The sequence below is a fragment of the Tamandua tetradactyla genome, chromosome X (assembly GCF_023851605.1).
Source record: "Tamandua tetradactyla isolate mTamTet1 chromosome X, mTamTet1.pri, whole genome shotgun sequence".
In the NCBI taxonomy this organism is placed as follows: domain Eukaryota; kingdom Metazoa; phylum Chordata; class Mammalia; order Pilosa; family Myrmecophagidae; genus Tamandua; species Tamandua tetradactyla.
In genome coordinates this window covers 80,842,313-80,914,401 of record NC_135353.1, presented here as the reverse complement: position 1 = coordinate 80,914,401, position 72,089 = coordinate 80,842,313, and positions in this window count along the sequence as shown.

Below are 72,089 nucleotides of genomic sequence, written 5' to 3'. Positions count from 1 at the left end.
GCCTCCAGTACCTTACAGCAGCTTGAAATAAAAGCCAAGAATTCTGGAATTATGACCCATACCAAACATTGAAATCTGTCCTACAATCAAGTGCTGCAATGTACTTTGAAATGCATTGCAAATACATGTGTGTGTGTGTGTTGTGTTATTTGAAAAGAAGGGGGAGTATAACAGAAAAGACAAGATTTAACAAATGAATATGACTCCTGAATCATTATTTTGATATTTCTCTTGGCCCCCAGGGTCTTGGAGCACCAAGAAGGAAAAACAAAAAGTCATGGAACTTTTGGGGGGCGAAGATGGAAGCTTAGCAATGTGTGCATTTTAGTTCATTCTCTAGAACAACTGCTAAATAACCAAAAACAGTACAGAACAGCTCCAGTGGCCACGTCAGTGACCAGATACACAGTGTACCACAGTCTATACCAGCTGGACTGGCTGTGAGCCTCCCCAGAACGTGAGTTCTCCCAATCGCAGTAGCCAGCACCTCCCCCCATGGGCTGCTTCCCAGAGGGGAAAGGAAAGAGACTATAACAGCAGGAGGGATTGAGCCCAACTGAACACCAATTGTGGAATTAATTAACAAATCCTGACTGCTAAAAATAGGCCCCCAGCTCAGGTGAACCTGGTCAAAGCAGAGGTCGTTCATTTTTGCCCCAGCCCCAAGGGGGCAGGGCTGATGGAAAAAGAAAAAAGAAAAGAAACTAGGTTTTTGTGACTGTGTTTCTACAAAGGCTTAACTGCCTTTGGATACAGTGGCAGGACTTCTCAGGTTGCAACTGCCAAAGGCATAGGCAGAAAGAAGCTCATTTGAGGGCTTGTCTGGAGCCTGTGCCTTCCTCAGGGGAGGGGTGAAGCACAACTCAGGTGTAATCCCTCCATTAAGGAATCCAGACACCAAGACTTGGTAATTTGAAGCCATTAAAAGCAGTCTAAAACCTCTCCTCTATCTCCACCATGCCCCCAACAGGGAGAGTCTGCCAAAGTTAAAGGTACCACATCATCTTATGCTGGTGGGACTTGCAGGCACACAAGCACCACATACTGGGGAGTATAAGAAAAAAATAGTCCAGCGAATTCACAGGAAACTCTTTGAACCTGCTGGGTCTCACCCTCAGGGAAAATCGATGCAGGTGACTCTTTCCTCATGATACGAGGGCAGTTTGGTCTGGGAAAATCCAGCTGGGGTCTATAATACCTATGTACACCCTCCTAAGGGGGGAGGAAAACAAAGCACCATACAAGCAGGGCAGAAACAAGAAAACAAAAACTGAAAAATACTCCTCTATTAAACAAAACATAAGCTAGAGGTCCAGAAAAAGCTAAACTGAATATCAAAGGACAGATAGACAACAAATTCATTCACCAAGAAAACCCTAGATAAAAGAAGTGGAAGTAATCTCCAGAATAAACTGATGAAGGTTATTAAATGTCTAGAAGCCAGCAAAAAATAACAAATCACACTAGTAAAATTGAAAATATGGCTCAGTCAAAGGAACAAGCCAACAATTCAAATGAGATACAGGAGCTGAAACAATTAATTCAAAATATGAACAGACATGGAAAACCTCATCAAAAACCAAATCAATGAATTGAGGGAGGATGTAAAGAAGGAATGAATGAACAAAAAGAAGAAATCAAAAGTATGAAAAAACAAATCACAGAACTTATGGGAATGAAAGGCACAGTAGAAGAGATGAAAACACAATAGAAACCTACAATGGTACATTTCTAGAGGCAGAAGATAGGACTAGTAAACTGGAGGACGGAACAGCTGAAATCTGATGAGAAAAAGAAAATATTGGGAAAAAAATGGAAAAATATGAGCAGTGACTCAGAGAATTGAATGACAATATGAAATGGATGAATATACATGTTGTGGGTGTCCCAGAAGGAGAACAGAAGGGAAAAGGAGGAGAAAAACTAATGTAGGAAATTATCACTGAAAATTTCCCAACTCTTATGAAAGACTTAAAATTACAGATCCACGAAGTGCAGTGTACCCCAAAGAGAATAGATCCAAATAGATGTACTCCAAGACACTTACTAATCAGAATGTCAAAGGTCAAAGAGAAAGAGAGAATCTTGAAAGCAGCAAGAGAAACTCAATCCATCACATAAAAGGGAAGCCCAATAAGACTAGGTTTCACCAGAAACCAAGGAGGCAAGAAGACAGTGGGATGATATATTTAAATTATTAAAAGACAAAAACTGCAAACCAAGAACTCTATATCCAGCAAAATTGTCCTTCAAAAATGAGGGTGAAATTAAAACATTTTCAGGCAAAAAAATCACTGAGAGAATTTAGGACAGAGACCAGCTCTGCAAGAAATGCTAAAGGGAGCACTAGAGAAAGATATGAAAATACAGAAGAGAGAGGTGTGGAGAAGAGTATAGAAAAGAAGACTATGAGCAAAGGTAAAAAGAAGGAAAATTAGATATGACATATAAAATCAAAAAGGCAAAATGGTAGAAGAAAGTACTACCCGTAACACTAAATGTTAATGGATTAAACTGACCAATCGAAAGACATATACTAGCAGAATGGATTAAAAAACAGGACCAATCTATATGCTGTCTACAGGAAACACATCTTAGACCCAAAGATAAACATAGGTTGAAAGTGAAAGTTTGGACAAAGATATTTCATGCAAATAACAATCAGAAAGGAGCAGGAGTAGTTATACTAATATCCAAGAAATTAAACTTCAAATGGAAACAATTAAAAGAGACAAAGAAGGATACTATGTATCAGTAAAAGGAAAAATTCAGCACAAAGACATAAAAATCATAACTATTTATGCACCGAACCACAATGCTCCAAAATACATGTGGCAAACACTGAAAACACTGAAAAGAGAAACATACACATCGACCATAGGAGTTGGAGACTTCAATTCTCCACTCCCATCAATGGACAGAACATCTAGACAGAGGATCAATAAAGAAACAGAGAATTTGAATAATACAATAAATGAGCTAGACTTAACAGACATTTATGGAACATTACAACCCACAACAGCAGGATACACCTTTTTCTCCAGGGCTCATGGATCATACTCAAAGACAGACCATATGCTGGGTCACAAAGCAAGTTTCAGTAATTTTAAAAGAGGGAAATAATACAAAACACTTTCTCAGATCATAAAGGAATGAAGTTGGAAATCAATAATAGGCAGCATGCTAGAAAATTCACAAATATGTGGAAGCTCAACAGCACACTCTTAAACAACCTGTAGGTCAAGGAAGAAATTTCAAAAGAAATCAGTAAATACATCAATGAAAATGAAAATGAAAACACAACAAAAGAAAACTCATGGAATGCAACAAAGGCAGTGCTTAGAGGGAAATTTATTGCCCTAAATGCCCATATTAAAAATGAAGAAAGGGAAAGAACTGAGGACTTAATTGTTGACTTGAAAGAACTAGAGAATGAACAGCAAACTAACCCCAAAGCAAACAAATGGAAAAAAATAACAAAGATTAGAGCAGAAATAAATGAAAGTAAGAACATGAAAACCACTGAAATAATCAATAAAGCCAGAAGCTGGTGCTATGAGAAAATCAATAAGATTGATGGACCCTTACCAAGATTGATAAAAAGAAGAAGAGAGAGGATGCAAACAAATAAGACCAGAAATGGAAGAGGAGACATAACCACTGACCCCACAGAAATAAAGAAAATAATGACAGGATACTATGAACAACTTTATGTTAATAAATGCAACAATGTGTATGAAATGGACAACTTCCTAGAAAGCATGAACAACCAACTTTGACTTTGGAAGAAAGAGATGCCCTCAACAAACCAGGATGCTGAAAATATATGGTAATTAATATTTTAAAATTTCATCTTACATGTGAGACTAAAGCAAAAAAATGTTGGTTTGTTACAAAATTTATATTTTGACTAGTACATTTCCTAATATATCTTATGTAGATAGCTTTATTGAACACCATAAGTACTTGGAATCTTGGGTAGGACATGAGATTTTGTTGGTTTGTCCAGAGTGATGCCCTGATGAATCCCAGAGTGATTCAATCAGTGAATGGAAAAGTATTTGTAAATTCCCCTTTGGGGAATGGTGAGAATAGGGAGAAATTCAACTTCCCCAAGCTGAATTCTTGATATTCTCACAAGCAGTGTGGACAACCAAAACTATAGGCTGAACCCCCAGTCTTGGGGTTTGTTCATATGAAACTTCACCCCACAAAGGTTAGGTCAAGCCTACTTAAAATTACGCCTAAAAGTCACCCCCAAGAAAACCTCTTTTGTTGCTCATATGTGGCCTCTCCCTCCAAACAACACAACAAGGAAACTCACCACCCTCTCCCTGTCTACATGGGACATGACTACCAGGGGTGTGGACATTCCTGGCAACATGGGACAGAAATCCTAGAATGAGCTGAGACTCAGCATCAAGGGATTGAGAAAAACCCTAGAATGAGCTGAAACTCAGCATCAAGGGATTGAGAAAACCTTCTCAACCAAAAGGGGGAAGAGTGAAATGAGACAAAGTGTCAATGGCTGAGAGATTCCAAACAGAGTCGAGAGGTTATCCTGGAGGTTATTCTTATGCATTAAGTAGATACCACCTTTTTATTCAAGATGTGACAGAGAGGCTGTAGGGAACTGCCTGAAAATGCAGAGCTATGTTCCAGTAGCCATGTTTCTTGATGATGATTGAATAATGATATAGCTTTCACAATGTGACAGTGTGATTGTGAAAACCTTGTGTCTGATGCTCCTTTTATCTACCTTGTCAACAGATGCTTAGAACATTTGGAATAAAAATAAATAATGGGGGAACAAATGTTAAAATAAATTTAGTTTGAAATGCTAGTGATCAATGAAAGGGAGGGGTAAGGGGTATGGTATGTATAATCTTTTTTTTCTGTTTTCATTTTATTTCTTTTTCTGTTGTTTTTTTATTTCTTTTTCTGAATTGATGCAAATGTTCTAAGAAATGGTGAATATGCAACTATGTGATGATATTGTGAATTACTGATTATATATGTAGAACGGAATGATCATATATTAATGGTTTTGTTTGTTGTTAAATTTTTTAAATTAATAAATAAACAAATAAATTTTTAAAAGTCATGGAACTCTAACCCATACCAAACTTTAAATCTGTTCTATAACTTCTTGCTAATATGTACTTGGAAATGTATTGCTCTTTGCATACATGTTATGTTTTAAAATATTAAAAAAAGAATCAAGTATCTACATATTAGCTCGGGCAGGGATGTTAAGGACCTGCATAAAAAAAACAACACAAAAATTGCTAAAAGCAATCAAATAAGTTCTAAATAGATAGAAAGACAGTCCAGGCCCATGGATAGGAAGGTTAAATTATGTTAAGATGTAATTCAACCCAAACTGAACTACTGATTTAATGAAATATCAATTGATATTTCAACAAACTACTTTGAAGACATGGAATGGCTAGTTACCAAATTTATTTGGAATGGAAAGGGGCCTTGAATAGCTAAAAGTATCCCAAAAATTGCAAAGTGGGAGGACTAACACATTCTGACTTTATAGCTTATTACAAAACCAAAAGGTTCAAAGCAGCATGATGCTGGCACAAAGGTAGAAATATTGACCAATGGAGTCAAATTCAGAGTGTGGAGACAGACCACAAAATCTATTGTCAATTGATATTCCACAAGGCCCACAAAACCACAGAACTGATACAGAATAGTGTTTTTGATTAAAACATGTGGGAGAAATGAACATCAATATCTGAAAGAATGAAAGAGGACACTTACCTTATACCACATGCAAAAATTAATCCAAAATACATAAAAGACCTAAATTTATGAGACAGTACCATACAAGCCCTAGAAGAAATTATCAAGAAACATCTTCAAGGCTTAGTGATAAGAGGTACCTTCTTAAACTTTGCACCTGAAGCACAAGCAATAAAAGAGCAAATATGTAAATGTTAATTCCTCAAAAGAAATAGCTTCTTTGTCTCAATGGACTTTGTCAATGAGTGAAAAGGAAGCAAAATCAATGGAAGAAATTATTTAGAAACTACATATGGGACAAAGATTTGATATCCTGTGTACATATAAATTATACATCTTGAGAACAAAAGAACAAACAACCCTATTATAAAATGAGCAAAGGATATGAATAAGTGTTTCCCCCAAGGGGAAATATGAAAGGCTAAAAAAGCACATGAAAAGATGCTCATCTACATTAACTATAAGGGAAATGCAAATCGAGGCTGCAATGAGATATCACCTCACACCTATAAGAATGGTTGCTATTAAACAAACAGAAAACTACAAATGTTAGAGAGGACATGGAGAAATTGGAACACATATTCATTGCTGATGGGAATGTAAAATTGTACAGCCATTGTGAAAGACAGTTTGTCAATTCCTCATAAAAATGAATCAATGATTCAGTTTCATAAATTTCTCTATTTATATGTGTGCCACTCTATTATGTGGCAATAAGAATTCCAGAAAAGCTGAAAACAGTGATGCAAACAGCACTTGCACACAGATGTTCATAGCAGCACTATTCACAATTGCCAAAAGATGGAAATAATCCAAATGCCAATCAATAGATGAATGGATAAACAAAAAAGTTGTATATACATATTGTTCTAGTTTGCTTGCTGCTGTAATGAAATATACCAGATTCAGAGTGGTTTCTTAAAAGGGAAATTTAATAAGTTGCTAGTTTACAGTTCTAAGGCTGAGAAAATGTCCAATTAAAACAAGTCTATAGAAATGTCCAATCAAATGTATCCAAGGAAAGATACCTTGAATCAAGAAGAGGCTGATGATGTTCAGCGTTTCTCTCTCATTCTGGAAAGGCACATGGTGAACACAGTCACAGTTTGTCTCTCAGCTGGAAGGGTACATGGGGAGCAAGGCATCATCTGCTAGCTTTCTCTCCTGGCTTCCTGTTTCATGGAGCTTGCTGGGAGGCGTTTTCCTTCTTCATCTTCAAAGGTGGCTGACTTATGGGCTCTCTGCTTCTCATGGTTATGTCATTCTTCTCTGCTCTCTCTGAATCTCTCATTCTCCAAAATGTTTCCTCTTTTATAGGACTTCAGAAACTAATCAAGGTCCACCCAAATGGGTGGAGACATTCCATCACCTAATCCAGTTTAACACCACTCTCAATTACATCACATCTACAGAGAGATGATCTAATTACAGTTTCAAACATACAATGCTGAATAGGGATGAAAATAAATGGCTGCTTTTACAAAATGGAATTTGGATTAAAACATGGCTTTTCTGAGATTCATACATCACTTCAAACCAGCACACATATGATGGATTTTCATGCAGCAAGAAGGTGGAGTGGCATTCTGAATCATATGATATATGGATGAACTTTTATGACATAATGCTGAGTGAAATAAGCCAGACACAAAAGGATAGATACTGTATAATTATGCTTTTGTGACCTTGGTAAAAGCAAACTCAGAGGCTTATATTACAGAATATATGGGACCTAGAGCTTCATAGAAGCTAGAAATGGGTGAACAGTTACCCATCGAGATTGAACTTAATTTTAAGGAATGGATAGAAGTGAAGGTGTAAGTAATTTTGCCATATTGAAGGTAAGATTTGAAGGGGTTGTATGAAGGTAAGATTCACAAAGGGGTCAGGCCCCACAGATTAACTCTACAATTATAAATAATTTCTTGCATGAACTACTTCAAAGTTTTGATCTTGTATTAAGTGTCAACAATAGAGGGATTTTGGGGAAAGCTAATATTGCATGCTATGGCCTATAGTTAACAGGAAGACATCAATAGTATCACAGCAATACCAGAGGTAAATAACTGGGGAGCAGGGACATGCAATAAAGGGAAGTTTAGGTTAGTCATTTGATGGGACTGTGCTTCTTGGCTCTTTGTCTCTTTGAATCAATGAAAATTGTCTAAGATTGAGAGTACTGATGATTATATGGGGACACAAAATGTATGTATTGTTTATTTTGTATATTATCCATGATGTCCAATAATAGATGGAGGGGCCTGAAGGCTATAATGACTAAGAAGTGGAACAGTGAACTGTGATGTACGTACATGATAGAATATTGTGCAGTTATAAAAAGGAACAAAATCATGAGACATGCAATGAAGTCAATGAAACTTGGGGACATTGTGTTGTGCAAAATAAACCAAAATTGAAAGAACAAATATGATGTGGTCTCTTTTAGAAAATACTTATAAGAAAATTGGAGCCCAGATTGTAAACCCTTATAACAGTCACTCTTAGCCTGGAGTTGTATGCCTATTTCTAGAATCTGAGATGTTATGCTATATGTGTATAAGCTGATAGATACTTCCCTGGAACTGTTGGTACCTCTGGGACACCTGAGACTTAAAGCTGGAGTTCTGTAGCTCTGAAAGTCAACATTGCTACATGTAAAAACTGTTAAAGTAAATGAAAAAGAGGTCAGGCTTCAATTAGAAAATGAAGTCAATTTGGTTGGGGCTAAGGTCAGTCAGAATACAGGGCAAATGATGATGATGTAATTGTTCTAGAACTTCACCTACTATATGAGACAAATGTCACAGAAGTTTATTGTGTCTAGAACATAAATCTTATGTAACACACAATCTAAATTGACTTGACTGGATAGCTCATTTAAATAACCCAAAGAAATGGAGCCCCCAATGAGAATGAGGACTTGTAATTCTGCATAGCTTAATGTCATTCCTGGATACATCTAAGAATTTGGTAAGCTTGTAACTAAAAAGTATTGGTAGAGTCTTTATAGGAACTGGAACTTGTAAACTTTCCTATCTGGGAAACAAACCCCTGCTACTCTCTCAAACTTTAAGGACTTTCAGAAAATAGACCAAGCCCTTGATTTTGGGGCTTGCCCTTATGAAACATTTTTGTAGTGGAGAAGGTAAGACTACCTATAATCATGTCTATGAGTCACTCCAAGGAAACCTCTTTTGTTGCTCTAAGTCGAGCTTTTCAAATAAATTCATTCCCCTCCCCCATATAGGGGACTTGACATTCAGGGATAAATGTCTCCCTGCCAACATGTGATTTGACTCTCAGGGGTGAGCTTGGCCTTGGTGCCATGGGATTGATAATTATTAAAACTGAGAAATTAACATTGATATACCACTCTTATGAAATCTACAAGCCTTCATCAAATTTCACTATTGTGCTATTATTGTCAATCTCCTTGTTCCTGATGCAATCCATGAACCTGCATTGCATTGATGATAATGTCTCCATAGTTTTCTTTTCCCTGGAAACATTTCATCAGTCTCTCTTTCTCTTGCATAGCCTTGGCAAATTTTAAAAGTACTGTTCAGGTATTTTGTATAATGTCACTGAGTTTGGATTTTTGTGATGTTTCTGAATGATTAGCTTAAATGATTACTTTTAGCAGCCACAATACAGAAGTTATATTATGCCCTTCTCAGTGTATCTCATCAAGGTGTATATAAGGTCAATGTATTTCATTTTTGGACATAGTTTTTTCTTTTATATGAAAATTTATGCTTTTATTTTAATTTGTATTTTAGGAGCATGTATAGAAACTTTTGGCCACATTTAGGATATTTAACGCAGCACTATTAATAATTTTCACAATGCTGTGATATCATCAGCAACAATCACAAAATTTCATGTAGTGTAAAAGAACAATATTCAGAGTGTAGCAATATTTCATATTCAGAATAGCAAACTCTCAAAGCGTATGTCAGTCTATAACTTGAGAAATACTTAAAAATTGTATGCAGGACTTCTGGAGAAGATGGCGGCTTAGTAAGATGCGCGGGTCTTAGTTCCTCCTCCAGAAAAGCAACTAAAGAAACAGAAACAATATGAAACAGCTCCCAGAGTCACGACAGAGACCAAAAAGACAGCGTACCCCATTCTGGAACGGCTGAACGGGCGGGGAGAATCCACTGCGGTGAGATACCCGAGGGGCGCATGTTTTCCCGGCCGGGGTAGCTGGCGACTGGGGTCCCCTCCATGCACGTGGCTCCCCGGTCTGACTGGGAACATTGGATAGCGGGGCCCTCCCGTCACGCTTGGCGTCTCGGGCCAGCTGGGCAATTTGGACTGGCACTCCCCCAAGCTGCGGCAGCCAGGGACCCCCGCCTCCACGCGTGGTTTCCTGGGCCGACTGCCCCGCAGACAGACGACCGCCACAAGCGCCACCTACTGGGCAGGAAAAGAAAAACAGAGCCCAGAGATTCCACAGAAAAACCTTTCAACCAGCTGGGTCCCACACCCAGGGAAATCTGATCAAATGCCCAGACAACAGCAGAAAATAATGGATGACGCGCGGAAAATTGAAGATATGGCCCAGTCAAAGGAACAAACCAATAGTTCAAATGAGATACAGGAACTGAGACAACTAATGCTGAATATATGAACAGAAATGGAAAAACTCTTCAAAAACCAAATCAATAAATTGAGGGAGGACATGAAGAAGACATGGGCTGAACAAAAAGAAGAAATAGAAAATCTGAAAAAACAAATCACAGAACTTGTGGGAGTGAAGGACAAAGAAGAAAAAATGGAAAAAACAATGGATACCTACAATGGTAGATCTAAAGAGACAGAAGCTACAATTAGTGAACTGGAGGATGGAACATCTGAATTCCAAAAAGAAACAGAAACTATAGGGAAAAGAATGGAAAAACTTGAGCAGGGAATCAGGGAACTCAAGGACAATATGAAGCGCACAAATATACGTGTTGTGGGTGTCCCAGAAGGAGAAGAGAAGGGAAAAGGAGGAGAAAAACTAATGGAAGAAATTATCACTGAAAATTTCCCAACTCTTATGAAAGACCTAAATAAACAGATCCAAGAACTACAGCACACCCCAAAGAGAATAGACCCAAATAGGCGTTCTCCAAGACACTTACTAGTTAGAATGTCAGAGGTCAAAGAGAAAGAGAGGATCTTGAAAGCAGCAAGAGAAAAACAATCTGTCACATACAAGGGAAACCCAATAAGACTATGTGTAGATTTCTCAGCAGAAACCATGGAAGCTAGAAGACAGTGGGGTGATATATTTAAATTACTAAAAGAGAAAAACTGCCAACCAAGACTCCTATATCCAGCAAAATTGTCCTTCAAAAATGAAGGAGAAATTAAAACATTTATAGACAAAAAGTCACTGAGAAAATTTGTGACCAAGAGACCAGCTCTGCAAGAAATACTAAAGGGAGCACTAGAGTCAGATACAAAAAGACAGAAGAGAGAGGTATGGAGAAGAGTGTAGAAAGAAGGAAAATCAGATATGATATATATAATACAAAAGCCAAAATGGTAGAGGAAAATATTATCCAAACAGTAATAATACTAAAAGTTAATGGACTGAATTTCCCAATCAAAAGACATAGAATGGCAGAATGGATTACGACCCAGCAATACCACTGCTAGGTATCCACTCAAAGGACTTAAGGGCAAAGACACAGATGGACATTTGCACACCAGTGTTTATAGCAGCATTATCTACAATTGCAAAGAGATGGAAACAGCCAAAATGTCCATCAACAGACGAGTGGCTAAACAAACTGTGGCATATACCTACAATGGAATATTATGCAGCTTTAAGACAGACTAAACTTATGAAGCATGTAATAACATGGATGGACCTAGAGAACATTATGCTGAGTGAGTCTAGCCCAAAACTAAAGGACAAATACTGTATGGTCCCACTGATGTGAACCGACATTCGAGAATCAGCTTGGAATATATCATTGGTAACAGAGACCAGCAGGAGTTAGAAACAGGGTAAGATAATGGGTAATTGGAGCTGAAGGGATACAGACTGTGCAACAGGACTAGATACAAAAACTCAAAAATGGACAGCACAATAACACCTAAGTGTAATGTAACTAGGTTGGAACACTGAATGAAGCTGCACCTGAAATATGTTTTTTTGTTTGTTTGTTTGTGTGTTTGTATCTTTTGTTTTTGTTTTTTCTTTTTCCTTTTTATATATATGTATATTTTATTAGTATTATTATTTTAATTCTCTTCTCTATATTAACATTCTATATCTTTTTCTGCTGTTTTTCTAGTTCTTTTCCTAAATCGATGCAAATGTACTAAGAAATGATGATCATACATCTATGTGTTCTATGTGATGATACTAAGAATTACTGAGTGCATGTGTAGAATGGAATGATTTCTAAATGTTGTGTTAATTTCTTTTCTTTTTTTGATTAGTAAAAAAAAATTAAAAACAAAAAAAAAAAATTGTATGCATAGTAATAGTAAGTACAGTCCATGAAATCTGAGGTATCTTTTCATGAACTAGATTCTAAATGTGGGACTTTAAGACACACATCAATTTCCTATGCATGCTTTTCATTAAATTGTATAAAATATCATTATTCAAAATATGGACATGACATTTGTGTTGGTTTGAATCTATTATGTACCCCAGAAAAGTCATGTTTTAATCCTCATCCAATCTTGTGAGAGCTGCTATTTCTTTTAATCCTGAATCAATACTGTAGGTTGGATTCTCTTGATTGGATTATCTGTACTGAGATGTGACATGCCCAACTGTGGGTATTAACTTTTGATAAGATGGAGATGAGACTCCACCCATTTCAGGTGGATCTTCATTTCTTCACTGGAATCCTTTAAAAGGAGAAACATTTTTGAGAGAAATTTCAGAAATGACAGGAGCCTCAAAGTCAACAGAAACTTTACAGCAAAACTGATACAGATGCAGACACGTGGAGAACTGAGACACAGATGTTTGGAGTCAAGCAGACATTGTCATAAGATATTAAGCAGGCCAGGAGAGAGCCAAGGGAAGCCAAGAGTTGAAAGCTATCCCTGGACTAGCAAAGCAAGGAACCCTAAAAGGAACAGTGGCTGAAAGCACAGAGCTCAGGAGCAAAGGACCAGCATGCCATCCCAGCTGGCAGAGGTGCTCCAGATGCATCAGCTTTTCTTGAATTAAGTCACCTTTCCCTGAATACCTCAGTATGGACATTTCCATAGGCTTAGAGCAGGAAACTTGTAACTTATTAAATTCCCCATTCCAGTTATTGTATATCTCACTCTGGCAGCTTACAGACTAACACAACATTTGAATCTATTAAACCTGATATGTATATGAATGCCAAGCACAAAACTGAGCCTCTGTTTTTAAACTCTAATCAGGTATAGTTTAGTATTTTCCATATTCTATAAAATAATGCACACATGTTACATTTTTTTAATGATTTTTAACATAGGGTAATGAGATTGTATGATAGTGGTATCAACCTGATGGGCAATATGTGCATATTATTTTAATTGTTTACTTAAAACACCTAGTTCAGTTTTAAAATTGGGGAAATCTCCTCAACTTTTTAACTTAACTCTTAACCTGAGTTATCATTATTATTGAACAAATATTCATAAAAATAAACAATTTTTAACAATGATCTACTTCTATGCTTAACATCAAAAAGTAAAACAAGAAAACAAAAATAAAGTGACTGTTTGTAAAAAAACATTTTACCAATAACAAATGTAATTTACTAAATATAACTTCCCATTGACTTTGCAAGTCTTAATCTGTACTGTATTTCCAATTCTCTGGGGTTCAATTTTGTTATCATTTGACTCTCTAAACATATGTACTTATTCTCTCTTAATACATGTATTCCATCTAATTTTTAAAAAGGCATTAAACTAAGATGAATCCAGGTATTTAATGTGAATTTAAGCCTGAAGCAGCATGATGAATCAGAAATAAAATAAATGATAATGTATTCAGGTTTTAGTAACAGTTCTTCCAATACAATATCACCCTAAAGAAATCTCTGAACTTCTCTGGATTTTAGTTTCCTCACAAGTAAATGGGATGTTCAGACTAGATTATTATTAAGGTTTCATTCTGTTTAGCATTTTCCTATTAATCACCCTTTCTATAATGATGTATCTATAGTATGTACACAAGCAGTGCCAAAGGATACAAAGAAGACATTGGGTGAACATAAAGAAAAACTCAAAGGTTTGATAAAACAAGTAGTAGAACTTATGGGAAGGAGAGGAACAATAGAAGAGATGAAAATAACTATGTAGACCTAAAACAATAAATTCAAAGAGGTGGAAGAAAGGATTCATGGACTAGAGGGCAGGTCACCTGAAATATTACACACAAAAGAAATTATAGGAGAAGGGATGGAAAAATATGAGCAGGCTGTTGGAGTATTGAATGACAAAATGAAGTGGAAAATTTGTGTTATGGGTGACCCAGAAAGAAAAAGAGAAGGGAAAAGGAGCAGAAAGACTAATGGAGGAAATACTCACTGAACAATTTCTCATCTCTTATAAAAGATATAAAATTACAGATCCAAGAAGTGCAGCAGATGCCAAACTGAAGAGATCCAAATAGACGTACCCCAACACATTTACTAATCAGATTCTCAAATGTCAAAGACAAAAAGAGAATTTTGAAAGCTGCAAGAGAAAAGCAGCCCATCACATACAAGGGAAGTTCAATAAGACTATGTGTGGATTTCTCAGCAGAAACCATGGATGCAAGAAGGTAGTGGAATGATACATTTAAGATTCTGAAATACAAAAACTGCCAACCCAGAATTCTATATCCAGCAAAACCATCCTTAAAGAACAAGAGGGAGATTGAAATATTTTTAGACAAGCAGTCACTGAAAGAATTTGTGACTAAGAGACCAGTTCCAGAAGAAATATTAAAGGGAGCACTACAAGCATATAGAAAAAGACAGGAGAGAGAGAGAGAGAGAGAGAGAGAGAGAGAGAGAGAGAGAGAGAGAGAGAGATGGAGAATAGTTTAGAAATGAATGCTGCCACGGTCCAGCCGCAGCAGAGGGAATGGGCTTGAAGGTGTGGAGGGTCGTCGGCATGAGAAGAACACCAAGAGACAGCTTAGAGAATTCTCTTCTGAGAAGAGTTGCTTAGATTTATTTTTGCTTAACTGATTTTATACCCTTATTCTTGGCAAGAAAACAGGTATCACAGGATCATGGTTGTGTCATGGCTTACATTTTAGGTAAAGTTACAGGTTCAGGGAAGCAAAGCGAAAGTACACGTTCTGATTTTCTTAGGAACATTTACACAAGATTTCAATAGCAGCAAGATATTGGCTTAAACCGCAGACATTGTGTTTGCAGTTTTCTGAGTTTAGACTTTCTGTTTCTATTATTCTACAGGTGAGGCTATATGTCAAGACCTATTTTAATCTGGTTAAATGTTAGCTTGTTTTGATTAAAAGGTTACATTGTTTATTTAGATTTTTTATTGTTTCATAGCAATGGACCGGTGCCATGGTGGGGGAGATTGGGTGGTGATAGGTATCAGTTTTTCTAATTCTTTTATTTCCTCTTGAAGTTTTTGGACAGGTTCCCTGAACCAGGGGCAGCATGTTAAACTCCATTTTAACTGTGATTTTACTAACTGTTGTAAAAGATCTCGTTTTGTTTTAGGCCCCAAAAAGACACCAAGGGTGTCTTGCTCTTCTAAGTTTTTCTATAAATGATAAAGAGTTAAATCTAACGTGCCTACCGTTGACATTTACAATTCTATGGCTGTCTTCATTGTAAACTCCTGTGTATGGTAATGGAGGGTCAGGGAATCTTTTCCCATTGACATTAGCTCCTTTAGGGGGTTCTCACCATTTGTCTCCAATTTTATATTTCACATTAGGTGGTCCTTGCATGGTGGGAAGTAAATTTCTAGGATGGCTCAATGCAGGGTTTTTTAATTGTAATTGTTTACTCTCTATGGGGCACTTTTCTGTGACTTGTTCTAAAAGCACTTCTGCCTGCTGCATCTGCAGCATGACTTGCTTAATGGGGGTATCCCAACCTAATTTTTCCCAAACAGTCATTAATAAAGTTTTGCAATTTGTACAATTTGTATCATTTTTTCCAATTCTTTTGCTTTCTGATTTGTTTTGATATAATGCTTGAAGCACAACCAGCAACAAGAAACACACAATTAGTGTCGTTAATCCCAGTATTTTTCTATTACACCATTTTATGCCTCATCCTCTTTTGGGGCATTGAAGGCCTTGCCACCGCCCTTCCTTCCAGGGAACCTTGTCAAACCGGGGAGGAAAAAGAGGACGCAGCAGAATGCTATCAGTAAAAGTAAAAAGAGAAAAATTTAGCTATGTCATATAAAATCCAAATGACAAAATGGTAGTAGTAGTACTATGTTTAGAGAAATAACATTAAATATTAATGGGTTAAACTCCCCAATCAAAAGACATAGACTATCAGAATGCATTATAAAACAGGGTCCATCCATATGCTGTCTACAGGAGACTCACTTCAGACCAAAGGACAAAAGTGGGTTGAAAGTGAAAGATTGGAAAAAGATATTTCATGCCAACAACAACCAAAAAGAGCAAGGATAGCTATTCTAATATCTGACAAATTAGACTTAAAATGCAAAACAAAAGAATCAAAAGAGGACACTATGTATTAATAAAAGGAACAATTCAACTTGAAGATATAGCAATCATAAATATTTATGCACAAAGCCAGAGTGTTCCAAAATACATGAGGCAAAACTGATCACACTGAAGGAAGAAGTAGAAAACTGCACTGTAATTGTTGGAGACTTAAATTCTCTGCTCTCATTATTGGATAGGAGATCTAAAAAGACAATCAATAAGGAAGCAGAGATATTGAATAATATGATAGAAAAATCAATTCAAAATGGATCAAAGACATAAATCTTAAAGACTGTAGAACTTTTTGAAGGAAACATAGGGATACATCTTATAAATATTGTGATAGGAGGTGGCTTCCTAAACCTTACATAAAGCACAAGAAAAAAATAAATAAATAGAAATATGGAATCTCTTCAAAATGAAACATTTCTATGTGGGACCAAAGGGAGAGATTTTGATTTGGTGAAAATTTAAACATTGGTTAATGCATTATTTAATTTAACTTGTATGGTTAGATTATTGAAACACCATAATTACATGGAATTTTGAATAGGGCATGAGATCCTGTTGGTTTTTCTAGGTTAGTTTGATTCCCCTACATATCCCAGAGTAATTTGGGCACAGAATACAAAATTATTTGTAAAGTCTCCTTGGTTGACTGGGGAGAAAGGAGGAAATACTCAACTTCCCCATCTGGAGAATTCCTAATATTCTCACAAGCAGTGAGGACTACAAATTCAATAGACCAAGCACTCAGTCTTGCTTAAGCCCTATGAAACTTTTTCCTGCAAAGAAGAGAAGCATATTTATAAGTATGCCTAAAAGTTACCCCCAGAGAACCTCTTTTGTTGCTCATATGTGGCCCCTCTCTCTCTCCAAGCCAACTCAGCCAGTGAATTCACTGCCTTCCCCATGTGGGGCATGACTCCCAGGGGTTTAAATATCCATGTCAACATGCATGGGTCTCCCAGTATAAGCCAGGGCCCAGCATCATGGGATTGAGTAGCCCTTCTTGGCAAAAAGGGGGAAGAGAGAAATGAGACAAAATAAGGTTTCAGTGGCCAAGAGATTTCAAGCAGAGTTGAGAGGATTTCCTGGTGTTTATTCTTACACTTTGTATAGCTATCCCTTTTTAGTCTGTGCTGTATTACAGCAGCTGGAGGGAAGTACCTGAAAATGTTGAACTGTGTTCCAGTAGCCTTGATTCTTCTTTTTAAATATCTTTATTGAGAAACTTTTGCACACTTACAGTCCAACCCTATTATATAATCAATGGCTCAATGTATCATCACATAATTGTTTATTCATCACTATGATCATTTTTAGAACATTTGCATCACTCCAGAAAAAGAAATAAAAAGAAAAAATTTAAAAACTCATAAATACCATACCACTAAATCATCCCTCCATTGACCCACAGTATTTCAATCTACTGAAATTTTTACGCTTATGCTCCAAATTATTTATTGAATATTTACCCTTATTTGTTTTTACTCATCTGTCCACACCCTGGATAAAAGGACAATGCAAAACAAGGTTTTCACAATCAAATGGTCACATTGTAAAAACTATATAGTTATACAGTCATCTTCAAGAATCAAGGCTACTGGAACATAGTTCATTTCAGGTACTTTCTTCTAGCCACTCAAATACACCACAAACTAAAAAGGAATATTTATATAAAGCTTAAGAATAACCTCTAGGATAACCCTTCAACTCTATTTGAAATCTCAACCACAGAAACTTCATTTTGTCTTATTTCTCTCTTCCCTATTTTGGTCAAGAAAGCTTTCCAATCTCATGATGTTGGGTCCTGGCTCATTTCTGTGAATCAAGTCCCACATTGCCAGGGAGCTTTACACCCCTGGGAATCATATCCCACCTAAGGAGGAGGGCCATGAGCTCATCTGCTGAGGTAGCTTAGAGAGAGTGGCCATATGTGAAAAACAAAAGAGTCTCTCTTGGGGTGACTCTTAGGCATAATTATAAGTAAGCTTATCTTCTTTGGTAGAATAAACTTCACAGTGGTGAGCCTCAAGATTGAGGGCACAGTGTATTGAATTAGATGCTGTGAGAATGTCAGGAATTCCCCAGATGGGGGTGTTGAATATTTCCTCCTTTCTCCCCAGTTCCCCAAAGGGACATTGCCAATATTTTTTTGTTGTCTGCCCAAATTATTGTGGAATATATAGGGGCATCACACTAACCTGTACAAACCAATAAGATCTTATGCACTATTCCATATTCTATGTAATTATAGTGTTCAAGTAAACTGACCATACAAGTTAAGTTAGGCAATTTCCTTCCCAAAATACAAATTTTGCAGTAAATAAATCTCTCTTCCTTTCATCTTGCATAAAAATTGGAGTTTGATAATATGGGCCATGACACTGTTTACACAATATTCTGGTTTACCTTAGTTCTATCCAGATCCACTTCATTCATATCTCTAGATGAAGTTTGATCACTTTTCCAGTTTTCTTATTAGTTGCTGAATGGGGTAATTGTGACTTGCACAACTTCAGTGCTCCAACTCTGTCTCAGATGTCACATAAATACTTGAAGTTTCAGAGAATGACCAGGTTATATACAAATAGCTCAGTACCTAAGAATTTAGAAATAACAGTTATGACTCCAGAATAGATGTGACAGCTGTAAGAACCTGCAATCTAGGACCTTCACAATAGGCCCTAACCTGATAAATGATGCTCTTGACTTCATTTCACTGTGTTTTTAATAGTCCATATGGATGAGTCATGATAATATTTGTCTTTTTGTTTCTGAAATTTCACTCAACATACAGTCCTAAAGGTTCATTCAAACATGCACATTATTTTAAAAACATTACAAAATTGTGGTATTACAGTCAGAAGGCTGCCAACAACTCTGAATAATTATCTGAACATCCCTGAGGATCATATTAAACTTGTAGCATTATAAAAATTATAGACAACAGTAGATTACACCATAAGCTAGTTCTTCTCAGTCTTTAATGAATAATTTGTAGGAATTAATGAAAAAGTCTTTTACTTTTACATCTTTGAAAAAGCATCTAGACACATTTTGCTATTTTAGTAATAACTGGATGAATACTTTCTCATATCATCCTCAGTGTGACCTTGATTTTCTATTTTCTTCATCAAAAAATTAGGGCTTGTTTTTCTTTTTCTGAGTTTCTGTGCACTGAGCCCTTAAGTTATCCTCTGAGACCTTCTACAGAGGGGCAAAACCATACTGTTTATTGGTTTTATTCATTCATACCTATACTCCCTTGGATTCTCCTCCTTGATAAAAGTTGCATTTAATATTCCTCATTGATACTGAAAGGAAGGGCACTGAAGCAAGGAATTTTGCATTTTATGATGAGTTGCATATTATAAAGTAAATGTCTAGAATGGACTTTGCAACTTGGGAGATGAAGTTCAGTATCAACAAAATGAGAGTAGCATAGACGAAGAGCATTTTAAAAATTACGTTTTCAGCAACAATTCAGTTTGAGCTACTTCCTCATGTATAAACTTTTGCCTGCAATTCAACAGTGTTACAATATATCCATTTAGCCCTCTGGCCCTAGAATATGATTAAGATCTTATTTTTAGGTGTGATGGCTTTTATACAAAAGGTAGCAGAAAAATTTAAGCTTATAATTGACCATTGGATATTAAAGATGGAACCTCATTAACTCAGGGAAAACAGTGATATGTGGATAACATTTACTACTACTGAACCAAAATCTTAAATTGTGCAATTCATATTTTTAAAATTCCAGGGAATTGTTATGCTGTACCAATAAGTTTGCTGGATGATTAAAAAAAAAAACATTGGGCAGGCAATGGTGGCTCAGTGGCAGAGTTCTTGCCTGCTATGCCTGCCATGCTGGTGACCCATGTTCGGTTCCTGGTGCCTGCTCATGTAAGAAAAAAGCATCTCATGAGATATTTAAATACAAACCAAAGTGAGGTAATGATACCTCTTAAGAGGCAGTGCAATTACCCACATTGTTCTATGCCATCTTTTCAAGTGAAATCTGAAAATTGAAATTCCTAAAGATAAAAAGAGACATCCTAGTGAAGAGAATGAAGCAATCTACAAACAGAATCATTGAAATGAAGGACCATAAAGACTCAAGCATAAAATTGAAGTATTTCAATGCTCATAAAGGAGAGTGAGAGCAAAGGCTCAGAAAGTGTCATCACCTTTCTTTTTAGAGGACTTGTGTAATGACAATGCCACAAATCACATTTTTCCTAACCTACACAAGGTGTGAGAGTTCCTCATGTCCCCTAAAGGCAAAGCCTGTGGTGATGCATTCCCACCTTTCAATAAGTCTGTAAACTTTGAGGGCAGGAAATGTGACTGTAAGCCTTACCATCAAGTAGACTCAAGCACATAGAAAGTGCTCAAGAAATATCTTTTATTTGAAAGAAATTAACAAATGCATCCAAAAAGTTGTTGAATTTTCAGCAGATTTCCTAAGGTAGATTTTTAATTTATTCCAGGTAGTTTTCAATCAGCTTCTGCAATGACTTGTTGATTACTATTGTACTTGAAGAGGATTACCAGAGTGATTGATTTACTTCAGATACAGAAAAGAAACACAAGTACATTCTACATGATACATGCACTAATGCATCTTATAAAATAAAAGTATATAAACTAAAAAACTGAAAATTAATTTTATTTTAGTAGCTTTACTGAGATATAGCTCACATACCACATAATTTGCCCACTTAAAGTGTACCATTCAATGTTTATTAGAATATTCCCAGACATGTCAAACATCATCACAATCAATTTTCATTGTGTAAAAAAGAAATTCATGCCCTTTAGCTATCCACTCCTTATCTCTCCATCCCCACCCCAAGTCCTAAGAAAGCACAAATCTAATTTCACTCTCCACAAATATTCCTGTTCAAGACATTTCATATAAGTGTAATCATAATATGTGGTCTTCTATGACTGTCTTCTTTCATTTAGCATAATGTTTTCAAGGTTAATCCATTTTGTAGCATATATCAGTACTCTATTATTGTTTACAATCAAATACAATTTCCCTTTTTGTATATACCACAATTTGTTTACCCATCGATTTGCTGATGGACAGTTGGGTTATTTTCACATTTTAGCTATTGTGATTAATGCTGCTATAAACATTAGTGTATACATTTTTACATGGACATATGTTTTCATTTCTCTTTATGAGTGGAATTGCTAGATCATATGGTAACTATACTTGATATACTGCCAGATCATTTTCCAAAGAGCCTGCACCATTTATTCATTCACATCATACCTTAAAGCATTGATTAGGGATATATGAAACAAAAACTTTTAAATGTCTCGACACCAATTTCTTCTTCAATGATGAACTGTTTTATCTCTTCACTAAATACCCTTAAATATCACTACCACCACCTTCCCTTTCAGGCTGTCCAAGGCCATTTATTTACCTCTGGCTGATCATTTTTCAGTTTTGTTCTGCTGATTAAAGCATAGATGATAAATATATCATTAACATCTTTCTGTCACTCACTCTGACCAGTTAATCTCTTCAATATTTCACCCCAAATAACATTACTTTCTACTTTCTTGAGGTTCCAGAGCTTCAGAATCATTTGGCTGCCTCTTTCTTCAGTTAGGGAGAGCCATGGAGAATCACCATCCTGACATTACTTAATTTACTCTTTCATGGTTACCGCTTAATATATGATACCACTTGGCTATTTAAGGGAACAACTCCCTCATTCTTTCTGCACATATAAACAAAACAAAATATTGTGAAATATATAAATATGTTTCTTCACATTCTACAAGAACTACAGTACATTTTTTAAGTAGAAAAATCTTTGAAAGTCTCAAATTCTGGTGATGCTAGAAGTACATGTGACAAACTAAAATAGTCTTTACATACTGCTAGCTAAACCACAGTAGAGATTAATATATCAAATATAAACAGTAGTTATTTTTATGGTATAGCATTTTCTGTCTTATGAGAAAATCTTAGTCTTTTTCAAAGTGCTGACTCCAAAATAAAACATTTCTCAAAACCCTCTGTAATCTGTGCAACCCCAATAATGGGTATTGAAGATAACAAGGGACATCACATTTTGCATGGACTTATTTTTAATTGCTTTTTAGATAAGTTATGAAACAGTTGGGTGTAGGAGGGAGTTTGTATTAAAAGGGATAACAATAGAAATGAGTACAAAAATAAATGGCAGATGATTTATCAGGAGCTCATACATTACTGTAGGCTTTCAAAGCAAAAACAAAAGAAATTTCTAAGCTTCTGAATGCCTTGGTATGATTATAAATAAATAAGGCAGTTGTCTAAAAATAATGTTTTTTAACTTTTTTATGCATGGGAATCCATTTAGCTAACAAAATCAGAAACTCAGCACCTAACTTCTGCCCCAAAAATTACACTATAATTGAGGTGAGGATGAGGACCTGTCTTCCTATCTATTTTACGTTACCCCACAATGGCATATATGGCTCTTCAAGGAATTCAGGAACTCAGAGGTACATTTTAGACAGGATTTTTACAATTTCTTCACATGTATACTTTTGGTGAATGAACAAATTGAGATGTATATTTAATTGTGACCACTTGCTTGCTTACATTTATATTCTATCAGAACCATAATTTTTAGGTAATTTACATTGAACATGTTTAGTATTAGCTCAGGCTGATTTGTAGCATTTAATCAGCTATCTTCCAAAAGTGTCAACAATTTCTTAATTTAGCAAGTTTTAAAATATTTTTCATTAAAGTTAATCAAGCACATATCTCAAGATGTGTTGTTTGTAATATTTGTTTTAAAAAGCAATCCCCTGCCCCCTCCATGCTTTGCTCCTTCCCTAGAGGCATCTAATTTTAAACTATTTGGTTGCTCTTGGCATTTAAATGAATATATGAAAATGAGATGCTTATATTACTACTTCTTGACTTTTTTTTCATTTTTAGGTATTCAATTTTCCACTAAAAAACATAAGGCTTTAACTCTTTCTCCACTCTGAACCCAAACACACATGCTAAATTATCATTACAATATTTACCCATTTTAGTTTTATGGAAATTTGGATAAGATCATTATTTCTGCTTTTCATCACTATGTACTATGGCCATTATGTACCTTGTTATTTATGATTGAGCCATGTAATATACTATAATTACTTTTCATGCCTTACTTTTTATTTTCTCTAGAGTTAATCATTTTTTAATATTTGCTTAATTTCTTATTTTTTGCTTAATTATTATTACTGACAACCCTTAAATCCAACCCCCAATTTTGTAATTATCCTGTTAATGGATTCAAGCACCTTAGATATTCTTTCATTTCATTAACTGAAAGACACTCTCAGAGGGTTTCTGACCACTACAATCTGGACTGGTTGCTCTCTAGGCCTCTTGCAATCTCTTGTTTTGTAATCTCCTTTCACATTCATCATCACCCTGATTTTCCTTTAACTCTCTCTTTTATTGGATCCCCTCTTTCCCAGATACTTGGTCTTCCTTATCTTAATAGAGATTTTATTCAGTAGTTTCTTCAGAAAAGGTGGAGAGAAAATAAATATTTGGTGACAAGGAATGAATGAAAGTAACATTAATCCAGCCTCATATTTGACTAATTCTGTTTAGGATTATAAATTGGCACTTATTTACCTTCAGAATTATAAGGACACTGCTCCTGGATGTTCTAGCTTCCAATAATGTTTAAGAAGTCCAGTGGCCTTCTGATTATATATATATATAATTGAATAAAGAATTTTGTTTTCTCCAATATAACCTATTCTTATTTCATAGGTATATATGTGTGTCTTTAAGTTGGAAAAAATAAAAAAAAATACAATTGTTTCCAAGAACATTTGTAAGATCTTATCTCTGCCCCTAGTGAATGAAATTTCAAAATAGTGGTTAAGAGGTCTTGGGATCAAATCACATCTTTATGTAATCTAAGCTAATTACTTAGCAACTGTAAAAGTATCAAAGATAAATTAACCTCACTTATAAAAATGAAGGTAATAATACTGACCTTTGGGGGATGTTGTGAGCATTAAAATGTGTTAATATATGAAAATGATTTAGAACAGTGTGTGGCATGGAGTAATCACTCAGTAAATGTTAATTATTATTATTATTGTAGGTCTATTTTCAAACATTGCACTGGAACTTCATGGGCCTTAACAGTCTGGAAGCTCATGTACCATAAAGCTGATATAATTACTTGAAATTTTTATTTCGTAATTTACTTCCTTCTTATTTTCTAGGTTCTCTCTCTCTCTGGAATGTGGAATCATTCTTAATTACCTTATCTTATTCTCTTATTTTCCATCTCTTTGTTCACTCTGTTGTCTGGGATACATCCTCAACTCTATCTCCCAACCTTGTTTTTCAGGTTTTTGCTGTTATTTTCTTGCATCTATCATAATACAGCTTTAATTTTCAAGTGTTCTTTTTGTAGTTTTGTTTAATACATGTTTCACTTTTATATAACTTATTCTTAAGTTTAAGTTTTCTTCTCCATTCATGTTCTCTATTTCCACCAATTTGTTTATTTTCTGTTTGATCATTTGGTTTTCTCTCACTCTTTCAAGCTTTTGTTTTTTTCCTCATAAGCATGTTAATGCTTACTACATAAGATTGAAGCAGTATAAAGTTGATTAGCATTTCTGTGCACATAAATAATTTTTGGATTGTGGGTTTTAATGTAGTGTTATTAGTTTGAGCCAATTCTCTACAAAGAAATTCATTGTCTATATCTATACATTTTTTTATTTGGCAGTCAGATACTCCAAAGGTGTATTTCCCTACTTAGTCTTGTGGTGGCCATTGTTATAGGGGAAGAAGACTGTGGTTCTCAACATTCATTAGCTATATAACTTTATTTTAATGTTTCTGGATTCACCATTATACCAAGCCAACTATGCCTTTTTATCTCAGTCCAGATACCCTCTATTTCATCCCTTGTAGAGAATAAAACTTCAATCTTCTGCTGGACTTGTGGAGAGTCAGTTTCTAACTATGGGGAGTAGGGTTGGATATATATGAATTTATTTAATTATTTATTTATATTTACTTACTTATGCTGTATGATGGGATCACATTTCATTATTTTTCCATGTGAGTATCCTGTTACTGCAGCAATATTTGTTGAATTTTTTTGTTGGTTTTTTGCTCATTTGTTTTGTTTGTTTGTTTGTTTTGTGGGGAAGTGCAAGGACCAGGAGTTGAACCTGGGTCTCCTGCATGGCATCTGAGAATTCTACCACTAAAGTACCCTTGTACCCCCTGTGAATTTATATTTAGTTTTTCAAATTACTCTCCACTCTTTAGCCCAACTCTCTTAACACAGCCAGAGGTACCTGATGTTAACAATCCCTAAACCTTTGGAATTCTTCTCCACTTCCCTTAATTCCTCCATAAGATTTAAGTTATTTGATTTGCTAAGTCAGTTATCAAACACCAATTTGACTTTCAGCTTTGAAATTTTGTCATTATTTTGTCCTCTTCCATTCTTCTTGATTGTGGATATGCCTTAAATATCACTTACATATCATTATAGTAAGGATTTAGGGGGAATAGAGACCAATGCTTATGTCTTGTTCACCATCTTTATTTGTATATCTTCCAGTACAATTTTCACATGAATGTTCTCACATAATTTTCAGTGTTAAATTATATTTGGTCCATGGATAGAAGTTAAAGGATATGTTTCACCCAGAAAACTATGATTCAGCACATCAATTTAAGATAAAATGTATCAATTTTTTCCTGGTATGATAGGTTAAACTACTCTTTTCTTTGGTGATTGAGAACTCTGGTTCACAGTAATAATGCAGTACTTTGAGAACTAAGTACTCTGTGAAGGTAAAAAAGTATTGGATTTAGCAAATTAAACATAATCAGTCCTCACAAATGTATTTAGCCTATTCCTGGTGTCTGCCCATGTTTTAAAATATATATATTTAGCCAAATGTCTAACAGGCACAAATGTAAGTACTGTCACTTTTTAAAATTATATTTTCATCTGGTTTTTATAGCTTGCACATTAAATCCTGTAATAATGTTTCAATATTGTCCTTATGTTTTGAATTTTTAAGAAGTAAAAGAAAATCATGGAAAGATTAACATATCACAGCAAAGCAGATGCATGGAAAATTATATATTGATATAATTATGAATGTTATAGTTTCTTAAAAGGAAACTGAAGTGCTCAGGTAAAGGAGAATGTTTCTAAGAGGATTAGAAGATATATTTCAATAAACATTAAAATATTCCTTTCACTGTTTACTTTTAGCAAACTGATTTCACCTCAGCTCTTTCATAAATATACTATTCCACTAATCTCTTAGGGACTGCAAATGGCATGAAAAATAAAACAGTTCAAGCCTCAGTGAATCTTAAAATCAAAGATTTTTTTCAATAACATTTTCTTATTGTTAAATTATCTTAAAAAGCAATCCCACCAAATAGATTTCTTTTTGCTAATGTCTAATAACATGCCAAAAGGCAGAATTTTTTTCCAAGACAAATTTTTTTTAGAAAATATCATGGTTCTGACCATAATAAAGACCATTCAATTGTACTGGGTCATCATGAATTATTGAGCATTAGCTAGGATGATGATAATGATCATCTATACTTTTGTTATCAATATTAATGATAAGATTGTTAACAAAGAATAAAATTGTGACATGGTTATTATTAATGAAGAACAGCTTTTCATGGTCTAATCCACTGTAAGAATTTAATAATTACATGCTAAGAACATATAACTTATTAACAGTCAGAGCTGTAAGGTTAATTTGCTATGAACTGTACAAAAAATTCAACCTTTGTAAGCTCATCTTGATTTAAAAATGAAATTCAGTATCATTCTGAACCTGTTCAAGGCATTACTACTGCTGTAAACCAAATGGTGAATATGTTGAAATAATAGCTAATTCTCTCTCTCAACTTACAAGTTTGCAAATTTTTATAAATAGTATAAGTTTGGAAGTTTATATGGAGAACTTTTCAGGGCCTTTATATCTTTGTTATAGATTAAGGTTTAAATACCATAACAGAATATCCATGAGTAACTGATTACCAATGAGCTGAGAACTCAGTTCATTCATATTTCAAAATTAAGAACAGTGGAATTGATAACTGAGCTCTTTTGAACATTTTATCTTGTACCACTAATTTTCAGATATCAATCCTTTCCTTTTGGCTTCTACTTTTGATTAAAGATCCTTAGGATTGGTGAGATATTCTGCTATGTTATTCATTCATTCATCAATTATTTTATTTATTTAATTATTTGTTTATTTATTTATTTTTGTTGTTGTGTTTCAAAAACTATTAGGGAGAAAGAGGCTGTTTTAGGACATTTGGCTTAGAAATCTAGGCCCAAAAGATCCCTCACCTCAAAGTATAAGCAATCAATGGCTCTGGGGAAAAATTAGTGTGTATTCCTTCAAAGTATATACTTAAGTATATACCTAAGAAGTAATTCTAACATCTGGGTAGATATTAAGTAGATTTAATTGTCTCCATATTGAAAAGGGTTCATGTGAATTAATTCATTGTTTAAGATATCCCAATTTAGAATTCTTTAATTTTAAGCTGTTAGTACTAGTGGTAACAGGATATTCAGAGGTAGAAGGGGTAATAGAAGGATAACAAAAAGTTTAGGGTGATTACAAATCTGGGATATGTTTCTCCTTCAGGATCTTAATTGAATTAGAAAAAAGGTAAGGGCTCAGAAAAAAATATATATATATGTATATTGCAACTCACAAATAGCATTTCTCAAAACATACAAGCTTATCTTGCTTGCCTTTCATTCTCCAAGATGTTAATTTTTTCCAAACATAATGCTTGTATCTACTTCAATGTCCTTCTTTCCCTAAACTCTGAAAAGTGTACACGAGGCATCCAATTACAATTGTTAGGTATACTCACCACAATGAGCCGAACAATAAGAAGCGCATATATGACTATACATCCTGTTTAGTCATTTAAGAAAATGGAATTGTAGAGTGTTGAATAAAATATTTTTTTTGGCAGGGGCAGGCTCCAGGAATCCAATTCAGGTCTCTGCAATGGCAGATGGGAATCCTGCCACTGAGCTACTGCTGCACCACCCTGAATACAATAATTTTTATCACAAGTTCAATGCATCTACCTCTTTTAAAGCTTATTAAACCTCATATAAAGCCGTTGTTTTCTGATAATAGTAATTAAGTATATAATATGTATTAAGCACTCTGATAAATGACTTATGTGAATTATCTCTTGGAATATAGTAATGCATTCCTCTTCTTTTTTTTAATAATGCATTCTTAATTTCACATATAGGAAATGTATATTTAGAGAAGGCTAAGGAACTTGCCAAGGACCATTCAACTAATCGGTGATGGAGGACTAATATTAATACACTCTATCTGATTCAAGAAACCATGCTTTTAAGCACCGTACTACATGATATATAGAAAATTCAAGTACAACTGTTCAGATTTGAACTTTAAGGAGCTACCTAATTTAACTTTTTGATGGAGAACATGGGTAATTACATCAGGAAAATGACTTTTTCATCACTAGGACCTGAACGGGTTACCTTTAAGTTGGAAAAGGTGTGGTATATAGGATAGTATTATTTGGAATCATTTGCTGTCTTTTTTGTGTACAATAAATATAAAAAATTCTTTGATTTATATAATCTCAATTATAAGCATTGCAATCAAGATATTTCATTATTAATATATGGAAATAAAATGAAAATACAGAGTAATGACTCAACATCCTTATACCTGTGTTATATGGATAAGAGGAACACTTATGGCTTGTTAGGCAAGATTTTATACTGGTTAAATAATGGTCTATTAATATTGATTATCCACACTCCAGAAAAACTATTATTAAAATATTTTAAAAGCAAGGTGGTTAGTTTACAAATACTTCTGGAAGGCAGAGATTGGGAACAAGAGGGGGTTGACAGAAGTTCATTGCTTTTTGCTGTTACTGTCAATCTTGTTATTGTTTCCTGCTTCTTTCATATGTACTTGCTTACAAGGCTGTTTTTAAAGATTCTTTTAACTGTTCTGACCAATTCAGTTGTCTATTCTGTAAGGCACTTATTGCCAAACCACATCTCAAATTTTTATATTCATGATCCCCTTATCCTAAATAATCATTGCCATTGGATCTATTAGGATCCCTTTATGTACAAATAACCAAATATCTTAAAATAGCTTAAATTGCTAATCATTTGACCCATTAAACAGTCTGGATGTAGGCAGTTTGTGGACTATTTAATTCAGCAGCTTGGAGCTATCAATGCTCCACATTGGCTCTTCAGAAATCACCTTAGTGTTCTTGTCATGTTTGAAAGATGACTGTTTCAGTTACAAGCATTGTATTATACATGTCAACATCTAATGTAGGAAGTCACAGGAATGGCTTTCCTACAATACTACCTAACTTTACAACAATAATGCTAGAACACTGAATGAAGCTGAATGTGAGAATGATAGAGGGAGGAGGGCTGAGGGCACAAATAAAATCAGAAAGAAAGATAGATGATAAAGACTGAGATGGTATAACCTAGGAATGCCTAGAGTGTATAGTGATAGTGACTAAATGTACAAATTTTAAAAATGTTTTTGCATGAGGAAGAACAAAAGAATGTCATTACTGCATGGTGCTGAAAATACATGGTAATTAATATTTTAAAATATCATCTTATGTGTGAGATTAAAGCAAAAAATATTTATTTGGTACAAAATTTATATTTTGACTAGTGCATTTCCTAATATAACTTGTGTAGACAGCTTAATTGAACACCATAAGTACATGGAACCTTGAGTAGGACATGAGATTTTTTTGGTTTGTCCAGAGTGATGCCCTGACAAATCCCAGGGTGATTTGAACAGTGAATAAAAAGTATTTGCAAAGAATGGTGAGAAAGGGGGAAAATTCAACTTCCCCAAGTTGAATTCTTGATATTCTCACAAACAGTGTGGACAATCAAAGCTATAGGCTGAGCCCCCAGTCTTGGGGTTTGTTCATATGAAACTTAACCCCACAAAGGATAGGTCAAGCCTACTTAAAATTAGGCCTAAGTGTCACCCCCAAGAGAACCTCTTTTGTTGCTCAGATGTGGCTTCTCTCTCCAGCCAACACAACAAGCAAACTCCCTACCTTCCCCTGTTTACATGGGACATGACTCCAAAGGATGAGGACCTTCCTGGCAACATGGGACAGAAATCTTGGAATGAGCTGAGACTCAGCATCAAGGGATTGATAAAACACTTAGAATGAGCTGAGACTCAGCATCAGGGGATTGAGAAAACCTTCTCAACTAAAAGGGGGAAGAGTGAAATGAGACAAAATAAAGTTTCAATGGCTGAGAGATTCCAAATAGAGTCAAGGGGTTATCCAGGAGGTTACTTTTATACATTAAATAGATATCACCTTGTTAGTCAAGATGTAATGAAGAGGCTAGAGGGAACTACCTGAAAATGTGGAGCTGTGTTCCAGTAGCCATGTTTCTTGAAGATGATTGCATAATGACATAGCTTTCACAATGTGACTTTATGATTGTGAAAACCTTGTGTCTGATGCTCCTTTTATCTACCTTATCAACAGATGAGTAAAACATGGAATGAAGATGAATAATAGGGGAAACAAATGTTAAAATAAATTTAGAGTGAAATGCTGGTGATTGGTGAGGGGGTGGGGTGAGGGTTATGGAATGTATGAATTTTTTTCTGTTTTCTTTTTATTTCTTTTTCTGAATAGATGCAATATTCCAAGAAATGATCATGATGATGAATATGCAACTATGTGATGATGTTGTGAATTACTGATTATATATGTAGAATGGAATGATCAAGAATTACAAATGTTTGCACATGGTGTTTTTTTGGCATTTTAAAAAATTTAAAAATTAATAAAAAAGAAAAAACTATTATCACAATCAAAATAGGGAATTCATCCATCACTCCTCAAAATTTCCTGCCCCCCATCCTACCCTAGCCCCCCCAATCCTGTCCCCAGGCAACCACTGATCTGCTTTGTTTTTATAGATTGGTTCACATTTTGTAGAATTTTATATAAATGGAATTCTACAATATGTATCCTTTTTTTTGTATGTCTTCTTTCACTCAATCTAATTATTTTGAGACCCACCATGCTGTAGCTTATGTGAGTAACTTATTTTTATTGTGGAGTAGCATTCCATTGTATTGGAATATCACAATTTTATTCATTCAGAGTTGATGGGTTGTTTCCAGTTTTTGACAATTACAAACAAAGCTGCTAAGAACATTTGTGGACAAAAAAAAAAACAGAATGACTTTCCCTAAAATGTGTTTCTTTCTTGTCATAGAGGAAAATAATTCTCAGAAGATTTCACCCCAGAAGAATTCCCTCAAATTTCTTTTAACCATCATTTATTCACATATCCTTGCCAAAGGTGCAAGGGAGGCTGGGAAAATATCTGCCATTTTTTGACCCCAAAATGAGATGTGATATCCATCAGCAAGTAATTGTTAGGAAAATGACTGTTATTTTTCATAAGCTATTTATTTGTCTATGTAAGCTCCATGTACACCTGTTTCCATATCACAGGCTTAAAAACAATCATGCCTACATGGAATGTACTCATCCACTACCCCAAGGACATACTCCAAAGTCACATCCAGTTCTTGAAAGCAGCTCCATAATCCAATCCAGATAAACAGGATTAAAATATGTTACCTGAAAAAATAATGTTTATGTAGAGAAAGTTTAAAATTACCTTCTATTTCTTTTTTATTCTGTTTTAGCTTATTAAATTTAATCCCTTTCAGGTCCTTCCAAAGCTTTGATGACAATGACCGTAGTAAGAAAACTAATGTAGGATAAAATACATTAAGCATGAAACATGAATGAATATTTTACCTTTTTTACCTTGAATTGTGAAATAGTGAGATGGGAGATTTATGAAATTTTAATACAGTCTGATTTTGTGAAGATTTCAAAGTAGGGCTCTGTCTTTGCATGCATATGTACAAGATCACTGAGAATTTCTGTTAGTGGAAAACTAACATTTATGCATATTGGTTTAATATCTTGCTGTGTGATAGGAGTCAAAATTTCCCTTTGAATTTCAAAAGCTTTTAACTAAGCTTCTTAAGCAACCCGTTCCTTTTTCTAAAAGAAAAAGAAAAATCTTTGAAAGATGATAAAAATATTTAAATAATTTAAATAAAATATTTAAATAAGAAAGTACTTCTCATAAATACATTTCAAATACATTTCCTAAACCAGTCCATTTTTTACTGATTTGACAAGATAACCCATTGGCAATACATACTGAATAATATAATGTAGTAGATAAAACTCTAGTGTTTCTGATCTCCTCTCTTTCTGTCAGAGGAATAATACACTTCTATACAAAGAGTAGTATTTACTCACATTTTTATACCAGCTATACTTGTGTAATCTAATTAAATATTATGTAAAATATTGAAAAATGAGTGCAAAGGAGTGTTGTTTAATGCTTTGAAAGGTTGAAAGAAGTCATAAAAATATGTGAATAGAACATTACTGCTGAATTTGGTGTTGGTGATGCAACTGTAAAGATAAGAAAAGAAAATAATAAGTGTGTGGAAAATTTCTATACTCTTAGTGATGTACAATGTCTTTAAGTTTTCCCTCCACTAAAGCAAAAATCAAATGATAAAAAGCACATGAACTAGATCATGTGTTATCAGTATGGCAATGCAAGAAAAAACAAGCAAAAAAAAATGTAATGAAACAGAATAAGATCAACAGTGAAAAACAGAGGAAGTTTGACTATAATATGTAGTTAATGTACACTAGTATACCAATGTTAATTTTCTGGTTTGATAAATTTATTATGGTTACAAAATTGTTAAAATTAATGGAAATTGGTACAGAATACATGGGGACTCTACTATTTTTCAATTCCTCTGTAAGTGTAAAGTAATTTCAAATTACAAAGATTTTTGCTTTCTTCCAGGTAAGGTGGCAGAATAGGGAGCTTCAAGACTCAGTTAATCTTACAGAGCAAATAGTAAAAGCCAGGAACTGTCTGAACCTAGTCTTTGGGTCTTCCAGAGACCAGAAGAATATTGTACACCACCCAGGGAAGAGCAGAAGGAAAAGACTGATAACCTGTAGTGGAGAGCTGTGAGTAAAATGCTCCATGCTATGGAGGTTGATGCCCATTCCCCACTCTTATGACAGGCCACACTAAGATCCAGTCACTGACTGGAACTAAAAGTCCTTTTCCCCAAGAATCCAGGCCTCATGGCTAAGCACCATTGCAGCTTTTGTTTACATAATTTGGAATACTGGGTTCTGGCTTTAAGGGCAGCTATAATTTCAACCACCCAAGACAAAAAGTAGATGGCAGCCTCTGCTTCAATCCCTACAGCTGACAGGGATGGTGTGGGCAAGGGTTAAAGTCACAGTGCATTCTTGGGGATGAAAGGAACAATTTGTAAAAGGGTGGCTCTTCCTCAAGAAAAGGGTGGGGGACATGGCCCAAGACTATTCATGGTTTTTGATTAGGGAATTCAGATTGTTGGATCTCAGATTTGTGCTAGGGTTTCAACCTGTCTTGGATAAATCCAGCAGGCAGCCTCTGTTTCAACCTTGCCTCTAACAGGGGAAGAGTCAGTTTAGACTTAAAAGCACAGTACATTAGGACTGGGGGAAACACTTTGCTGAAGAATGCCATCTATTGGAAATTCCAGGAATGCATAGATTCAGGGAACTGTGAAAGAGAAATTTGGCATCATTCCAGGTCTTCACCCCAGGGCACTCTGGGACTGATACACATCCCCTCCTTGTAGATGCCTGGCCCTGTTTTGACTGGGAAATACTAACTTAGGAAAGTTCTCTCCAGGGTGTCCTTCTTCCCAGAATTTGCCCTACAGGCAAAATCAGCTGGAGACAACAAAAATGATAAATACACATAAAAAACAAATATAGCACATCAACATTTTTTGAGAAGACTTCTCCTGGGCATGAAACTACTGTACAATCTCAAAAATTGTACCCTATATATATGGCAAAATGCAGATGAATAAAAGCTTTAAAATCTGATAAAAAGTGAGCTACTATAAAGATCTGTAATTAGTTGAATCAATTATTAAAGAGGTACCTTAGCATAAAGCCAATAAACAAGAAAATCCTAGGCAAGAGAGTTGACCTACAGAGTAAACTCATGAAGATAATCAGATGCCTAGAAACCAGCAAAAAATTACCAGCCAAACTAATAAGAAGAAGGTTACAGCCCAGTCAAAGGAACAAATTAAAACTTACAGGTGTCACAGAATATGGAATCAATAATCATAGATATTCAAAGAATCACATAAATTGTTCAAGAAGATGAAGGAAAATATGGCTAAAAGAGATAAAGATCATGAGTAAAACACTGTGAGCACAAAAACATTTGAAAACATAAAAAGGATCACAACAGAAATGAGAATGAAAGAAACAATAAGAGAGATTAAAAATCTCTTTTCATTTGAACAGGTGGAAAATTTGAGCAGGCAGAAGAAAGAATCAGTGAGCTAGAGGACAGAACATTTGAAATCTTGAAGATAGAAGAATAGATAGAGAAAAGATAGGAAAAATTTAGTAGGGTCTTAGGGATTTCAGTGACAGTATAGAGTGTACACACATACACATCATGGGTGACCCAGAAGGAAAAGAGAAGGGAAAAGGGGCAGAAAGATATTTGAGAGAATAATGGCCCCAATTTTTCTAACTCTTATCAAGAACATAAATATACATACTCATGATGCACAGCACACATCAAATAGAATAAATCCTAATAGACATACTCTGAGACAACTGGCATTCAGAATGACATATGTCATAGATAAGGAGAGAACACTGAAAGCAACAAGAGAAAAGTGAATTGTCACATACAAGGGAAGCCCAAGTTAGGCAGTGCTGATTTCTCATCAGAAACCATGGAGGCAAGAAAAGAGTGGTATGATATATTTAAGGCACTGAAAATAAAACCTGTCAGCCAAGAATTCTTTATCCAGCAAAACTGTCCTTCAAAACTGAGGGAAAGTTACAATATTTGGAGACAAACAAAACCTGAGGAAGTCTGTCAATAAGAGACCAGCTCTACAGGAAATAATAAAGGGAGCTCTGCAGATTGAAAAAAAAAGACAGGAGAGAGAGGCTTGGAGGACAGTGTAGAAATGAAGACTATCAGTAAAGGTAAATAAAGGATAAAAAGAGGGTGAAAATAAGATATGACATATGAAAACAAAAGGATGAAATCATCGAAGTAAGTAATACTTTGAGAGTAATGCCATTGCATGTTAATGGATTAAATGCCCAAATCAAAAGGCACAGATTGACAGAATGGATACTACAGTGTGATCCATCTATATGCTGTCTACAAGGGACTCATCTTAGACCCAAGGACACAAAATAAGTTACACATGAAAGGTTGGAAAAAGATATTCCATGCAAACAGTATGCAGAAAAGAATTGAGGTAGCTATACTAATATCAGACAAAATAGACTTTAATTGAAAAACTGTTATGAGATGAACAAGGACACTATATATTAATTAAAAAGGGCAATCCACCAAAAAGAATTAACAAACATTACCTATTTGTGCACCTAACCAGAGTGCCCCAAATACATGAGGCAAACACTGGCAAAACTGAAGGGAGAAATGGACATCACTACAATAAATAGTATGAGCCCTCAAAACAACACTCATCAATAGAGCATTTAAACAGATGATCAATAAGAAAACAGATAACTTGAATAATATGATAAAGGAACTAAATATAAGAGACATATTGAGAACTTTTTACCCCAAAACAGCAGGACATAAGTACTTCTCAAGTGCCCATGGGTTATTCTGTAGGAAAGACCACATATTGAATAGCAAAATAAGCCTGAATAAATTTTAAAAGGTTGAAATTATACAAAGAATACTCTGACAATGATGTAATGAAGCTGGAAATTAATAACTGGTGAAGACCTAGAAAATTCACAATTATATGTAGGTTAAACACATTTGAATCAGTGGGACAAAGAAGAAATTGCAAGGGAAATCAATAAATACCTTGAGCAAGAACAAGATAAAAACAAGAATACAAGATACCAAATATTACATGATTCAACGATGCCAGTCTTCAAAGGGGGCAGAAAATACAGCTGTGAACATTTACATTAAATGAAGATGAATGGGCTAAAAAAAGACCTAATTACACACCTGCAGAAATTAGACAAAGTACAGGAAACTAATCCTAAAGCAAACATAAGGACTGAAATAATAAACATAAGTGATGAAATTGAAATTTTTAAATAGACAGAATAAACAAAACCAAAAGTTGGTTCTTTGAGTTGATCAATATATTTGGCAAATCCTTATCTAGACTGAAAAAGAGAAAAGAACAGAAGATGCAAATAAACAGAATCAGAAATGAGGGGTGCATTACTACTTATCCTACAGAAATAAAAAGGATCATAAGAGGATAGTAGAAACAAGAGTATGCCAACAAATTAGATACCTTAGATGAAATTGATAAATACATAGAAAAGCATAAGCAACCTCTACTGATTCTCAAAGAATTAGAAGACCCCAACAGAACAATTGCAATAAAGAGATTGAATCAGTCATCAAAATTGTCCAAACAAAAAAAAAGCTGTGGGTCAGATGGCTTCAGAGGTGAATTCCACCAATCATTCCAAGAAGAATTAGTAGCAATCATAAACTCTTCCAAAAAATTAAAGAGGAAGGAACATTACCTAACTCATTCTGTGACACTAACAGAATTACAAAACTTGCAATTAATACTATAATACCAAAGCGAGATAAAGATGCTACAAGAAAAGAAAATTACAGAGGACCCAGGGACTTCCGGAGAAGATGGTGGCTTAGTAAGATGGGCAGGTCTTAGTTCCTCCTTCAGAAAAGCAACTAAAGAAACAGAAACAATACGAAACAGCTCCCGGAGTCACGACAGAGACCAAAAAGACAGTGTACCCCATTCTGGAACGGCTGAACGGGCAGGGAGAATCTGCTGCGGTGAGATACCCGAGGGGCGCACGTTTTCCTGGCCGGGGCGGCTGGCGACTGGGGTCCCCTCCACGCACGTGGCTTCCCGGTCTGACTGGGAACGTTGGATAGCGGGGCCCTCCCATCACGCTTGGCATCTAAGGCCAGCTGGGCAATTTGGACCGGCACTCCCGCAAGCCGCGGTGGCCGGCGACCCCCCCTCCACGCGCGGTTTCCCGGGCCGACTGCCCCGCAGACAGACGACCGCCACAAGCGCCACCTACTGGGCAGGAAAAGAAAAACAGAGCCCAGAGATTCCACAGAAAAACCTTTCAACCAGCTGGGTCCCACACCCAGGGAAATCTGATCAAATGCCCAGACACCAGCAGAAAATAATGGATGACGCTCGGAAAATTGAAGATATGGCCCAGTCAAAGGAACAAACCAATAGTTCAAATGAGATACAGGAGCTGAGACAACTAATGCTGAATATACGAACAGAAATGGAAAAACTCTTCAAAAACCAAATCAATAAATTGAGGGAGGACATGAAGAAGACATGGGCTGAACAAAAAGCACATAGGAGTTGTTCTAGACCCACTACAAGGAAACCTTCACTTGTTTAGGCAGAGAAATACAAATGACACAATTGTTAAAGCAGTGCCCTAGAACAAACCAAGGTCTTGTGGGCCAGAAAAAAAACCAGATCATCCTTGGGAGACAGCAGAATTATTTTATGCAAAAACAGAGACCTTGCTTTTCTACCTAGTGCCTACCCCATCTGTGAGGCAGGCCACTATGGGCACCTGATTTGGGGGAGAGAATTGGGGAAAGAACCAATCTCTGACAACTGGGTGTCAAGAGAGATGAAGCAATAGAGAACAAAGCCAACCAAGAAGAAAACCCTAGGCAAAAGAGATGAAATGACCCCCAGAATAAACTAATTAAGAAAATCAGATGCCTCAACAATAGCAAAAAATCAACTCACAAGAGGAAGCCTGAATATATGGCCCAATGAAAGGAAAAGAATCAACACCTCAACAGAGATACAGAAAATGAAACATATAATTAAAGATATCCAAACAATTCTTCTAAATTAAATCAAATCAAAGAGTTGAAGGAAAATATAGCCAAAGAGATGAAGGATATAAAGAAGACATCGGGTGACCATACAGAAGAACTGGAAAGTTCATAAAAACAAGTGGCAGAATTGTGGGAATGAAAAGCACAATAGAAGAGATGAAAAAGCCAATGGAGACAAACAACAGCATGTTTAAAGAGACAGAATAAAATGATTTCTGAATTAGAGAAAAGGACATCTCAAATTCCACACCCAAAAGAACAGATAGGGAAAAGAATGGAAAAATTTGAGCAGGATTACAGGGAACTGCATGACAAGGTGAAGTGCACAAATATATGTGTTATGCATGTCCCAAAAGGAGAGGAGGAGGGAAAAGGGGCACAAAGTATAATAGAGGAAATAATCAGAGAAAATTTTCCAACTCTTATGAAACACATAAAATTTAAGGTCCAAGAAGCAAAAGGTGCTGGTTTGAAAGGATTTACATACCCTTAAAAAGCCATGTTTTGCTTGCAATCCTTTTTAGTAAAGGCAGCTGTTTCTTCTAATCCCTATTCAGTACTGTATGTTGGAAATTAATTAGATTATTTCTATGGAGATGTGACTCAATCAAGTGTGGGTATTAAATTTGATTAGGTGGAGATGTGTCTCCACCCGTTCCTGGTGTGTCTTGATTAGCTTACTGGAATGCTTTAAAAGAGGAAGAATTTTGGAGAAAGCTTCAGAATGCCATAGAACCATGAAGCAGAGAATCCACTAGCCAGTGACTTTTGGAGATGAAGAATGAAAACACCTCCTGGAGAGCTTCATGAAATAAGATGCCAGAAGAGAAAGCTAGCAGACTTCACCATGTGCCCTTCCAGCTGAGAGAGAGTAACCCTGAATGTCATCAGCCTTCTTGAATCAATGTATCTTTTCCCGGGTGTCTTAGGTTGGACATTTCTATAGGTTTGCTTTAATAGAGACATTTTCTTGGTCTTAGAATTGTAAACATGTAACTTATTAAATTCCCCTTTTTAAAAACCGTTCCATTTCTGGTATCATGACAGCTAGCAAACTAGTACACACAGTGTACTTGAAACACAATATATATAAATAGAATTACACTAAGATACTTACTAATCAGATTGTCATGTAAAGAAGGATTTTATAAAACTTAACAGTAGCTAACGTTTCTTATGTAAAGAAGGATTTTATAAAGAAAAGAGTTATGGGCCCCATCAGGCTTAGAAAAACAACCCGGGACTTCCCAGGGGCGGTTATCTGCTGCCTTTGTTATGCAAGGTTTTCTGCTGCCTTGGTTATGCAAGGTTGTAACTGCCAAAGAAAGTTTATCTAAGAATGCAACTGAAAAGGTTGAGTAAGGGAGTTTTGCACGAGACAGCTGCTTCTTGCATGAAGCAGCTCCCATGACTCATGCGCGAAAAATGTTTGTTATCTACTTCTTGTAAAATGTTCATTATCTACTTCCTGCATAAAGCAGAACCTGTAACTCATGTTCAAACCTCAAACCCCACCCCCTTATCCTGGCCCTCAAAAAGCTTCCCAAAACCTAGGCTCAGGGCTCTCTGTTCCTGCACGTTTAGTGAGCCCCACGCATGTGTGGTAAATAAACCCCTTGCGTGTTGCATGAGAGAACGTCTCTTGGAGTCCTCCTTTGTATGGCAAAACTCTCGAATTCTCAAATTCTTACATTTGGAGGTCCCACTGAGATCGGCTCTTCATAAGGGGAGGCTCCAACAGCTCTTTCTCTCGGGGTAAGTGAGGCCTTTTTGTCTGAGGTGCAATCACTTAGTCTGTCAGACTGGCAGTGACTGTCAGACAGTCACGTGAGCACTCCCAGACTGCAACCGACAGACGTGTCCAGGGGTTGCAGGTCACTCTCCCGAGGGACGCCTCGGGATTGGGGGACCTCCGGGGACGCCTGGAGGCTTCCTACAGGGCCGACTCTGATTCTGTTTCCCTTCTGACGGGGGGAGACTCGATCACAGTCATCAGGCCAGTCTGAGCTGTGTCTCTGAAACCGTGTAAACATGGTGTGCCGGCTCTGTGTGTGTCTGTCTGTATTTGTGTGTTAGGAATTGTTTTTGTTTTACCAAAGATGGGTCAAGGAATGTCGACTCCACTTTCTCTGACCTTAAGACACTGGTCTGAGGTCAGGGAAAGAGGTCAGAATCTCTCTCTTATTGTAAAAAAGGCAAATGGCAGACCTTCTGCTCGGCTGAGTGGCCCTCTTTTAACGTGGAATGGCCTCGTGAAGGAGCTTTTCATCTCCCCTTGATTCGGGCCGTCAAGTCAGTCATCTTCCGCCCTGACCCGTATGGCCACCCGGACCAGCAGCCCTACATCATGGTGTGGCAGGACCTGTGTGAAAACCCACCTCCATGGGTAAAGCCGTTTCTTACTCCTCTTGGTCAACATGACTCTCCCTCTGTACTCCCAATCAAGGTGCCGGGTCCTTCTCAAGCTCTGAAACTCTATCCTTCTTTGCCTCCTGCAGTCCTACCGGAATCCCAATTGGATCTACTCCTCTTCGACGCAGGTCCTTCTTCCCCTCCTCCCTACCCTTCAGCTCCAGTACAGGACCCCCCTTCTCTTAGCTCACCTTCTCCCTCCTCTAGTTCTCTCTCTCCGCCTTCTTACATTCAGGTTCACCAATAGATGATCCCAGATGAACCAGGACCGGCACATATTACATGAAGCAGACGAGCACAAAGCCCATCTGATGTGGCGGTCACTCTCCCCCTCAGACCGTACGGGCCTCCAGTGGATGATAGACACGGAGGAGAAATGCCTGCTCTGCAATACTGGCCCTTTTCCTCCTTTGACTTATATAACTGGAAAAATAAAAACCCTCCTTTTTCCGAGGCTCCCACTAGGCTGACTGGATTGGTGGAATCCCTTATGTTCTCTCACCAGCCCACTTGGGATGACTGTCAACAACTCCTGGGGACTCTCTTCACCATGGAAGAGCGAGATCAGATCCTCCTGGAAGCCAGGAAGCAAGTTCCTGGACAAGACGGGAGACCCACCCAACTCCAGCATGTCATCGATGATCGGTTCCCTCTGCGCCACTCTAATTGGGACCCAAACACTTCTGAAGGTAGGGAGCATCTGTCCATCTATCGCCAGACTCTAGTAGTGGGTCTCCGAGCAGCCGCACGCTGGCCCACCAATTTGGCCAAGGTAAGAGAGGTTATTCAGGGAGCAGACGAATCGCCCTCAGTCTTTTTAGAAAAACTAATGGAAGCATACCGTAGGTATACTCCCTTTGACCCTCAATCAGAGGATCAAAGAGCCTCAGTGGCCATGGCCTTTATCGGCCAATCAGCTCCAGACATTAGACGCAAGCTGCAGCGCTTAGACGGGTTGCAGGACCTAGCCTTGCGAAATTTAGTCAAAGAAGCTAAAAAAGTGTTTTATAAGAGAAAAACAGAGGAGGAAAAAGAACAAAGGAGAGAAAGAGAGAGAGAAAAAAATTAGTAAGAGAAAAAAAAGAATAATACAGCTAATTAAGGACCAAATTAATTCTGCCCTAAGCAGGTCCATTCAAGTGCATTATCACCGGCTTCATCTCGCTAACCAAGGTATGAAACCAAAATATCTGACTGCTACCCACCCTCTCGGGTAAGAATCCCCACTCCTATGGGAGCAGCATACAACTCGAAAATATGCTTCTAGCTTATGCTATGATTGGTACCGCTGGGTGCAAGGCAAAGCACTGCAAAGGAGGGCCAAAACAATTAAAGGCCATTTTTGAGCTCCTTGAGAAGTATGCCTCATCTTGCATAGAGGTTCACTCTGCAAAAATTCCTCTCCCCAGAAAAACAGAGCCACAAACAACCTGGGGGATGAGGCCTCTACTTCCCCCAGCAAAGGTTAATGCCAAAAGAATGCTGGATCAGCATTCTTCCTCCATCCTTTTAAAAAAGAAAACAAAGGGAGGAAATGTTGGGGACAATTAAAATAGCATGTATAAAATCCACCCTCAGCAATGCCGGAAACATGCAACATGGCCGCCAGGGCTGAAACAAAGAACAAGCCATTGTCCACTGTGCTAGCCACCAAAGAGGCTCGGACCCAGTAACCATGGGTAATAGGTGAGCAGATAAAGAAGCAAAAGTGGTAGCATTAAGGGACCCTATAAACTTGGTCCTAATAACCAAAGGAAACCAGCAACCCCCTGAGACACTATCTGAGGTTACACCCCAAGGAGAGTCGGAAGCCCTAGCTTACATACAGCAGGTCCACCAGCTCACTCACCTGGGGACAGGGAAACTACAGCAGCTCCTGCAAGACCAGAGGGAATTGTACTCTCTGGCAGCCTCAAAAAGGAAAGAACTGGCAGATCGCATAGCCAGAAAGTGTCAGGCATGTCAAATTGTAAACGCCTACCCCACCAAAGCTCCTAACAAAAAAAAAAAGACTAAGGGGAACTTGACCTGGGAAGTTCTGGGAAGTCGACTTTACTGAAATTAAACCTGCAAAATATGGACTTAAATACTTACTAGTTTTTATAGACACCTTTTCAGGATGGGTTGAAGCCTACCCAACTAAGAAAGAAACGGCCCAGGTCATAGTCAAGAAGATTATGGAAAAATTTTTCCCCGGTTCGGTCTACCAAAGGTAATAGGGTCAGATAACGGACCCGCATTTGTAGCCCAGGTAAGTCAGGGTGTGGCCAGGATATTGGGGATTGATTGGAAATTGCATTGCGCATACAGATCCCAAAGCTCAGGACAGGTAGAAAGAATGAACAGGACAATTAAAGAGATCCTAACCAAATTAGCTATAGAGACTGGCTTGAAAGATTGGACCATGCTCCTGCCTTATGCCCTGTTCAGGGCCCAGAATACCCCCTCTGCTCTCATGTGTAATCTAACCCCTTATGAAATCTTGTATGGAGCGCCACCTCCAGTCAAAAACATGTCCTCCATTCTAGAGATTAATAGTTCCCTCCATACCCCCTTGCTTGACAGGCTGCGAGCCTTGGAAAAAGCCCAGCAGTTCCTGTGGCGGCAGCTCTCCACCTCCTTCCAGCCAGGAGATAACAGAACTCCGTATCAATATCAGGTGGGAGACTTCGTCTACGTCTGCTGCCACCAGGTACAGACTCTTGAACCTCGCTGGAAAGGACCATATCAGGTACTCTTGGCCACCCCCACCGCAGTCAAGGTCGATGGCATCGCATCCTGGATCTATGTGTCTCATCTCAAACCTGCGCCTTTGCCCTCTGAGTCCCAATGGAAACTGGAAAGGACTGACAATCCTCTCAAGCTGCAGGTTCGCAGGGTTACTACTCCTTCTCCTCCTTTCCCTAGGGGAACCCAATTCCAACCCGCATAAGCCTTGGAAATGGACAATAACCAGATAGGATGATGGGAAGACTATAAAAACTTGGGAGGGAGCAGGGGAGCCTTCTTTTCTAGTGACCCCTTGTAATCTTACCACTCTGGGGAACGAGCCCTGTTGCGACCTGACCCCCATCTACCTATGTCCCGCATCCAATCAGGGAAAAAGTTACTGTAACAGCCCAGGACACTATTATTGTGCCTACTGGGGCTGTGAGACTTTAGCTTCAAAATGGACAACCTTAGGCGACCCCTTCCTCAAAATAGGGTACCAGAAAACCTGTTCTAAAAACCCAGGGCCTCATGCGAAGCCTACGCCCCCAGGAAGGCCTAGCAATAGCTCCCTAATTCCCACTTCTTCCCCACTTCCGACTCCCAATAGTACTTCTCCCTACAATCCAGAGACTCCTGGCGACCGATTATACAACCTAATTCTAGGAGCCTTTTCTGCCCTCAATCACTCCCGAGCTAATCTCACCCAGTCATGCTGGCTTTGCCTGTCGGCTTTGCCACCCTATGATGAAGGAATAGCTATAAATAAGTCATATACCATCCTCCCTAATGGCACGTCTTGCGACTGGGACAGCGACCATAAACTCACCCTGTCTGAGGTTACGGTACAAGGAACTTGTATAGGTAACCCTCCTCCCCACGTTAAAATCTTATGTGCCACCATTAATCAAACCCAAGATAATGATAAATTCCTTCAACCTCCCCCAGGTTTAAAGTGGGCATGTAACACTGGAATTACCCCTTGTGTATCTACAAAGGTTTTTAACAACTCTGTCAACTATTGTGTGTTGGTTTCTATATACCCCCAAATTCTCTATCATTCAGGGACAGAATTAGAAACTATACTATTAAGCCAAACCAGATACAGAAAGGAACCAATCTCAATAACCCTGGCAGTTCTTATGGGGGTAACCACGGCTGCCGGTACAGGCACAGGGACTGCTGCCATTGTACATAGCAATCAACAAACCAGTCAATTACAGGCCGCGATAGATCAAGACTTAAACGAAATAGAGAGATCTGTCTCAGCCCTTCAGAACTCTCTAACCTCCCTTTCAGAAATAATTCTGCAAAATAGGCAAGGACTTCACTTACTTTTCCTTAAAGAGGGGGGACTATGTGCAGCTTTAAAAGAACAGTGCTGTTTCTATGTGGATCACTCTGGTGTTGTTAAAGAGTCCATGACAAAACTCAGAGAGCGCCTTCGTGAAAGACAAAAAGAACGAGAGGCGCAACAGGGGTGGTTTGAATCTTGGTTTACTAAGTCCCCCTGGTTGACAACTCTATTATCTGCTCTCGCTGGGCCTTTAATTGTGTTACTTTTAATAATAACTATAGGACCATATATTCTAAATAGAATTATACAGTTTTTACAAAGGCAGATTGGAAATGTCAAATTAATGCTCATCAGACAACAGTACTCAGTATTAAATAACCCAGAAAATCTCTAAGATTAGAGATATGTACAAAAAGGAGTGGGGAATGTAAAGAAGGATTTTATAAAACTTAACAGTAGCTAACTTTTCTTATGTAAAGAAGGATTTTATAAAGAAAAGAGTTATGGGCCCCATCAGGCTTAGAAAAACAACCCGGGACTTCCCAGGGGCGGTTATCTGCTGCCTTTGTTATGCAAGGTTTTCTGCTGCCTTGGTTATGCAAGGTTGGTAACTGCCAAAGAAAGTTTATCTAAGAATGCAACTGAAAAGGTTGAGTAAGGGAGTTTTGCACGAGACAGCTGCTTCTTGCATGAAGCAGCTCCCATGACTCATGCGCGAAAAATGTTTGTTATCTACTTCTTGCAAAATGTTCGTTATCTACTTCCTGCATAAAGCAGAACCTGTAACTCATGTTCAAACCTCAAACCCCACCCCCTTATCCTGGCCCTCAAAAAGCTTCCCAAAACCTAGGCTCAGGGCTCTCTGTTCCTGCGCATTCAGTGAGCCCCACGCATGTGTGGTAAATAAACCCCTTGCGTGCTACATGAGAGAACGTCTCTTGGAGTCCTCCTTTGCGTGGCAAAACTCTCAAATTCTCAAATTCTTACAGTCATATACTAAAGACAAAGAGAGAACAATGAAAGCAGCAAGAGAAAAGTGATGCACCACATATTAAGAAAGCTTGATAAGACTAGGTGCAGATCTCTCAGCAGAAACCATGGTGGCAACAAGGCAGTATAATGTATGTAAGATACTGTAAGAGAAAAACTGCCAACCAAGAATTCAGCATCTGGCAAAACTGTCCTTTAATACTGTTGGGAAATTTAAAATATTTACAGATGCACATGACAGAGTTCAAGAATAAGAGATGTGTTCTACAAGAAATACTAAAGTGAGGGTGGGCCACGGTGGCTCAGCAGGCAGGAATGCTTGCCTGTGGTACCAGAGGACCCGGGTTCGATTCCCGGTGCCTGCCCATGTTAAAAAAAAAAAAAAAGAAATACTAAAGTGAGCTGTATTCATTTTCTGATGCTGCCAGAAAGCAATATAGTGGAAACGTGAAGGCTTTTTAAAAGAGAATTTAATATGTTACATGATTATCATTCTAGTGTTAAGAAAATGTTCAAACCAATGTACCAATAAGAGATTACCTTCTCTCAAGAAAGGCTAATGCCATCTAGAACACTTCTGTCAGTTGGGAAAGCATGCAGCTGGCATCCTCTGGTCCCTTGTTCCTGGCTCCATTGCTCCAAGTTTCTGATATCCTTAGTTTCCTCTCTAAGCATCTGTGGGCCTTCACTTAGCTCCTCCAGGACACAACACTGGGTTCTAGCTTGATTAGCATTTCATGGGAAGTCAAAGATGACACCTGCTGGGCCCTGCATCTCCAAACATCTGGGGTTTGTATTGGCTCTGTCAGCTCTGTCAATTCTGCTCTCCAAGTATCTGCATTTGCTCTCTCTTTAGGCACTCCAAGCCTCTAAGATTTCTTTAAAATATTTCTCCCTTTAAAGGACTCTGGTACACTAATTGAGACATACATACTTTTAATAGGCAGAGTCATATCTCCAGCTAATCAACGGTCACACTCACAATTGGGTGTGATAATCTAATCAAAATTTCCACTCTGCAGTATTGAATTAGGATTAAAAGAAATGGCTTCCCCCCAAAGATTGAATCAGTATTAAAACATGGCTTTACATGGGTATGTAATAGTGTCAAACTGGCACAAGAGCATTACAGGAAGATAGGTAAACCTAAGAGAGAGAGCGTTGTGGAGAAGAATGTAGAAATGAAGATGAGCAGTAAGGGTAAATAATGGGGTAAAAAGAGAGGAGGAAAAATAAGATGACAGACAAAAATGAAAAGATACAATGGTTGATGACACTACTGCCTTCACAGTAATAGTTTCCTGAGGAGACACCAACCTGCCTTTCAGAGCAGTTGTACCATTTTACATTCCCACCAATGGTTGATGTGTTTCTCCATATCCACAGCAACACTTGTCATTCTGCTTTTTGTTTGCTTGTTTGATAATGGTCATTCTAGTGCGTTTGAGATGATATCTCATTTTGTTTGGTTTGCATTTCCCTAATAAGCAATGAAGTTGGGCATCTTTTCATATGCCTTGTATGCTTCATATTTCCTCTTCTGAAAAGTGTCTGTGTATGTCTTTTGCCTATTTTTAAATTGGGTTGTTTGTCCTTTTGTTTTTGGGTTGTAGAATCTCTTTATATATTCTGGATATTAAACTCTTATCTGAAATGTGATTTCCAAATATTGTCTCCCATTATGTAGGTTGCCTTTTTACTTCCCTGACAAAATTCTTTGATGCATAAAACTGTATAATTTTGAGGAGATCCCATTTGTCTATTTCTTTTTTTCATTGCTTGTGCCCTGGGTGTAAGGTCTATTAAGCAAACTCCTATAACAAGACTTATAAGATATTTCCCTACATGTTTTTCTAAATGTTTCATGATCCTATCTCTAATGTTTAGGGTTTTTGTTCCATTTTGAGTTAACATTTTATAGGGTATGAAATATGGGTCCTCTTTCATTCTCTTGCTTATAGATATGCAGGTTCCATGCACCATTTATTGAAGAAGCTGTTCTGCCCCAGTTGGGCTTGCTTGACTGTGCTACCAAAGATCTACTTTCCTTAGATTAGAAGGTCTATTTCTGGTCACTGAATTCGATTCCATTGGTCAGTGTATATACATCTTTAAGCCAATTCCATGCTGTTTTGACCACTATCTCTTTGTAATATGCTGTAAAGTCCTGTAGAGTGAGATATTTTTAGCTATTTAAGATGTTCTGACCTAGTAAGTAAACTTGGTTATTTGTTTTCCTATTTCTGCAAAGGAAGTAATTGGGATTTTAATTGGTATTGCTTTGGAACTATTTATCAATTAGGGTAGAATTGGCATCTTAACTATATTTAGTCTTCCAATCCATGAACACAATATGCCTTTCCACTATTTAGGTTTTCTATGATTTCTTTTATTTTTATGATTTTGTTCCTAAATATTTTATTCTTTTGGTTGCTATTGTAAATGGAATTTTGTTCTTAATTTCCTTCTCAGGTTGCTTATTATTAGTGTACAGAAACACTACTTACTTTAGGGTGTTGATCTTGTATCCTGCCACTTTGTTGTATTCACTTATTAACTCTGGTAGCTTTACCATATATTTTTCATGATTTTTGACATGCAATATCAAGTCATCTGCAAACAGTGAGAGTTTTACCTCTTCCTCTCCAATTTGGATGCTTTTATTTCTTTATCTTGTCTAATTGCTCTGGCTAGAACAACCAGCACATTGTTGAATAACAGTGGTGATGATGGGCACCTTGTCTTGTTCCTAATTTTAGAGGAAAACCTTTCAGTCTTTCCCCATTGAGTATGATGTTAGCTGTGTGTTTTCATATTCCCTTTAACATGTTGAGGAAGATCCCTTCTATTCCTATCATTTGAAGTGTTTTCATCAAGAAAGGATGTTGAATTTTGTCACATGATTTTTCTATACCAATTGAGATTATGTGGTATTTCCACTTTGACTTATTGATATATTATATTATATTATTTTATTTTCTTATATTGAATGAGCCTTCCATACCTGGAATAAATCATTCATAGTCATGATGCATTGTCCTTTTAATGTGTTTCTGGGTTTGATTTGCAAGTATTTTGTTGAGGATTTTTACATCAATATTAATAAAATAGATTGGTCTGTAATTTTCTTTTTTATATAGTATCTTTAGCTTTGGTGTTAGGATGATGTTGGAGTCATAGTAGAGTTAGGTAGTTTTTCCTCCTCTTCAAATTTTTTGAAGTGTTTGAGCAGGATTGGTGTTAATCCTTTCTTGAATGATTGCTACAATTCACATGTGAAGTCATCTTGTTCTGCACTTTTAGTTTTGGGGAACTTCTTGATGACTTATTCAATTTCTTTACTTGTGATTGGTTTGTTGAGGTTGTCTATTTCTCCTCTAGTCAATGTTGTTTGCTCATACCTGTATTAGTTTAAGTTGCTGGAATTCAATATACCAGAAACTGGAGTGACTTGTAAAAAGGGAATGTAAAAGTTATATGTTTACAGTTCTAGTGCTGAGAAAATGTCCAAACTAAGCCACCCAGAGAAAGATACCTTAATTTAAGAAAGGTCAGTGGGTCTGGAACATTCAGTCATCTGGAAAGGCACATGGCTGGCAGCTACTGGTCCCTTATTCCTTAGTTCTTTTGCTTTCAGCCTGTGGGCTTTCTTCACTTCCTTTACCTTGGGTTGGCTTTCATCTCTTGGCTCCCCTTAGCTCTCTCCAGTTCCTTGCTTGCTTAAGATCTCATGGGAAGCCACATGGCAACTTCTTCTGGGCTCCAAGCTTCTCCAAACATCTATGTTTCTGTTCTCCAAGTGTTGGCATGTCTGTCAGCTCTAGTCTCTCCAAAATATTTCCTCTTTTATTGGACTCCATTAAAGTAATCAAGACCCATCCAGCATGGGTGGAATAATTTCTCCATATAATCAAAAGACCATACCCACAATTAGTTGGGCCACATCCCCATAGAAATACTCTACTCAAAAAATTCCACCCTAAAATACTAAATCAGGATTCAAAGAAATGGCTTCTCCAGAAGATTGGATCAGGTTTAAAACATAACTTTTCTGGGGTACCTAGTAGATTAAAGCAGGTACATCACAATTTCAGAACCACAAAAAAAAAGATATGTTTTTCCCATATCAAAAATATATTCACTCCATCACAATACCTCAAAAGCCTTAAACCACTTCAGTAACAATACAAATGCAATGCAAATTTAGAACTCATACAAAATATCATCAAAGTCTATTATGTGCATGGTCCATTCTAAGGCAAAAATTATCCCCTGTCTCTGGACCTGTAAAACTCAGAACAATTTATCTGCTGCCAATATACAAAAGAGGGAGAGTCATAGAACATATGTTTCCATTGCCATGGGGATAAATTAAAAGGTAAACTGAGGCCAACAGACCAAATCAGTTCCTAAAAATAACAGGGCAAACTCCACTGGATTTCAGAGTCTGAGAGTCATTTATCCTCAGGGCCATAGAAAGCTGCAGTTACACTCTTTAAAAGGACCTATGCAGTGGCCTTGCTCCTGTTCCAAATGCTATATTGAGTTGTAAAACTTGTGTTCACTGGCAGACCATCTTTTCCTCAGCTCCACCCTCTCCATACATTGTAGCAGTGTGTGGGATTTCTGCCATCTCTGGGAAACATGCTCCAGCCCACCAGAACATTGGGATTTCAGTCAGGATCCCCCAAACCCTGGTTTATGTGCCCCCCCTCTCTGAGACCTGACATGGTACAACTCCTCCTGAACAATGAAGCAGAAGGCCCACCCTCTGCTTTCAGGGCAAACTCAACCTCTCCATATATATGGATATGTCTGCTCTCCTGGCCTGAAATTTTTGGTACCAAACCTCAGCTTCCAGGGTTCTGCCTCTGAAGCCATTTTTCCTTCTGTTTCTTTTCTTTCCCTTCTAACCATACAAATCTCTCAAAAAATTGTCAATTTCCCATGTAGTACTCAAGGTATGAAAGCATCAGAAAAGAAGACTTTCCATAAATCCTTTCTGAATAATTCCATCTCCAGCCCCCCTTGTCCTGTACTAACTGGCTGCATTTATGTTTAATTAAATCCTCATATGGGACCTTATTCACTTAGGTCTCACTTTCTGAAAGCCCAGAATTTTCCAGATCATCAATTTCTGCTTTCTTTGTACCCAAGAGTTCAGTTCTCAACTTATTCTCAACTTATCTCTTTCCTGTCACATTTTACTATAAGCAGCAAGGAACAGCCAGACTACATTTCCCACATTTACTTTAGAAATTTCTTCTGCTATATATCCAAGTTCAGTACTCAAATTTTGTACTTCCATCCACAAATAATGCCTTCCTTCCAGTATGCAAGAACACACTCCTCATATCTGTCTAAAGCCTTATCAGAGGTATCTTTAGAATTCATAATTCTACTAACAGTCTTTTCAAAGAATTCTAGGCCTTCCCTATGAAGTTCCTCACAACTCTTCCAGAATCTTCACCTAAGCCATCCAAAAAGCCATTCTGACATGTTTGGTATTTGCAAACAATAGCACCCCACTTCTCTGCTACCAAAGTCAGTTTTAGTTTGTTAAGTTGCCAGAATGCCATAAACCAGAAACAAGAACAGCTTTTATAAATGGAACTTAATGTTACAAGCTTACAATTCTAGTGCCAAGAAAGCATCCAAACTGAAGCACCCAGAGAAAGATACTTTAATTCAAGAAAGGCTGATGGGTCAGGAACACATCTGCCAGCTGGGACAGCACATGTCAGATATCTGCTGTTCCCTTTCCCTTGGGCCCCATTGCTTTCAGCTTCTGTTCCTCTGGGTTTCCTCACTTTGCTTCTCCAGGACTGGATTTCATCTCTTGGCTTTTCCTGGCTCTCTCCAGATTCTAGCTTCTTAATATCTCACGGAAAGTCATATTGCAATATCTGCTGGCCTCCAAGCATCCACAAACATTCGTGTCTCTTTTCTCCAAGCTCTCAGCATCTGTATCAGCTCTCCTCTCTCCAAAATATTTCCTTTTTTATAGGACTCCAGTAAAGTAATCAAGAATGACTTGGAATTGGTGGATTCACTTCTCCATGTAATCAAAAGACCACACCCACAATTGGGCATGCCACATCTCTGTAGAGATACTTTAATCAAAAGTTTCCACCATAAGGAGGGATGGGGGAATAAATGAAATCAGAAAGGAGGATAGATGATAAAGATTGAGATGGTATGATCTAGGAATGCCTAGAGTGTATAATAATAGTGACTAAATTTAAAAATTTTTTAAATGTTTTTGCATGAGGAAGAACAAAGAAATGTCATTACTGCAGGGTGCTGAAAATAGATGGTAATTAATATTTTAGAATTCCACCTTATTGGTGAGACTAAAGCAAAAAAATGTTGATTTGGTACAAAATTTATATTTTGACTAGTGTATTTCCTAATATAACTTATTTAGATAGCTTGATTGAACACCATAAGTACTTGGAATCTTGGGTAAGACATGAGATTTTGTTGGTTTGTCCAGAGTGATGCCCCAATGAATCCCAGAGTGATTCAATCAGTGAGTGGAAAAGTATTTGCAAAGTCCCCTTCAGGGAATGGTGAGAATGGGGAGAAATTCAACTTCCCCAAATTGAATTCTTGATATTCTCACAAGCAGTGTGGACAACCAAAGCTATAGGCTGAGCCCCCAGTCTTGGGGTTTGTTCATATGAAACCTAACCCCACAAAGGATAGGTCAAGTCTACTTAAAATTTAGGCCTAAGAGTCACCCCCAAGAGAGCCTATTTTGTTGCTCAGATGTGGTCTCTCCCTCCAGCCAACTTGATGAGCAGTCTCACCACCCTTCCCCTCTCTGCATGGGACATGACTCACAGGGGTGTGGACCTTCCTGGCAACGTGGGACAGAGACCCTGCAATGAGCTGAGACTCAGCATCAAGGGATTGAGAAAAACCCTAGAATGAGCTGAAACTCAACATCAAGAGATTGAGAAAACCTCAACAAAAAGGGGGAAGAGTGAAATGAAACAAAGTGTCAATGGCTGAGAGATTCCAAACAAAGTCGAGAGGATATCCTGGAGGTTATTCTTACACATTAAGTAGATATCACCTTGTTATTCAAGATGTAACAGAGAGGCTGTAGGGAACTGCCTGAAAATGCAGAGCTGTGTCCAGTAGCCATGTTTCTTGATGATGATTGAATAATGATATAGCTTTCACAATGTGACAGTGTGATTGTGAAAACCTGGTGTCTGATGCTCCTTTTATCTACCTTATCAGCAGACACATAGAATATATGGAATAAAAATAAATAATAGGGGGAACAAATGTTAAAATATAAAATTTAGTTTGAAATGCTAGTAATCAATGAAAGCGAGGGGTAAGGGGTATGATATGTATAATCTTTTTTTCTGTTTTCATTTTATTTCTTTTTCTGTTGTCTTTTTATTTCTTTTTCTGAATTGATGCAAATGTTCTACAAAATGATGAATAAACAACTATGTGATGATATTGTGAATTACTGATTATATACATAGAACGGAATGATCATATGTTATTGCTTTTGTTCATTTGTTGTTAACTTTTTTTAATTTAATAAATAAATAAATTTTAAAGTTTCCACCATACAATACTAAATCAAGATTAAAATAAATCATTGCCCCCACAAGATAGGATAAGGATTAAAATATGTTTTTTTTCTGGGTTATGTAATAGATTCAAACCTGCATAATGCCTTTCTGGGAGGTTGTCCATATCATCTACATTGTCTAGTTAACTAGTATATAGTTGCTCATAATATCCTCTCATTTCCTACTTTATTTCTTTGGGATCATTAGTTACATCCTTGCTTTCATTTCTGATTTTATTTATTTGCATACTCTGTCTTTTATTTTTCAGCCTAGCTAAGGGTCCATCTATTTTTTTTTAATTTTCTCAAAGACCGAGCTTCTTATTTTATTGATTTTCTCTATTGTTTTCATATTCTCAATTTCATTTATTTATCCTCTAATCTTTGTTATTTCTTTCCTTTTGTTTGCTTTGGGGTTAGTTTGCTTTTCTTTCTCTAATTCTTCCAGGTGAACTGTTAATTCTTTGAATTTTTATTTTCTTCTTCTTCAATGTATGCATTTATGGCAATAAATTTCTCTCTAAGCACCACCTTTGCTGCATCCCTTAAATTTTTACAAGTTTTATTTTCATTTTCATTTTCCTCAAAATATCTGATTTCTCTTGTGGTTTATTCCTTGACCCACCAGTTGTTTAAGAACATGTTGTTTAGCCTCAATATGTTTTTGAATTTTCAGCTCCTCTGCTGTTATTGATTTCCAACTTCATTCCATTATGATGCAAAAAGTGTTTTGTATAATTTCAATCTTTTAAACTTTATTGGGACTTGCTTTAAGACCCAGCATATTATTTCTCTTACAGAATGATACATGAGCACTTGAGAAAAATGTGTCTCCTAATGTTGTGGGGTGTAATGTTCTGTAAATATCTGCTAAGTCTAGTTTATTTATCATATTATTCAAAATATCTGTTTCCTTATTTATCCTCTGTCTAAATGTTCTATCCATTGACGAAAGTGGGTAATTGAAATCTCCAAGTGTTATGATAGAGGTATCTACTTCTCCCTTCAGTACTGTCAGTGTTTGCCTCATGTGTTTTGGAGCACTCTGGCTCTGTGCACAAATATTTATGATTGTTATGTCTTCTTGTTGAATTGTTCCTTTTATTAATGCATGGCATCTTCTTTGTTTCTTTTAATTGTTTTACAATTGAACTCCAACTTGTAGGATATTAGTGTAACTACTCCTCTCTTTCCTGATTGTTGTTTGTGTCAACTACATTTTTCCAACTTTTCACTTTCCATCTCTTTCTGTCCTTGGTTCTAAAGCAAATCTCTTGTAGATAGCATGAAGATGAGTCCTGTTTTTATATCCATTGTTCCTGTCTATGTCTTTTGATTAGAGAGCTTAATCCATTGACATTTATTGTTATTACCATAAAGGCAGTACTTTCTTGTCATTTTTTCTTTTGGATTTCATATGTCAGATCTATTTTTTTCTCTCTTTTTTACCTTTACTAATGGTCTTCATTTCTACACTCTTCTCCAGATCTCTCTCCCCTGTCTTTTCCTACCTATATGTTATGCTCCCTTTCATATTTCTTGTAGAGCTGTTCTCTTAGTTACATATTCTCTTGGTGAATGTCTGAAAATATTTTAATCTTACCTTCTATTTGAAGGGTAATTTTGTTGCATATTGAATTCTTCATTGGCAGTTTTTCTCTTTCAGAATGTTTAATATGTGACACCACTGCATTCTCATCTCCATGGTTTCTGCTGGGAAATACACACATAATCTTATCAAGCTTCCCTTGCATGTAATGAACTGCTTTTCTCTTACTGCTTTCAAAAGACTCTTTCTCTTCAATATATGACAAATTGATTAGTAATTGTCTTCAAGGAGGTCTATTTGGATCTATTTTGTTTGAGTATGCTTTACTTCTTGATCTGAAATTTTATGCCTTTCATAAGAAATGAGAAATGTTCAGTGAATATTTCCTCCAATAGTCCTTCTGCTCCTTTTTCCTTCTCTTCTTCTCCTGGGACAGCCATAATACGTATATTTGTGTACTTACTATTATCATTCAATTCCCTGAAACCCTGCTTGCATTTTTCAATTGTTTTCCCTTTCTTTTCTTTCGTGTTTTGGATTTCAGTTGTCCAGTCCTGTAGCTCAGCAATCCTTTCTTCTACCTCTTCAAAAGTATTGATTTAGGTCTCCATTGTTGTTTTTTTTTCATCTCTTTTATTGTGCATTTCATTCCCATAAGTTCTGTGATTTGTTTTTTCAAACTTTTGAGTTCTTCTTTATGTTCACTGAATATCTCTTTTATATCCTTCACCTCTTTTACAATATCTTCCCTCAACTCATTGATTTGATTTTTTATGAGATATTGCATGTCTTTTTTAACATAATGGATTAATTGTTTCAACTTCTGTATCTCATTTTAAATGTTGGTTTGTTCCTTTGGCTCTGCTATATATTTGATTTTCCTAGTATGACTTGTTTTCTTTTGTTTGTTTGTTTGCTGATGTCTAGATATTTGATTTCTTTAATTAGTTATTCTGTAGGTTGTTTTCACTCTTTTACCTAGGGTTTTATTCTTAGAATGCTTTGTTCTATATCTCTTCTTCAGCATTCAATTCAAATCACTCTAGGCCTCTAGCATAGGTTCTGTTTAATTGATCAGAATTTTTCAGCTCTTGTTTTTCTGTTTCTTGCCCTGTCTATATGGAAAGTTTTTTTCAGGCAGCTGTCCTCAGATATGATTGACCCCAGTCAGATTTTCCCAGACTTGACAGGCACATGTCTCAGGAGGAGATTGTAGACATTTAAAGTCTATATTGTCTGGTACTGGTATAGCTACTCATACTTCCTTTTGGTTATAGTTTTCATGGAGCATCTCTTTCCATCCTTTCACTTTCATTCTATTTATTTCTTTCCATCTAAGATGAGTTACTTGTAAGCAGCATATAGATGGATCATATTTTGAAATCCACTCTGACAATCTGTATTACTTAATTTGTGAGTTTAGTGTGTTAAAATTCAAGGTCATTGCTCTAAAGGCAGTTATGGAATCTACCATCATATCCTTTGTATTTATTTGCCAGATCTATGTATTCTTTTCTCTCTCTCTCTCTCTCTTTAGCCCTTTACTGAACCTTGCTGACACTCCTCAATTCTGTCTCCTCCTCTGGACCTAATTCTCCTGTCGCTTTTTCAGCTGACAACTCTCTCTTTAGTATTTATTGTAGGACAAGTCTCTTGTTAACAAATTCTCTCAGCATTTGTTTATCTGCTAAAATTTTAACCTTTCCCTCACTTTTGAAGGATAGTTTATTTGGATAAAGAATTCTTGGCTATGATTCTGTCTCTTTCAGAACCTTAAATATATCATGCCATTGTCTTCTCAACTCCATGTTGCCTGTTGAGTAGTGAAAACTCAGTCTGTGTGGTTTACCTTGTATAAGATAAGTGGTTTTTTCTTGCCTCTTTCAGAACTTTCTGCTTCTCTTCAACATTTGACAGTCTGATTAATATGTGTCTTGACATAGTCCTATTAGGGTACAATCTATGTGATATGGGGGTCATTGGGTTTCTTTGATTTTCATATTTATATATTTAATAAGGGTTGGGAAGATTTCCCCCATTATGTCTTCAACTAATTTTCCTAGCCCTTTACTCTTCTCTTCTCTTCTGTGTCACTGAAGATTGTAATATTTGTGTGCTTTATGTTTGTTATCATTTCCATGAGATCTAAGTTAAATATTTCCATCTCTCTTTCCATTCGTTCTTTTGTGGACTTTAATTCAATTGTCCTGTCCTCTAGTTTGCGTATTCTTTTTTCTGCCTCTTCAAATCAGCTCTTGTGTTTCTCCAGTGTGTTTTTAATTTGGCCTACAGTATCTTCAATCTCCATGATTTCTGCTGTTTTCCTATCTATTTTTTTCAAATTCTTCTTTATTGTCTTCTGTTATCTTCTTGATAACCTTTATGTCATTATCTGACCATCTGAATTCATTTGGGAAATTAAATGAATGTATTTGATTAGTTGTTCCAAATTCATTTTTCTCAAATTTTGCATTTTTGTTTGATTTTTATAATTATGTAAAGTGTTTACATGTTTTAGTATCATAAATTTAAAAGCCTTGTGAATTCAGAAAATTTTATCTTCTATCTCTATCTCCTTTACCCTGTTTCTTCTTTTCCCCATAGGTAACTTTGTTTTTAAATTTATCCTTTCATTTTAAAAATATGAATAAAGTCATGTCTCCCCTCTTTAGATAAATGGCAGCACCTTTTTCTCCATACTTATATCAGTCTTGCTTTTTTAACTTAATATATTCTGAATATTCTCCCATAGAAACATGCAGACACAGAACACATTCCTTTTTATAACTGCAGTGTGTCTACAGTGAACCACAGTTTCTTCTATCAATCAAGAACAGTCCTTTAAATGAAAAGTACTATTGTATCCACATTTTTTACATCTTCATATTGAAATCTTCCTCAGCAAGGAACAATGCTTCAGATATTATGATTTGGGAATTACCACCAATCTTTTTGAGCTTTGCCAGCTGGGTTATATGCAACTCAAGCTGCTTGACTAAATCTGTTCTTCCTAAACAGGTGCATATAGATATTGATATCCTATAGAAGAGTTAAGAAGTGGGGGAGAGGGGAAATGGTGTTTTTAAAAACATAAAATCTAAAGGTTAATCATAACATACTTAGCACATTCATTGTATTAGAAGCTTTATTAAGGGAGTAGGCATAAAATCAAATATTACTATTTATTTAAAAGTGGGGTTATATTATGTAACTGCTAATTTTTATTTTTTGATAATAAAACGGGACTTTTAAATTTTCCACTGCAGCAGATCTACTTCAAGCTGAACCCTACCCCTCCCTTTACATTTAAGGGAATGATTTTGGTCTCCTTTGCTATTTGGGATATGTGAGTGGACAAATATGAATATCAGTGGCCTAAATCAACTACTACAACTTACTCAATCAGCAAAAAGACACTTTACAAATGTCCACAACAACAATACACCATAGACATGACAGAAACTAAAAGTTGATTGGCTCAAATCATGATCTGTCAACATACCTATCAATTTCTTATATAACCATCAGCATTTCTATTGCATTTTTACCTTCCAATGTTTCTCCCATTGCTGAAGTACTCTCAAACTTTATTTACAGTTTTCTAACCAACTTGCTGTCATTTTAATGTAATTTTATTGAGAAATATTCATTGACCATAAAATCCATCCAAAGTTTAAAATCAATAGTTCATGATATCATCACATAGTTGTACATTCATCACCATGATCATTTTTAGAACATCTACATTACTCCAGAAAAAGAATTAAAAAGATAAAATAAAACCCCAAATATTCCATAACCCTTACCCTACATCTTATTAAACAACCTCAGGTATTTCCGTCTGCTATACTAAAACCTTAGACACTAAAAAGAAATGAGTCAGTAGACATGGTCATTTGTTAAATCCTAATGTCTCAGTTACACCTCCTCCCTCTCATCTAATCTTTCTCTCAACCTTCAGGAATGTCTGGGCAATGACCATCTTAATTTATTACTGTTGGAAAGTGGTGTTTGACCTTATGGAATAGAGAAATGAAACTGCACAATGTTCTTGGAGAGACCAGTACTTCTGGGTTTCAGGGCCTATCTGGCATAGGATCAATCTGAAAGCTTTACATCTCTGAGAAAATAAATTTACTAAGAAAAACATTTATAGAGCTTAGGGCACTCCCTAAGGTTTTCAAGAATACTGTTGGTTAAGTTTGGCATTCTGGTAGTTTGAAATATCTGGTTAAATCTTGCAGAAGAGTAACCTTCAGAATTCCCTCTTGACTTTACTTAAAATCTCTTAGCCACTGAAATTTTATTTTGTCCCATTTATTTACCCCATTTTGTTCAAGAAGGCATTCTTAATCCCATGATACTAGGGCCAGGCTCATACTTGGGATTCATGTCCCACCTTGCCATGGAGACTAATACCCCTGAGAGTCATGCCCCACCTAAGGGCATGAGTAGTGAGTTTATTTGCAGAGTTGGTTTAAAGAGAGAGGCCACATCTAGAAAAAGATTCTCTGGAGGTGGTTCAGGCATAATTACAAGCAATTCTAGCTTTGTCATTGCACAAATATGTTTCATAAGGGCAAGCCTCAAGATCAAAGTCTTGGATTGTTAAATTGGGATTCCCTAATATTTGACAGTGTATCAAAATTTCCCTAGGTGGGAAAGTTTAATAGTTCTACATTTTCCCCAATCCCTCAAGGAGACTCTCCTACTGTCATTTTTAGTTACTTTGACATCCTTCTGGCTGAAATATTCTATATCCAAAATTTTAACTCCCTAAAATATCTTTATTTTGATGGACTTCACCTTTAAACTTTACTCATCCAGCTCATATACATGGTCAAAATACAGGGATATGCTTTATGAAATCTTGAACTCTATATTCTCTTCTCTATCAATAATCACTTCCTGCCTCTCTCTTGAACTCACTGTTAACATAAACCTACACTTTGGTCAGTTTTCCAAATCTAATCTCATGAATATCCCTTACTCAACAATGAAATCATATTCTTGCCTTTATTTTCTTCATTAACTAATTTGGAATCCATTGCTAACTTTTATTTTAATTTTTTTTAAATTAAAGTTTGGCACACATACAAAAAAACAAAGTCATAAATTCACAGCTCAACAAAATATCACAAAATAAGCACCCATGTAAATACCACCAAGGTCAGGAAAAAGTTTTTCTACCAACCTATTTTCTTGTCCCCAAAGTAATCAATACTGGGAGTTCACATGTTTTCTTGTCATTATATTAAATAATACTACAAACAAGCAAAAATAACATATTTATTCTAGGAAGTGCTTTCTCTCCTGTGAGATAAGACTATTATCCAATCAATTAAAATAGCTTACTGATCAAGAGTAACAGTGTCAAGATCCTCATTTCACTATGCCCACCAATCTAGAGCTACTAATGTCCATACCTTTAATACTCTCCTAAAAGAAACCCAGCCTAGGTCTTAAAATCCTTCAAATATTCTGCACTCACTTCCCCATCTCTATACACTATTAAGACATTGTCAAGGTGATATTCTCCCTGACTGCACTAATTTTAATAGACTCTGTGGGAAGGATATGGTTAAAGCATTTGTAAGCTTGCTTCTTTGTTTGCCTGTCCTCAAGTAGTGGAAAACCACTTTGGATGTCTGCACAATGACTTCATACTGAAAACAGCATGAGAGCTGAAAACAGCTCAATATGTTTGTCTTCTTTGCTTATTTCTGGATTTCATTGACTTGGAACTCTCCCCCTGAGCATGGAGAAACACCTGCTTTTTTCTTAGATTAATGATACTTTCTATAAGTAATCTTTAACCTCTCTTTATAACTGAAGAATAACTCAACTATGATGCATGTCTGGTGGTCCCTTTACCTGATAAGTAGCTGGCAGAAACTAAACTAGAGGCTCTGGCTCTCACTTGGGACAGAGACTTCCCTGTTTTCTGATTTTGTGTCAAAGAGTTTTCTTCTTGGGCCGATTCTTTGCAGGACAAAGAATAACCACCATAGGTGGTGTCACCCACAATTGGTGCCCCATTTGAGGAACAACATGGAGTAATGATTCAGCTATGGATGTAGCATTAGGTGTAGAAGATCAGTACACATAGTGGAGAAGAACCAAAGCTGTAGCAGAGAAACCAAAGCCATTCATACCAAGATTAGGGACAGCAGCGCTCACTGGACATACCTGCCAGTGTACTTAGTGCAAGCAAGGAATTTCTTTTTCACAACCCCTTCTTAATAAGATGGGGATGGGCTTTCCAAGGAACAAACTCTTATAATGGAATTGCAGGGCTGGGTCCAACACTCATAACCATGTAGCAAGCTGAGGTAAGGAAAGGTTTATTTAGGGAAGGGGGAGTGCAGCGGAAAGAGGGAAAGCTGATGCTTTCTTCAGAGGGCTGAAGAAAATGTTCTTCTGTGCTGTGGACTGTTTCTCCTTTTATGCTTTGAAGTTTGCCATCCCTGATTGATTCAGAATTCTGCCTTTAGCTATTTGTCCAATTGCCATTGGCTGGTGTTTTTGCTTCCTCCTTCTTTTTGTGCCTGTCCTGACCTGTTTGCTCTTTATTGATGGAGCCATATCATTTTTTTGATGTGGTTTCTTGCCCTGGGCATTGCTTCAGGCAGCATTTGGCAAGAGGCAGCACAAATTGTGGCAAGGAGGAGGGGGAAGGAAAAGGTCACAAGTCAGTGGACCATGAGTTTCACCCATGGCTGCAGCAGGAGAGAGAGTTGGGGTCCGAGCTCTGTCCCCTGTGACCTGTCACAAACTATATTTGTTAAAACACTTTAATAGTTATTAAAAGCAGCAAAGGAAGGACAGCTTTTATCATTGTTACAAATAGCTCAGATTCACTGCCCCTGGCTCCCTGACAGGAAAACCTTTAATTTGGAAGTCTGGAAGCACATAGGAAATAATTTTAAAAGAAAATATAAGCAAGGAGAGAAGGTACAGACCTCAGCTCTAATAACTTGGAGACTGGTAAAAAAACAGCTTTATGCCCTTTACATACAAACTCCTGTTAACTGTTGCCTAATGCAGAGAAGACCTTATCTCCTCTTCCTCCCCCAACTGCTCCACTGGGGTCAGAATCAATATCTAATAAATCTGGATTTCCACTTCTGCCTCCCCTAACATAGCCTAATAAAACTGCTAAGGAAAAATGTTTAAAGGAGGCAAGAGAGAGTGGAGAGGGGCTGGCATTCCCAGTCATAATAGAAAATGGCAGGACACACCATGAGCATTTACCATTCTAATTATATAAAGAATTGAGGAAAAGTATTAATGAGAACAGACTGAGTTCATTTACTAAAAGTATAGTTGAGTCAGTTGGATCGACCTATTGTATATGCTCCTGAAACTGAAAAACTTTAGTATGAACAATTGTCAGTCAAACCCAGTAGAGTGTTTGGATACTAGAATATTAGGAAACTTCAATTCAAAAGGCAGTCACAAATTTAGAACAGAATATTCCAATTGGTACAGATATGCTTCAGGGAATAGGATCTTACTTGGAAGTTAGAGTTCAAGCCTGACAGGATGAGTTATTTTTTCAACAATACTCTCAACTAGCTGTGTGGGCTTGGGGAAAAATTCCCAAGGGGAAATCAAAATAGGGTTCATTTGCAACTGTTAGGCAATCTGCAACAGTCTTATCTTGACTTTGTTAACCAATTACAAGAAGCTATAACCTGCCAGATAGCAACCAAGAGGCAGCTAAAACTCTACTCTTACAATTAGCATATGAAAATGCAAATATTGATTGTCAAAAGGCTGCTGGAGTTGGATTCCTGGTGCCTGCCCAGGCCAAAAGAATAAATAAGGCTACTGTCAGGATTTAGATGGTAGCTGACTGAGAAATTAGAGAAACTGAGTCTGAGTTTAAAAAGTTTATTGTCCCAGGGTGAGGTTCCCAGGTCCAGGTGCTCAAGTTGCGGGCCGAGGAAGTCGCACCCCCCTAGGAGCGATGGGGCTAGATATAGGCTAGCTACTGGGGATGCTGATGATGCCTATGGGGCCTTCTGTGGTAGATTAGGAGTTTCACATGCTTTAGGGCTGGGGGCATAGTTACGGGCCTTGGTTGGAGGGCATAACTACGGGCAGTGTGCAGTGGGCATAGCTACCGGCCCTGTGCAGTGGGGGTCTTTTGTTTGTCAGGGCAGGTCCTGATTGGCTAAGTTTGAACAGCTGTATGCCTGGATGTTCATGGGTTTTAGTTTGGGTGGGGGCCTTCCAGCCAGAGGCTACCGGGCCAGGCCTTACAGCTACTGGAGCTATTAGAACAACAGCTCAATCTGTTGGGGAATTTGTCAAAGCCTGCCAGAATGTGGGATGTGAAACTTTTAAAGCTCAAGCATTAGCTGCTCTATTAAAAAAGCAAACCAGGGTATGTTTTAAGTGTGGGAGAGAAGGCCATTTCCCAAAGGAGTGTAAACAACTGCCTCAGGAACAAAAGCCTCCTACTCCAAATTTTCAGAGATGTGGGAAAGGATGTCATTGGGCTAATCAGTGTCATTATAAATTCAATAAGGATGGGAAATGGGAGGAGGGGTGCAGTCTCCAGTGCCCTGAAAAACCCTAGGATCCAAGGGCCAACACCCCAATAGATGTCTCCAATCTGACAGTCATTTGGGACTCAAAACCCAGATAAGTCGGAGACTTATGAGCAGCCACAGCTGGCAGCACTGGACTAGAGCTAATCACCACCAAATAATTACTTTTAAAAAATCCTGAAGCAACTTATGTAGCCCCTACAGGCATATGGGGACCTATACAGAAAGAGTTAGTAGGATTATTCTTAGGAAGGCCAAATAATAACTTAATAGGTATTAAGGTGCTTCCAGGAGTAATTGACTCAGATTTTGACACTTGAGAAATTAAAGTTTTACTTCATGCGACAGGTTACACACGATCCCACCCAGGATACATGTAGCTTAGCCTTTGTTACTGCCTTATTATGCACCAGATGCTCCTATAGCCATAAGAGGAGGAGCAGGGTTTGGCAATACTGAGAGAAAAGACTGTTATTAGGCTACTGCCATCCAATTGAAGAAATCTATGTTACAAATACAAATTCAAGACCAATCTTTTATAGACTTAATAGATACTGGAGAAGACATTTCTATAATAGCTCAAAATGAATGGCTGCCAACCTGGCCTGCCACATTATCCAAAATAACAGTAAATGGAGTTGGAGGCCCACAAACTTCCTTATAAAGCTTAAAAATATTACAGTGTCAAGGATCTGATAAACAAATTGGACATATTCAATCCAAATTTTGCCAGTATCCCTAAACCTATGAGGAAAAGATTTATTAACTCAGTGGAATTTAACCACCCAGACTATGTCTTTTATCTAGTGGTCACTGCTCATATTCCTCCTATACCCTTAAAGGCTAACTAACAAACCTATTTGGGTGGAGCAGTGGCCATGAAAAGGGGAATAGTTAATTCAAGCTGAACTGCTTGTTAAAGAACCACTCAAAGTGGGCATATAGAACCATGTACAAGCCCCTGGAATATCCTATTTGCATAATTCCAAAGAAGTCTTGAAAAAGGAGATTATTACATGATTTACAGTAAATCAATGCTATATTTCAACCTATGTGTTCCCTTCAATGGGGACTCTGTAATCTGACTATAATACCAAAAGAGTGGCCTTTAATCATCAAAGGTTTAAAAATTGCTTTTTTACTATTCCTTTGCATCCTAGTGGCACAAACAATTTGGTTTCTCTATTCCAGTACTACATAATCCATAAGAATGTAGAAAGATATCAATAGAAAGTGTTGCCACAGAGAATGTTAACTAGTCCCACAATATGCCAATATTTTGTACATAGGGCTTTACAGCCTAGTTGAGATGAGTTTCTAAATTGTTATCTTAATCATTATATGGATGATATCTTATTGGCATCACAAACTGAAGATGAATTATTTGTTTTTTACAATCACATTAAAGTTTCTCTAGCTATTGCAGGATTACAAGTAGCTCCAGACAAATATTGAATTATCTCAGCCTTGGAAATATTTGGGTCATGTCATAGCTAAACGTGCAGTGAGGCCTCAAATAATAACTATAATGCTTCCACTAAAACCAAATGATATGCAAAAACTTCTAGGACCCATTAATTTGTTGTGACTTAGTCTAGGCACTCCCACCTGCCAACTTATCAGTTTATTTAATACCTTGAAAGGAGAAGCTGATTTGAATTCCCCTTGAGAATTTACTCCAAAAGCACTGACTGAATTAGAATTAGTAAACAAAGCCATTGGCAATAAACAGCTAATCCACATTTCTCCAACAATGCCATTATGACTTTTTCTACTTCCAACTCTAAACACTCCCACTGGGTTAGTTGGTCAGTTACTTCCTACATTAGCTTGCATAGAATGGTTATTTTTATCTCACACCCCTACAAAAACTATCACACCACAAGTTCAAAGTATGGTTTGAATGCTCTATAAGGAAAGCATTAGGTGCCAATAGCTCAAAGGTTTCCTCAGGAACAATTTTTTCAAGCACTGTCACACAACATTGGTTTACAAGTAGACTTTATAGGAGAGTTTAAATTTTCTTTACCAGCAGATAAGTTATTACAACAGGTACCGTTATTAAATCTTACTCTCCTTTCAGAAATCAGTAAAGTGCCCATTAGCAATGCTGTAAATATTTTTATTGATGGTTCAGGGAAAACCACAAAAGCTTCTGCCACTTGGTTACCTCTCAACATAAACACACTCAGTGAGCTGAACTGGCTGTGGCTATTTTAGCTCTGCAACAATTTCCCAACCAGTCCATAAACCTAATTTGTGACTCTGGACATGGTGTTTATACATTGTAAAATTTAGAATTAGCTTTTATAAGACTTTTGGCAGATTCTGACCTATATCCCTTATTTATTATACTGCAACAATTGTTGAATATTTGAATTCATCCTCTTTTTGTTATACATATTCATTCCCATTCAAGGCTGCCTGGCCCTATGGTAGAAGGAAACCAAAAGGCAGATACATTAGTAAGTTTTACATTAACATTTCAAAACATACAATTATCCCATGAATTTTTTCATCAAAATGCAAGAGCCCTTCAAGGACAATTCCATCTGTCTATCACCCAGGCCAAACAAATTATTTCTGCCTGTCCTGATAGCCAGTCATATCTTAATTCATATTTTTTTCCTCATGTTAATCCATGAGGATTTATAGCTAATCAGCTTTGGCAAACTGACATTACCCATTATGCATCATTTGGTCATTTTAAATATCTTTATGTGTCTAAAGATGCATTTTCAGGATTTATTCATGCTTCCCCCCAACCAAAGAATTGACTGCAGCAGTAAAAACTGACCTTCTTGAAGCCTTTGCTCATATGGGTGTGCCAAAAGCCTTAAAAACAGATAATGGTCCAACCTTTGTTTCCTTGTAGCAAGCAGGCTTTAAAGCAGTCAGGCAGCTCTCCACCCCTTCTTCTGGTTCAGCTGCCCTCTCCGTGGAAAACCCCCAAACCCTGTCTCCTGACCTTCAGGGATGGGTACAAAAAACAAGCAAGTGAGATAAGACACATTCCTGGGATAAAAACCCGCTCTCCTAGCCTTCAGGACTGGATAAAACTGCAGGCAAGTGAGATAAGGCACCTGGGATGGGAACCCTCCCTTAACAGCTCACCTGCTTCTGTAACATGCTTTGTGCCTTAAACTGACCAATTGTTTGTCCTTTTAACATTGCTGGTGGCCATATTAAGTTTACCTTATCTCTAGCATGTAATAAATTCTATAAAACTAAGGTTGCCTTTTGTTTGGGGCTCAGACTTTCAGAGCCTACTCGGCTGAGCCCTATGTTCATAGAAAATAAAACCTACTTCCTGAAACTTTGGAGCCTCAGACTGGTTTATTCCATTTCTATATAATATTCCAGAAGGCTTAAAGCCTTGTCCCTCTTTTTGCACAATATCCTCACCCTTCAAACTGTTACTATAACAATAGGAAATTAAGCATAATACTGGCATTCCTTATAATCCTACAGGCCAAACCCTCATAGAATGTACACACAATATATTAAAACAATTATAAAAAAAGAGGGGGAGTATGACAACCTTTCCCAAAGAAACTATTTCCCTAGCTTTGTACACTTTAAATTTTTAAAATTGTGATGAGAAAGGTCTAACACCAGCAGAAAAATATTTTGCTCCTCAACATCAAAATCTCATCAAAGCTAAAGTTTATATAAATATCTTTTAAGTGATGGTTTGTGGAATGGAGTTCAAGAATTATTAATTTGGGGGCAAGGGTATGCTTGTGTTCTTACCACCACAGGTCACCAGTGGCTGTCTTCAAAGTTTGTCAAACCTTACCATGATCTGGAAGGACCAACTGTTCAGCTTGATACCAAAAATGGAAACCCTGAAGCTGGAGGACCAAAAATCTCAATGTATAACACCATGGTGGGGTACCTAGTAAGCTCAGGGATATGTATTTTGCTTCAGTAGACACTTCCAAGCAATATCCAAAAGTGGTGGTAAAGATTTATATTCCCAGCTGCACCTATGGGAGTTCTAGTAATACCACATCTTCAACAATATTGATGTGATCATATTAATATTTGACAAGTATTTCCTTGATAAGTACTAAAATAGAGACCCTTTTCATACATTTGTTGGCTATTTAGTTATCCTTTCTTATTCATTTCCTGTAGGGTTGTCTCTATTTTAAGTTGATATACCAAAGTTCTTAATATTTAATGGATATGTGATTTTTAAATTACATGCATTCAAAATGGCTTCTTCAATCTGTAGTTAGAATTTCTCCTTTCTCTAAGAAGGGTAGTTTTGATGAACACATGTTCTTAATTTCAAGGATGCCCAATATAATAATCTGCTTTGTAGCTAGTGCTTCTTATTTAAAAGAATATTTTCTTATATTCAAGATGGTCTCCTAAAACTTCCTTTCACATTTTGAACTACAATCCACTGAAATAAATGCTATGCATCATGTAAAATATAAATCAAAATTCATTTTATGCTTATGGATATTCAATTGACTGAGCACTATATGTTAGAAAGATAATACCTTCCCCACTGACCTATTCTATTAACTTTGTCATAACCTGAGGGTCCATAGATGTGCATATAATTGCTTCTGGATTCTCTTTTTAATTCTATCAGTCTATATATGCTTATGCCAATAAGACACTGGCTTTATTACTATACCTTTACAATAAATCTTGGTATTTAGTGGTATAAGTCCTATAGATTTCCTTTCTTCAGCATTATTTTGGCTCATCTTGGTCCTTTAAATTTCTATATACATTTTAGCATCACTTTGTCAATTTCCATACAAAAAACGAATGGAATTTTTTTGAGATTGTACTGAATTTATAGATTAATATGGAAGTATTGAAACTGTGAGAGACAACCTAAATTAGAAATTTGTTTCTCACACTGTTTTTCTTGATACTGAACAGTTAACCACTTTAGCCTCTATCTGAAATACTGTTAATTATTTAATTCCTGTCATGACAGCATTTATGTGAGGATTAAATGACATGATCCAAATAAGGTACTTAGCAAAGTAAATGTTATACAGCAGATACTCAATAAATTGGTAAACTTAAATTTCTAATAAGCATGATTATGTAAATTTATTTAATTAAATTTCAAATATGTATCTCAAAGTAAAGTTGTGTCTTTCAAATTTATAAATTGTGCATCATATTTCTGTATTTAAGTCATACTTAGGTGCCACCATTGAGTTCTCAGATATTAAATAAGAAAGTATTTTCTCAAAAATCCTTTAAGAATTATATCTTTCAGTGTATCTCAGTTCTGCAACTATGAAATAACAGCTTGAATGTACAAGAATTATTTGCTGATAATATATTTTTTCTATAAGGACAAATCATTTTTCATGTTCCAAAAGAACTACAGTGATAAACTGCAATATATTGGCTAAGTTTTTGTATTAGATTATTTATTTCTTATTTACCTATGGGAGGGTCTAAAATTTTCATCAGACATTCATGTTTTGCATACTAATTATAATATAGATAATTAAATTGTTCTCAACAGTTCTTTGGTAATTTAAATCCATGTTTCTTGCTCAAAACTTAAGTCATCAATATATAAGAAAGAAACTAGACTTCAGTTCGGTAAATCAACCTATTCAAGGAAGTAATTTTGAGATGATGCCAACAAACCAAACATGAGGTGACATGGCAAAATAGATAATGCCAAAGTCAAATTTCAATGATTTCATATGGCAGCCCATAGTGCTTTGGGATGCAAATCTGAGCTCAATAAAAATAACTAAAATTGTCACCAAAATTTATGTCCTTTAAAGCAATTAATTCTCTTACAGTGAGTTTAGTCAATAATTCAAAAAAGCTATCAAAGTAATGCATATTTGAAACAGAAATAGAGCTAGAATACATCACTATTAAAACAAAAGGAGGAAGAAAGCTGAAGAGATAGAAGAGGATAGAGGAGGCTTCTCTTTATGTTATTTTTGAATATGAAAACTCTTGTCTACACCAAACTGACTAAAGAGCAAATTTCAAAATGCTGAGAACAGAAACAAATTTCACTGTGTTTTTCCAAAGTTGAAGAAATGTAAATCATACGCAAAATTAATTTGAATCTTGTTCTTAGTTGGGAATAAAAATGCCTCAATCTATCTAGGTGTACAAATCTAATTAAAGTAAGTAAGTACAGTCATGAAATCACAAAAATAAGCTCAATTATGGAGCATTTTAATTACTACAGACCCATATAGAAACTACAAATTAGGTGCATATAAACTCAATAAATTCAAGAATAACTAAATATTAATGAAAGAATACAATAAGAGATTCTGACAGAGTAAAAGAAAGCTAACACAACTTTTCCAAATGACAAAAGTTAATTGTTAGGAAATTCATTCTCTTTACATGCAAAATTCATTCTTGATACCATAAACTGTAATAAGTGGAATCCCATTTTATATATGAAACTTTCCTGGGCCACCTCAGCTCTTACTTCTGTAGCTCTAAGAGCACATGCTGTCAGTGCCATTCATTTTCCAATTAATTGCATACTTTCCTGGGATATAAGTTGTATATTTGTCATGTGCTTATTATATTTTGGGAGTACAGGACCCAGATATAAACTGTTCATGCATTTTTTTTTGTCTTAGGAAGTTAACATCCTCTTAAAGGAAAGGATTTTGAAATAATTCTTACATTTTAAAATTATTTCAATAGTCAATATATACATATTTGTAAGAAAAAATTTATATATCACAAAATTTTCAAAGTGTAAAGTAAGTTTCTTTTCCTCCTTACATGCTAGTTCCAGCAAATTTCTCACCCAAAAATTAAGTAAACAATTCCTTTTCCCTATGTTTCTGCCTTTAGATACTAGTGATATTTTGTGCATAAAGACATTTAATTTCATCAAGATTATTTCAGCATCCATAGGGAAAGTGGTTTGAGGGGGGACAGGTTCAAGACCAGATGACAGCATATGGTCTTAACTAAAATAATGATAGTGGAGATAGATAATTGGCTTATTAAAGAGCTATAAGTGAAGTAAAATTAGCAGGAACTCATTATTACTTTGGAGGCCTTGGAGAATTTAAGAATGAGTTTCAGGTTTCCAGTTTGGGCAATTGGGTACTGTTCATTATAATAGCAAATTCAGTAGGAGGTATGCCAGATTCAGTAAAAATGTAGTGAATTCATTGTTGGACATATTGAGCATCATTAAGATAGCCAAGTAGAGATTTACAGTGAAAGTAGGATAGATGGGTGTGAAACTTAAGAGAAATCACTGGATTGAAAATATAGACTTAAGTGTTATATAAATAAAGGTGATATCTGAAGGGAAAGTAGCTGTTGACATCTCCATAAAAGAAGACATAGACTGATAAGAGATTCAAATAGGGCATTATTTTAAATTTCATGTATATCTGTTCTTATATTCATTATTCATGTTTTTATTTGTTTTCAATAATTTTCTAATTTTGCTCTAATTTTCTTCTTTTTCAAGGTGTAAATTTAGATTATTGATTTGTGATTTTTCTTCTTTTCCAATGTAACTAGTGTGGTAAATTGACATCTCAGTACTGTATTAACTGTGTTTCAAAAATTTTGATATGTTGCATTTTCATTGTCATTCCATTCATTGCCATTTTTACTTCCCTTGAGATTTCCATTGATTGATGAAATATTTAGATATATGTTCATTTGGTTTTCCTGTTTTATTTCTGTTATTGATTTCTGCATGTACTGTATGATATCAATTCTTTTTTTGTGTGATATCAATTCTTTTTTAATGTGATTTTATTGAGATATATTATGTATTCACATACTGTATAATCACCCAAACAGTAGAATCAGTGGTTCACGATATCATCATATAACTGTGCATTCATTATCACAATCAATTTTTAAACAGCTTAATTACTCCAAAAAATGAGAATAAAAGTTAAAAAAGTGAAAAAAAACAGACAAAACATCACATACTCCTTAACCTCCTATTATTTATTTATTTTTTTCTTACTCATCTGTCCATACACTGGATAAAGGGAGTATCAGTCACAAGGTTTTTCACAATAGCATAGTCATAGCTTAAAATCTCTGTATTTATTCAGTATCCTCAAGAATCAAGGCTATTGGCTTACAGTTCAACAGTTTCAGGTATTTCTCTCTAGCTACTCCAATACACCAGAAACTGAAAGGGGATATCTATATACTGCATAAGAATAACATCAAGAGTGACTTCATGGATCTATTTGAAATCTCTCAGCCACTGAAATTTTTTGTCTCATTTCTCTTCCCCCCTTTTAGTCAAGAAGGCTTTCTCTTTCCCACAATGCAAGGGCAAGTTTCATCCACTGGATTCATGTCCCATGTTACTAGAGAGATTTACTCCCCTGGGAGTCATATCCCTCATAGGAAGAGGGCAGTGAGCTCACCTGCAGGGTTGGCAAAGAGAGAAAGACCACATCTGAG